Source organism: Mytilus galloprovincialis, chromosome 11, assembly GCF_965363235.1.
Source record: "Mytilus galloprovincialis chromosome 11, xbMytGall1.hap1.1, whole genome shotgun sequence".
Lineage (NCBI taxonomy): Eukaryota > Metazoa > Mollusca > Bivalvia > Mytilida > Mytilidae > Mytilus > Mytilus galloprovincialis.
The window spans coordinates 76,526,836-76,598,924 of NC_134848.1; the positions used below are offsets into that span (position 1 = coordinate 76,526,836).

At 33.0% G+C, this 72,089-nt stretch overlaps 5 protein-coding genes and 2 long non-coding RNA genes across 8 annotated transcripts in view; 5 read left to right on the plus strand and 2 right to left on the minus strand.

Annotated features, from left to right (window-relative positions):
• Positions 1 to 3,031: 3,031 nt before the first annotated feature.
• LOC143052824 (uncharacterized) lies at positions 3,032 to 22,231 on the minus strand. Its single transcript, XM_076225931.1, has 10 exons — positions 22,092 to 22,231; positions 12,714 to 13,151; positions 11,976 to 12,191; positions 11,320 to 11,616; positions 10,651 to 10,833; positions 10,134 to 10,295; positions 4,846 to 5,379; positions 4,266 to 4,475; positions 3,482 to 3,568; positions 3,032 to 3,152 (listed from the first exon to the last, which is right to left on the minus strand). Exons 1-10 carry the CDS (start codon positions 22,132 to 22,134, stop codon positions 3,115 to 3,117), a joined length of 2,208 nt encoding a protein of 735 aa, XP_076082046.1. The 5' UTR covers positions 22,135 to 22,231; the 3' UTR covers positions 3,032 to 3,114.
• A 1,319-nt stretch (positions 22,232 to 23,550) lies between these two features.
• LOC143051400 (uncharacterized) lies at positions 23,551 to 27,714 on the plus strand. Its single transcript, XM_076224317.1, has 3 exons — positions 23,551 to 23,925; positions 24,517 to 24,554; positions 26,860 to 27,714. The coding sequence occupies exons 1-3, from the start codon at positions 23,640 to 23,642 to the stop codon at positions 27,625 to 27,627; spliced, it is 1,092 nt and encodes a 363-aa protein (XP_076080432.1). The 5' UTR covers positions 23,551 to 23,639; the 3' UTR covers positions 27,628 to 27,714.
• Positions 27,715 to 31,957: 4,243 nt separating this feature from the next.
• LOC143052825 (uncharacterized) lies at positions 31,958 to 36,741 on the plus strand. Its single transcript, XM_076225932.1, has 5 exons — positions 31,958 to 32,354; positions 33,287 to 33,333; positions 34,013 to 34,291; positions 35,259 to 35,426; positions 36,143 to 36,741. The coding sequence occupies exons 1-5, from the start codon at positions 32,072 to 32,074 to the stop codon at positions 36,467 to 36,469; spliced, it is 1,104 nt and encodes a 367-aa protein (XP_076082047.1). The 5' UTR covers positions 31,958 to 32,071; the 3' UTR covers positions 36,470 to 36,741.
• A 1,265-nt stretch (positions 36,742 to 38,006) lies between these two features.
• LOC143052826 (uncharacterized) lies at positions 38,007 to 43,108 on the plus strand. Its single transcript, XR_012971262.1, has 3 exons — positions 38,007 to 38,349; positions 39,535 to 39,587; positions 42,126 to 43,108. It is a non-coding gene; the product is annotated as an uncharacterized LOC143052826 (long non-coding RNA).
• An 8,375-nt stretch (positions 43,109 to 51,483) lies between these two features.
• On the plus strand, positions 51,484 to 55,754 carry LOC143052827 (uncharacterized). Of its 2 annotated transcripts, none has more exons than XR_012971263.1 (3): positions 51,484 to 51,609; positions 54,762 to 54,844; positions 55,550 to 55,754. It is a non-coding gene; the product is annotated as an uncharacterized LOC143052827 (long non-coding RNA). The 2 variants fall into 2 exon arrangements; XR_012971264.1 differs by lacking the exon at positions 51,484 to 51,609 and adding an exon at positions 53,886 to 53,953.
• A 521-nt stretch (positions 55,755 to 56,275) lies between these two features.
• Positions 56,276 to 60,679, plus strand: LOC143052828 (uncharacterized). The gene is made up of 4 exons (XM_076225934.1): positions 56,276 to 56,450; positions 58,050 to 58,136; positions 59,426 to 59,508; positions 59,955 to 60,679. Exons 2-4 carry the CDS (start codon positions 58,090 to 58,092, stop codon positions 60,185 to 60,187), a joined length of 363 nt encoding a protein of 120 aa, XP_076082049.1. The 5' UTR covers positions 56,276 to 56,450; positions 58,050 to 58,089; the 3' UTR covers positions 60,188 to 60,679.
• A 2,054-nt stretch (positions 60,680 to 62,733) lies between these two features.
• LOC143052829 (haloacid dehalogenase-like hydrolase domain-containing protein 2) overlaps positions 62,734 to 72,089 on the minus strand; it is an 11,137-nt gene continuing 1,781 nt past the window's right edge. The window contains exons 2-7 of the mRNA XM_076225935.1: positions 70,092 to 70,300; positions 68,819 to 68,903; positions 68,237 to 68,319; positions 66,993 to 67,126; positions 65,777 to 65,840; positions 62,734 to 62,960 (exon numbers count right to left, since the gene is read on the minus strand). Coding sequence (XP_076082050.1) covers positions 62,857 to 62,960; positions 65,777 to 65,840; positions 66,993 to 67,126; positions 68,237 to 68,319; positions 68,819 to 68,903; positions 70,092 to 70,300 — 679 coding nt within the window. The 3' untranslated portion in view covers positions 62,734 to 62,856. The remainder of the gene's footprint in view (positions 62,961 to 65,776; positions 65,841 to 66,992; positions 67,127 to 68,236; positions 68,320 to 68,818; positions 68,904 to 70,091; positions 70,301 to 72,089) is intronic.

Here is a 72,089-nt window from a genome sequence, read left to right on the forward strand (position 1 = left end):
AGAAACGCAAGTGTAGTAGACTACTGTTTATGTAATGTTAATTTTATTGCAAACATTATTAATTTGAACGTTTTTAGAATTTTTGCATTTGTATTCATATGTAAATTTCCGATTGTATATATGTTTAAATTGTAATCAATCTGTAAATGAAGACATTGAACAGAATAATTTTACTAGTCAATCAAATAAAAAAGTTAATAAATGGGATCACGAAAAGAAACCGCAATTAAGAGAGAATTTAAATTTTGAAAAACTAGACAGTTTATTACATGTTTTAGTAAGTGTAAATTTGCAAAGTATTAATGATGACATGATAAACTTTTTTGCGGATGAGATCGGATTAATCCTAATAGAATCCACAAGGGAAACTTTAGGAACAAGACCAGACAACCCGAAAAAACGAGCATACAAAAACATGTGGTGATGATATGATTATTAACGAATATATTAAGACTTCTGGCGATTTTTTTATTGATGTTTATGCTGCATTGTTGAACTTGATTTTTAGAACTGGAATAGTACCAGTATCTTGGGTAATTGGAACGATCAAGCCATTTTATAAAAAACAAAGGCAATGAGTTTGATTCTAAAAACTATAGACCCATTACTATTGTAAGTTGTATGGGTATATTATTTACAGCTATTTTAAGTAACAGACTTGCAAAGTTCTCTGACGAAGTTTTACTACTCAATGAAAATCAGTGTGGATTTAGAAATGGTTACTCAACTTGTGATTCTATCTTTACATTGCACTATTTTTTTTAAATTTTGAAATTAAAAAAGAACAAAATGTTCTGAGCTTTTGTCGATTTGAGAAAGCATTTGATACAGTGACTAGAGATGCTTTATAGTATTAGATGCTAGTAAATAATAGTAATGGTTATATGAATAAAATTATTCATAACATGTATGCTGATATAAAATCATGCTTGTCATACAAGGGTCAGAAATCTGATTATTTTCCAAGCAACATTGGTCTAGGCCAAGGAAAGAATTTATCCCCTTTTCTTTTTTCGCTTTATTTGAACGATTTGGAAGGTTTCTTTTGTAACAGAAGTTTGATAGGCTTAAAAACAATATCAGATGCCATAGAAAACGAACTAGATATATATATTAAACTGTTTACAATTCTTTACGCAGCCGATACTGTATCAATGGCTGAATCAGCCACAGAACTTAATTTGTTACTAGAAAAATTCGAATCATATTGTAATGTTTGGAAAAATGAAAGTCAATGTAGACAAGACTAAAATGATGATTTTTTGCCGTGGTAGACAACCTGTTAATCTTGAATTTAATTTTGGTAACTCTGATTTAGAAATTACCTTGGGATTTATTTTTCTAAAAATGACTCATTTAAAGCAAACAAGAATCATCTCGCAAAAAAAGCTACGAGAGCCATATATGAAGTTATCAAAAAGGGGAGAAAGCATGGCTTATCCATAAGCTGTCAATTATATTTATTTGATAAATTGGTTAAACCTGTTTTACCCTACGGCTGTGAAATTTGGGGATTTGGAAATAATGATATATTAGAAAGGGTTCATTTGAAAATTTGTAAACTTCTTCTCCATCTTAAATCTTCTACCCCGAATTGTGTTATATATGGAGAATTATGACGTTATCCTATTAGGTTAGATATCTAGGTTCGCATGATTTCATACTGGGTGAAATTGAGTTTTAGCAAACCCAGTAAATTAACAGCAATTGCATACAAATTAATGTTTAGTTTATCTCATGGAAATAATGTTGAACTTTAATGGATGAAATGTATAGAATCTATCCTTAATGACACTGGTTTATCTTATGTATGGTTAACTCAAACTTGTATAAATGACATTTGGTTAAAGACTGTTGTAAGAACATCTCACCAAAATCAATTTAAACAAACATGGTACTCAGATATTCAAACGAGTTCTAAAACAGTTTAGCCTTTTTAAGGATTTTTAAGGATTCGAAAAGTATTCAGACATTTTTGAAAACCGTGATACTAATACATTATGTCAATTTAGACTCATTAACTACAGATTACCTATAGAAAGTGGAAGATGGAAAAAAATTCAGCGAGATAAAAGAATATGCGAACTATGTGACTTTAAAGATCTTGGAGATGAAGTCCACTATGTAATGAAGTGAAAATGTATGGCTATAGAAAGACAAACGTATGTTGCTAAAAAGAATATTGATTATCCAAACGTAATTAAATTAAGGAAGTAATGAATATGACAAAACAACCATATTTAAAAAAGCTATGTACATTTCTTTGGCATATTAATTCATGTGTGTGTTCTCCTGGCTAAATTTAACTTGTATTTGTAAATAGTGTACATATCATGTTTTCTCTAATTTATAACTGTGCTATGTATTACATTTTACCTCTGTATACCATTGTATTGACGAAGGTTTGCCAGAATAAATATATATATATATATATATATATATAGTATGCATAGGTTTTTAATTGAGTTTCTAATATTTGCTTTAGGGCTTTTATGATAAGGCATTTTACGCAAACATGTTTCAAATGCCAAAAACATAGTCTGTTTTATATTTAGAGTAGGAACAGAACTTCCCTTGTGACCGGTCACCAACTACACGTGTAAAATGAAATGTATTCTTAAAGGATATAGTTTTAAGTTTCAAAGATGAATATAGTAAATATATTGCAATACTTTATCACAGATATTGTCGAAATTTGAAATTTAAATACTTGAAAAGAACATACAAATTGAGTTATCCATGTTCTAGACACAATAACAATGATTATCGCTATTTTACGAACTTTTCCCTAGATCTTGGTGACTGATAATTTCCTTTTTCAGCGGAGGAGAGAGTGATATGAAAATAATCGATAAAAACTTAGGGAACACGTGCCGTTGTCAATGAAATTAACAATGTCTTCAAAGGTCAAATTGCGATAAAAAGATTATCATTATCAAGCGAGAAAATCAATCTTGTTGAGATAACCAACGATAATCTATATGTGTCGTTTCTCGCCGTATGATATTTTTATGATGAAGTAAAATAACAATTGCTATCATAGATTTTATCATTAAAAATATTCTGTTCTTTAACTTGTTATATGTCAGGGTATATTCCATATTTGTTATGTCTTTATTTTCCTTTCATCAAGCCAGAAAACTTTGGGTAGGCTACAAAATAAGAGTATTTGATATTAATCATAACTCATACATCATTTATTTTTATATTTTTATGAAACAATCTCTCCTACGTCAATATATTTTACAAATTTGAAATCAATATATACTATAAGATTCTATTTCAAAATTTAAAATAAAAACGTTATTTATTGAACTTAGTTTCAAATACGTCTTTTTGAAAAATTAACCTTGTTATTGTATTAATTCAAACAAAGGAATATTATCTTCATTTGAAAAAAATATTCAGATATAAAATCGATAATTTTATTCAGCAAAAGTGACCAATATGTATATGAACTCCCATGTTAACAGTTACTTACGTTGCTCGCATTCACATCTCCGACAATGTGGTTCGTCATATTTTATACACGATGGTTCACAGTCGTGAGGCATTGGTGGACAATTGGCTGAAAAGTTTATACACAACTTATTTTATTGCGACTTCTAATTTACACGTGCAGTAAGAGTGTATTTCACAGTGTGTTCGAATATTTAATAAAGCACTACTTCTAAAAATGCCTATACGACAGTTTATTTCCTTCTGTTTTGTTGGCTGATAGCGTTTGATTTTGACTGTTTAATGGACTTCCTTTGTTTTTTTTAGATATTTGTATAAATATTATCGTTGTGATAGCTTACATATATGTTTTTCGGGACACTAATACAAGTGATTTGAGAATGATTTTGCTACTTATATAATTTATAAGCGTACAAACCTTGATGATGACATGTTGAAAATGGACGTAAATATATTAAAAAATCATATGGTTATTTTACAGTTACAGTATAAATGTATAAACAATCATCCGACTAAGTTAAAAGTTATATGTTATCAACCAAAGGAACGACTGGATTTCAAATATCATTTCCTGACATAGTACCGGCATTTTACGAGTAAAATGGCGGTTGAAACCTAGCACATTGTTGTTGTTTTTTTAATCCAACTCATTTCGCATTTCTTTTTCTTTCAATTTAAAATGAGTGATATATCATATACTTCATGTTATATTGTGTTTTTGTTACAGCTCATGTCTTTGAGTGAACATATGTATATATATCAACATCCCTAAGAATTCATAAAATATCGTATTGCCACAATGATACCTGAATTCATTCTTCCCGTAGATCCACCACCCATCATCGCTGCACCTCCTCCAGAGAATGATCCACCCGAGTGGGATCCACCTCCTCCAGAAGATGACCCTCTGCCACCAGAATATGAGCTACTACCACCTATATATGAGCCACCGCCACCACTGGTATATCCTCTTCCTCCAGTTGTTCCACCATTGGATACAAGATGTCCGATAATGACTGAATAAAATATAGTGTTTGTCTCTACACATAAGTTACATGTATTAAAGTTAACCATACCATTACCAAATTTCAAGCACATGAAAGCATGTAGATAAAAATTAATCCGAATGTTATTCAGAATGTGCTGTATTCGGGAAACATATATTGTGTTAATAATATTTAAAGATATCTTTCAAATAATTTGAATTGTTTATAACATTTCTGCAATTGAATTTGAGACAGAATACTTTTTGATTTGTAGTGAACACTGTACCAATTACAAGTTTCCAGCAGACAAATAAAAGTAAAACTAATTTCGTTTGTTCCCATACCTTTTTTTCTAATCTTACACACATGATTAAAATCAAATCGAGTTAGATGTACTTACAACTCTTTTGTGGTTGTTTTTCTCCACAATTATTACAAGTTGTTTGTGACTGTGTAAAGTAAACTTTCTGCGGCTGAGGCTTTGGTTTAGTAATGTAAACGATTTGTTGTTGTGGCTTTGGTCTGTTGTACACATTTTGTGGTTTTGTTTCACATCCATGACATGTTTCTGTTTGAGTCTGTGTAACATAGACCACTTTTTGTGGTTGTGGTTTCTGTATGTACACGACTTGTGGCTTTGGTTTCTGATATACAACCTTGGTACCACAATTTGTACATTCTGTCTGTGGTTGTGGTTTTTGCACGTATACGACTTGTTGTTGAGGTTTTTGAAATACAACTTGGGTACCACAATTTGAACATTCGGTTTGCAGTTGTGGTTTCTGAACGTAGACGACTTGTTGTTGAGGTTTCTGATATACTACCTGGGTACCGCAATCAGTACATTCTGTATGAGGTTGGACGACAACATACTGTTTCTGTGGTCTGACATAGTGTTGTTTAAATCTGTCTATATCATCACAGTCGACGCAATCTAGAAAACAGAAGATGTAAGTAACAATCTAGAAGATACAAGATGTTAAAACATATTCTAGAACGTAAGATGTAGGACACATTCTAGAAAATATAAAATGTTAGACACTTTCTAGAAAGTATAAGATTTCAAACACATTATAGAAAATAAAAGATGTAAGAAACATTTTTGAAAAAACTAGATGGTACACACATTCTAGAAAATACAAGATGTTAGACACATTCTAGAAAATACCAGATGTTAGACCCATTCTAGAATATACAAGATGTTGGACACATTTAAGAAAGTACAATATTTTAGACACATTCTGAAAAATACAAGATGTTAGACACATACTATAAAGAATAAGACGTAAGACATTTTTTTTGAACTTACAAGATGTCAGAAACATTTTAGAAAATACAAGATGTTGGACCCATTCTAGAATATACAAGATGTTGGACACATTTAAGAAAGTACAATATTTTAGACACATTCTGAAAAATACAAGATGTTAGACACATACTATAAAGAATAAGACGTAAGACATTTTTTTGGAAATTACAAGATGTCAGAAACATTTTAGAAAATACAAGATGTTAGACCCATTCTAGAATATACAAGATGTTGGACACATTTAAGAAAGTACAATATTTTAGACACATTCTGAAAAATACAAGATGTTAGACACATACTATAAAGAATAAGACGTAAGACATTTTTTGGAAATTACAAGATGTCAGAAACATTTTAGAAAATACAAGATGTTAGAAACATTCTAGAGAAAAAATAGATGTTTAAACACATTCTAGAAAGTACAAGATGTTAGACACAGTCTACAATATTCAAGATGTTAGACACATTTTTAGTAAATACAAGATTTTAGAAACATTCTAGAAAATACAAGATGTTGGACACATTTTAGAAAGTACAAGATTTCAGACGCATTCTAAAAAATACAAGATGTTAGAAACATACTATAAAGTATAAGACGTAAGACACTTTCTATTAAATACAAGATGTTAGACTCATTTTAAAAAATACAAGATGTTAGAAACATTCTAGAGAAAAAATAGATGTTTAGACACATTCTAGAAAGTACAAGACGTTAGACACAGTCTACAATATACAAGATGTAAGAGACATTTTTAGAAAATACAAGATGTTAGAAACATTCTAGAAAATACAAGATGTTGGACACATTTTAGAAAGTACAAGATGTTAGACACAGTTTAAAATATACAAGAAGTTAGACACATTTTTAGAAAATACAAGATGTAAGAAACATTCTGGAAAATACAAGATGTTGGACACATTTTAGAAAGTACAAGATTTCAGACGCATTCTAGAAAATACAAGAAGTTAGAAACATACTATAAAGTATAAGACGTAAGACACTTTCTATTAAATACAAGATGTTAGACTCATTTTAGAAAATACAATATGTTAGACACAATCTAGAATATACAACATGTTATACACTTTATAGAAAGTACAAGATGTAAGACACACTTTAGAATGAGCAAGATGTTAGACACATTCTAGAATGTACAATATGTTAGACACAATCTATAATATACAAGATGTTAGACACTTTATAGAAAATACAAGATAATAGACACATTTTAGAATATACAAGATGTTAGAGGTGTAAATCATGGTATATCACATCCGGTTGCATACGAAAGTGGGTCTAAAAAATATTCCCTTGAATTTGACAGTTGTAGAAAATTAACCCCGCATTCCAATGCACTTAAACAGGTAGGGACAATTTGTCGGCAATTTGTTTCATTCGATAAGATAGGTAAATAATGTTTTAAATAGCCCGATAGATGCTATTTATAGTACATAAAAAAACGTCACATCATTTATTTTCATACCTTGAACAGGTATTCCTACAAAAACAAGGCCATGACTATTGATTTTTTAATATTGATTTTATTTTATTATTAACATCCTTTATGCAAGGTGCCATACCATGTAACTTCTCAAGGAGCCAAATGATATCGAACTAATTCAAATCGTGATTTTCTCATTCTGAATATGTATATCTGTTACACAGTATTTGTCCTGGTCTTTTAAGGTTTTATCGTCTATAAGATTAGACAAGAAAATACATGTGCATGTATATATTTTAACCGCAGAACATCTTACATCAGTTGGTCATAGATCACCCTGTGTTACTACTTCATGTTGTATTGCCTTTTCTGTAATTTTAACAAATCGGCCCTTCGTTGTGATACAGATGCAACAGCTTCTTGATGTTTTACCTACAATCACGATTTGTAGTGTAATTGATTTGTTCTGTTATGTTTTTTTATTTTTCTGATGAGTTATGTACCCGTGTATAGACGGTGGTAAAAATTTCAGTACTAGTATCTTTACAGTTTGTGATTTGGCGACAAAATTGTTGTTGACTGCATTTGTTACATATAATACCATGTTCAAAAAAGGTTTCGACGAAATGTGTTTTGTTGTTATGAAAATTGTATACAATGGCCTTATTTTAAGTTATGTGTATATTACACCCGCAACATGTAGGCTTAATTTCTATAGAATTAATTCTCGTGTTATTGGTTATGTACAGGCACCTACATCAGTTTGACGGCAGTTGTCCCTTGGATATATGTAATAACGTAAACACATGAATAGAAAGTAATTCAAGAGTATGGACAGTCATAGGATTGCACACAATAAGCGATACATTGTTTTTTCTTTGATACACGTTAAATTATTTACTAGTACACTAACTGAATAGTCAAAATGAACCAAAATGACTCTATGAATCAAGCAAACAACCGAAAAAATATGATAGAAACTTTAAAATTTAATATAACAACACAAAAAAATGCAAAAGTTCTTAGCGATGTTCGAACCCTTTCTTCAAAACCGTCATTTATTAGTAGTACTGTGCTCTACTGGTGAAGCTACGGCGATTCTTATCATTATGACTCTTATTTAGAAACTATATTGGTACAATTTATCGATGTTACAATTTTTTCTTTAAAAAGTTGTTTTTTATGTAATAAGAACACACTAAACCAATTTCATTTTTGAAGTAAAAAGTAGTATGAATAACAACAGTCATAAAAAGCATAACTTTTCTTTGGTTTGAAATGTCCTTCTTGGGGGATTCCCTGTTTTCCACATAAAAACACCCGAAAATCCGGATATTGGACTTTCATCCTTTTTTAGGGTTAAATTAACTATTGATCACACATATCATACTATATGTAAATCGAGATATTGATCAAAAAGCATTTTTATTTTTGGTTTTTATAGGAAATTTTACTCTGTTGGCACTTTTTGAAATTGGCCCTTCTGTGAAAAAAATCCTCGGCATATTGGCCCTACCTCTTTTTCTGAGTCATAAACATGTATGTTGGGTGTCTGAAAGCATCATTCTTTTTTATTTGATGGTGGAAAGTTAAGGTTTCATAGTTACCAAAGCAGCTAACCAGTGTAAAATTTGGGTTGTTTACTTCCGGTGATGGTTACTTTCTTATATGCAATGAAATGTAGTGTAAAATTTACACTGTAGCACTTGAAAGGGTTAAACTTTATTCATGCAAAGTATTCCTTTGGTTGAAATAAAGGTAAACCCTGTACATTTTTTTGAAATGACAATTTAACAAAGACTAATAGGGGAAAATTAATGGTGGAATTACACCTAGACACATTCTAGAATATACAATATGTTAGACACAATCTAGAATATTCAAGATGTTAGACACATTCAAGAATATACACGATTTTAGACACATTCTAGAATATACAGGATGTTATACATGTTCTAGAATATACAAGATGTAACACATTCTAGAAAAAAAACAAGATGTTACGCAAATTCTAGTAGATACAAGATAATAGACAGATTCTAGAAAATGCCAGATGTTATGGACATTTAAGAGAGTACGAGATATTAAGGGACATTCGAAAAAGGCATAAATACCAGTACCTTGTGTTGCCTATATGTTTACATGCAATATATTTCATATCTATATTGCCCAATGATAAGACGACGCTTACATATTATGTACAACTGAGGATGGAAAGCTATAAGCCTTTGCCTTTTCCTGTTTTTTTTTTATATGGGATTGTTCAAAATTTTTAGGATTCTTAGAAAACAAGTTTAATTTCGTATCAACATCTCAATTTTATAACTGTAGTGAATTTTGATTAACAAAATACTAATTTTGTATATCTCTGTGTTATAACCTAAATATAGAGAGCGATTAAACATTCACATTTCTACCTGTGCTAACAATCTGAGTCTGGACAAAACTGCACAGCAATACGACAAGCAATCTAATTAAAAACCGATCTCTCATCGCTCCTGTTTCTGATATGTCGCGTGGGAATTAAAAACCGATCTCTCATCGCTCCTGTTTCTGATATGTCGCGTGGGAGATCTAACGAAACCGGCTTTGAGGTCACATGTGAGTGAACTAAAAGTTATGAATTTATAAAGATATGCAAATGAGTTGACGACCTATTAATAAGCCAATCAAAAAAGTTTATGAATTATTTTGACTGACGATTTCGTCGTAAATAAAATGAGTTACATCCCTTTGCCTTACGTTAAACTTCCAAGATCGGGGAAGACTCAATTTCATTGGTCGAAAAAGACACACCTACGAGGTCACTCACATGTGACCTCAAAGCGGGTTTCGTTAGATCTCCCACGCGACATATCAGAAACAGGAGCGATGAGGGATCGGTTTTAATTAGATTGTACGACAAGTGACTGTAAATTTACAATGTGTTACATGTACCTGTGTTAACTAAATGGGTTTGAACAGCAATAAGACATTCACAGGTGGGACAACCGTCTGTACCACATTTATATCCAAGTTGACAAGTTCTGGGACAAGAGAAGGAACTAGTACACTGTACTGCTTGTGGTCTGTTTACCTCTGTTACTTGAAGTCCTACAACTAATAAAACAGATAAGTGTTTATAATTCGACAGAAGTACCGCGTGTTCGATGGATTCGGTTTAATATCGTCTTATCTTCTCAGTCTTGACCATTAAATGACAATGTGATATTTATAAATTAACAAATTGAAAGAAACAATTGATTTAAAGAATTATATAACAGTTCTGTATTTGTCAATGTTCACAGTAGTGGAATGTTAAAATTAAAGATTGTCATTCTTAAAAACTCTCTTGTATACAAAATATGACATAAAACTATAAGCAACTCCCTCTATAAATATGATTCTTATTTACCATATGCAATATGTTTTATATTCGCCCTTGCAAACCAATAATTCGTTCTCTAATTATTACCTTGCGGATGAATACATTCACAGATTGGGCAGCCATCGGTTCCACACTTGTATCCGACATTACACCCGTATTGACAGTTGAATGAACTGGTACATGTAAATGTATTGACGACTGGTTTATATGTTTGTACTTGAGTTGTGTATACATACTGTTTCTTTGGAGGTTGGACAACTTGTGGCTGAACTGAAAAATGTAAAAAAGCAATTAAATTCAAAATGCACATTGAATCGATTTGCATTTGGTAACACCAGGTTTAATAAACTACAATGTCGTATAGCTTTTGATTTTGGCGAAGGTTTATGCCATTCTTTAGTTTAGACACTTAATTGAAAATGATTGAACCATTAGGCTTTTATGTCTTTCAATACAGCATAACATTTGTAATTTGTAACAGATTAATGGCAACCTATAGTTTTCAACATTTAATTCATTTACATACACGTTCTTCGGTTGCAGGCGTATACAGTCGGCATTGGCAACGATTATACTTGTGAATCTATTTATATATAATCCTTTGGAAAACTATTTTGCTTTATTTGTCTTTCGACAATCATTTTATACAATGTTGTTGATTTTCTTTTATCATTTCTGTATAGTGTTCACTTGGTATTTCAAAGCGTTGTTTCATATAATTTCCCAATAAACGTTGTATTATATGTTACATATTACCATAAACATATTGTTTCTTAGGAGGACAAAAACATTCTCGGCATCCATCAGTTTGAACTGCACCCAACTGGTACCCGGTGTCACATGATTGTATACATAGTTTCAGTGCAGTACATTCCCTCTGTTTCTGTACGACATATTTCACCTGGTTTGTTGAGACCTGATGATTATTAGTGTGAGTTGACGTAGAACCGCCTGTACCCCCACCAGTATATCCTCCTCCTAAAAAACTTGGACCACCACCGGAACCTCCACTACCTGTATATCCACCAGAGGTACCACTTCCATATCCATATCCTTAAATGAGGAGAAAATGATGATTGGTAATGGAGAACACCTACCCAAAAATAATGAATAACAAACTATTGACCTATCTGCTCCTTTTTGAAGCCGGTTATTAAAAACGATTGTACTTTCTGAAGTCGATAGCATACGCTTATATGTAACTATGATCTATACTGGAAGTAGAGTTAACAACAGGACAAGCTCATATGCGTATTGTTCTCTTCACTAGTTCATATAAATCAACCGTTAATGGAACAAACGAATTGATTTGTTCACCATTTTTACGTGATGTTTTTAGGTGACGAATATATTGTTTATGTTACTTTGAAATAATAAGATTTGGTCAACATGACACACCATACTTTTTTTACCTGACCCGGATTCACAAGTACACGAACGGCATCCATCATGTCCAACCGGTCCTAAAGTGTAGGAATTTTTACATGATGACATACATAATATTTGTCCTAAACATTGCTTTTCTCCACTTCCGTTTCCGGTTGTTGAACTGCCTGTATGATAGTTTCCTGTTGTTGACGACATGATAGATGACATCATATTGTTTTTGGGTAACGCCATTCCTGCAGCTTTTTAAAAAAGAGCAGAAAAATATCAATTTCGTTTACTAAATGATAACAGTTCTTTGTGATAATTAAGTTATTAACAATAACTCATACAATATGTTTTGTATTAGAACAATGTCTGTTTCATATGTCATCGATACACACTAAATGAGAGAAAGATGAATAGAGCAGGATTATTATTTTCAACAGATGAAATCTATTTTGTGATATTATATATAGTATCTGTTAAAAAAGATTGAACATCGTATCTTATAGTTGTAAGACATGTCTTTATTTTGTAATGGTGGGAAAAGGCATGATTGTAGATTGCATTCATACTTTTTATTCTAGAAGATTCAAGAGAGTTCAGAAAATAACTAATTGTGCTTTCTATCTGATATTACATATACAAATGAACAATTTCGGAGTGATCGTCATAAATCGAAATAAATCAGAGCTGAATAAAAATAACAAATACATGGAAAACATATTTTTTTAAGTTAAATCAATATTAATTCGTACACACTCCAAAATATAATAACATACCAGGACCACACGGACAGGAGTGACATCCCATTTCATCAACGATTAAGCACCATCGTGGGCACACAATTTGATGACGTACACAACCAAAACTTGATCCACTGAACATTGATGTGTGACCTGGAGAATGTGGTCCTGACATAGCCGGATTATTAGAACGTCCACCTCCAGTCATAGGTCCTTGCATTGGACTGCCACCTCCGCCACCAATCATACTTCCCATTCCTGGACTAGACATTTGACCATGATTGAAAGGTCCTCCCATTGGGCTAGATCCTCCATGACTTCCTCCGGGCCCACTAGGCATGCCCATTGAACTTGATCCTCCAAAACCGCCGCCGGCTCCACTAGGCATTCCCATCGGCATATTGAATCTTTTACTAGCTTTTGATCTAACTCGCACAGGTCTTTGTTTCTGTGAAGTTTCTTTTGAAAAACATACTGAAAAGCATAAGGTACATGTATATAGGATATATGGAATTATAAGAAGTTCAAATATATTTTTGTCACTGTTTCTCACGTTTCAGATAAACATAACAATAAATTATAATCGTAATAGACCTCTAATGGCTTAAAGACAACATTTTTTACATAAACTAGAACACACCCGTGATATCGCGGGTCCGTGACTGAATTAAAGTCTATACCTATGCGCAAGCCTTATTTTAGTATTAGTATTGTCATTTGATAAAGTCATGCCGATTAAAAGAATTAGATACACAGTTTTCTCTGCTTTCAAATCTTTCTGTTTGAACCCGTCGAACTGGAACTTATCAATTATTGATAATATTAATTATTTGGAAAACAAAAGGTCCTGGAATGGAGTACTTTTTAATCAACAGCATTGTCCTATATTAGTTATAAATAAAGTTGAATTTTTTGATTCGCTGTTTTACGTCATGCCCGCTAACAAATTGAAAACTGTACCTATACGCCTTATTTTAGTCCAGATTTTTAGTATTCGTATTGTTAACTTAGAAAGTCTAACTGATTAAAATACTACAATAGGTAACAATTTGACAATTAAGTAGTGTCAACCCTGTTACAATAGGTAACAATTTGACAATTAAGTAGTGTCAACCCTGTGATTATGACCCGTGTAATACTATATAGCATATTAATCCTGAATACACCGTTTGGTGGTGCGCCTGTCAGATGCGGAACGTACAGATAAGGTAATCGGTAACAGGTGAATATACTATTGGTATCGGTATCGGACTCGACCCGGAACTTCTTTAATTATTGGCAATATTAATTACGTGGAAAACAAAAGGGCCTGGAGTGGTGTAATTTTTAATCTACACCTTTGTACTATATTAGTTATATATAAAATTGAATTCTTTGATTCGTCGTTTTTACGTGATGACGGCTGACAAATTGGACCTCGTAATTTTAGTATTATAGATATGCATATCAAAACCATGTTGTAAAAATACTAAGGACAGGTCGATTAAATAATATTTCTGAATACTAAACGCTGCAAGTGCTTTCAGTGTATTGTTAAACAATATTTTTTTCTTTCATATTGGCTCCTCGATCACAATCCATATCGGCATAAAATGTATTTGTTCACAAGTTGAATTGCCCCCAATTTTTATTTCCGATATGCAATTTTGACAATTTAAATTTAGTTTAAATTTAGAGCAAACTTCTTAATCTAAATTTAGCATTATTTTGGTTGATTAGAGACGCACGTTAAAATGTCAAGATGGCTGGATTATTGAATACAAAATAAAAAATATTGTTGTTTTACGATGGATGAGCCATTAGCAAATCTTATATTCAATTTTTTTTTCTCGTGCTCGGAGACACAATCGGCCACAGCAGAATCAGCAGATGTGTTGGGTTTTTTTTTTACGTTTTTTTTGTTGTTTGTTTGTTTCTTTTGCATTGTTTTAATTCTTATATGTTCATATACATATTTACATAATTTATCATAGCATGTCTTTTTCAGTTTAAAATGCTTAGGGTATCTGGTAGGAAGAGGCGACAATGTGGTCAACATCGGCTAAGAAAACTTTTTTGCGTTCAAACTTGATGGAGATTCGGGTGTTAACAGATCTATAGAGGGTCCAGTAGCAACAACTTTACACAGTTCAGAGGTTATGTCTATGATTATGGCTCCGGTATTCACGACCGCTACTTCTAGTTCTGCTGATGATAATCAGGTAATTTTCCAATTTTTTCAAAACCCATCTCCGTGTAGTAAGGATAATGATGAGCTTGCAAGAAATGTCGATATTAAGTTAAAACATTTCAAGAGAATATGTTGATCTGGCCTTACCATTACTTTATTCACAGGCCTCTTCTGGGGGTAATTAGAAAGTCGTTATTTCACAGGAACTTTTGATACCCCGGAAGTGGGTGGGGGGGGGGGGGGGTGTTCTTCCTATATTTTTATATATACGAATGTGAAACAAAAACAGGGCCCTTTATTTTCATGTTTTGCTGATTAGAACAGGGTTGCCTTTTTATGCCCTGCTGTCGGGAACAGGTTTATTTTTAAACAATCGATTTAAAAAGGACAGATTGGATATTGGATATTGACACAAGTATGTTTTTGCTTACATTATTAAACTGTTTGGTGACAGGTTTTATATTTCTGAACTAGTCTAGAAAATATAGGTCTCTGTCATGAACAAGGTATACATTTTCCGAACGTGTCTAGAACAGGTGATTTTTTTTTCAATATTTCTGTTTAGAACAGGGTATGTTTTGCAATGTTTTCTGGTTAGAACAGGCCTTACAGGGTATGATTTGGAAAGTGCTGTCGGCACAGTTATACCCGAAAAGATAGTCAGTTACTTCCCCCTCCCCCGGAATACAACCAAGACGGCAAAAAAAAAAAAAAGAAAGAAATTTACACAATAGGTACATTGTGTAACTGGACAGATGCGTTTTTAGTCTATATTAGTATATTTTGTACTACTGCTCACTCGACTAGGCGGTAAGCGGTCAGCACTAGGATGGAAGTCGTACAATGAACAATTTCGTCTCAGAATGTCACAGGATCCAGCTGGTTTTTAGGCTGTCGTTGACCTTGCTTATGGCTGCTCAATATGTATCCTCCATCTAGTATTGTTAATGGCAATAAGCATTGGGCGCTTAAAATGTTACGCATTCAATTACCAAGGTTCATGCGTGAATCAATGATGTGCTTTTACTCATTCTTGTTTAAGATGCTTTGATCAGCACCCACTTATGATTCAGTGCCCCAGACAAGACTGTTTTCTGAAGGCAGGCAAAATGTAAGATTAAAGCAAACTAGGCCTCAGTTTAGACCGAGATAAAAGGCACGTGTAAGAAACTCGTTGCAGTATCCCACCAGTACGAACTCGTATACTGGGCAAAATATGAAGTGAATTTTTAGCAAATGCAATTACAATTGATTTAAAGAGATATCAAATTGAGAATTTTGTGATATTTATCTTATGTTTATTTTTGTATAGAATTTGGATTGTATTGATTTCGAATCCAAACTGATGTATCATCTATTGGATAAAGGGTGGACTCCATTAAACATAACTGAATTAAAAGAATGTAACTTGGGGGTTATACAAAAGTGTAGATTCCTAGCTCCGGCTGAGGTGTTTACTTTTGGCTTAAGGTTATCATATGAAGGTTAAAAACTACGGCAAATAAATTTAATGTCTTAAGCACGGAAGTTCGTATTATCATGTGAAAATCAATCCAGAGCTGGGATCGGATACTTTTAATCTTATTAAATGTTTGTTAAATGTTAATTTGAACCTCTCAATTTAGCAACAATTTTTTTTTTTATTTATTAAGAATATATATAAAACCAAGCACTATATTTGATAATTAACAAGCAAATATCAAAACCAAAGTTAGTAAGGATGTTGATTCGTCCTCTAGTATTGTTACTACTGAGTAAATATTTTCAGATTCGAGCGTTGTATATTCCAGGCTCAAGTAATGCAGGTGCAGATTCTCTGTCTCGTTTTCGGGTGATCCTTTCCCGTACATTGGGACCGGAAGCATTTATTATACCAGACATTCCTTATATGAACTTTCATATGGTCATTTCGAAACTGAAATATACTTTCAAATAAACAATTCGGTAGTTGATAGTACAGAAAAGTTTATCCGGGCTTTAAATTTGTTAAATGGTTTCAGGAAAGATTTCGATATTGCCAAAGTATAGCTTTCGTCCTTGCTGGACATTGTTGCTCTTACTGCATATATGTTAAATTAGGATTTGCTCATTCAACAATACGTACACATCGATCAGGCTTGATCAGGCTTAAGCATTTACAATAAGCTAAATGATTATGAAGACTTTACTAAAAAATAATAGTAAGCGATGGTTTTGAGCGTTCAAGGTTGCTTCAGATGGACACTAGGTTGACTTTTAAGAGAGATATTGCATCGTATTTTGTCAATATGATCAGGTATATGAAGTTCTGCATACAAAGCTAGGCTATTCCAGGCGGGTTTTTCCTTGGCTTGACGTGGTCTTTTTATGCATGGTTGGGGAGTTGATAGTTCAAAATATGAGCAATGCATGTTCTACAAATCATGCTTTAAACAAAATGATGTCAAATTTACAAGAAATATGTAGAAATTCATTTGGTTTCATCTAAGACTGATCAGTTTGGTAGAGGGTTAACTATACACACTCAGGACTGTCACAGTCCTGCGCAATTAGACAAATGTATATGTCCAGTGGCTTTTATTGCTTTGCTAATTGCCAGATAGACTTGTATTAGGTGGACCGCTATTTCGTCTTTTGTTGGTTAGCTAGTTTGACTAAATACCAATTTTCTGCAATACTCAAAATATCTATACATGCTTTAGGTATTAAATATTCTCGTTGTTCGTCGAACTTATTCAACATAGGCATGGACCTTTAATGGTTTACTTCTATAAATTGTGACTTGGATGGAGATTTGTCTCATTGGCACTCATACCACATCTTTCTATATTTATGTATGGAGATAGCTTGTGTCGTGGATGGATTATCCGATAAAAAATATTTAGGTCGTTTGAAAGCGGGTGCATTTTTGCGTTACATATACGAATTCCCATTTTTAAAAATTGTGTGTATATTCTCCTATAAGGGTTTGGATGGATAGGTCGTCAATTATTAAGAATGTGATTTTGGTAGCAACACAACGACCGGGAGGAGCTTATTTGGCTTTGAAAAGGTCGGGAGTGAAAATTTGATGGTAGGTTTGTTTTTACCGATGGATTAACTATCGATAAGGTAAAGAATCGCATTAAAATAATGCGAAGATTTTAAGATCTTCCCAGCTATATTATAGTGCACATTGGGAAATGATATATATAAAATATCAAATTAGGTTACTTTCATCATTAGCTTGTTCAATCTATGTCAAGGTTATATATTGATTTGCCTGATACAACTTTATTTGGTCTCAAGTTCTATTGCCAAGACTGCAATGACGGTCTTCAAATAATGGGAATTGTAATGTATGGACAAATGCAGGCGTCATTTAAACAGCTTCATTGTTGTCCACATGACAAAGCATGGATGTTACATTCGATATCCTTACATAAAAGCTAAACACGAGTCTCTAGCAGAAGATGGGGTGTATTTAACAAAGAGAAGAACATTTTTTTCTGAACTTAATACATGGAGGCCTAGAAACAATAATTTCTAGTAAGACGGGTAGCATTACTTTTCCATACGACTATTCCATGCTTTGAATTTTTATAGTTGACTCGTTGTCCGTAACAAATGCCTATATATGATCTTAGTGAACAGTTAAACGAAACTTCGGAGTTATTGGGCTATTTTATAAATAATACAAATAGTTACTTATTAATTTACAATTTATACCATATAATGGCATATATTCATTTATCAGAAAATTGTTTTAATCAAATTTTGCTTGAAATGGCACAGCTATGCGCAGCTCCCCCCAATTTTATTGGCGGTTGACGGTTCTGTGAAAATTTTAACTGTAGGCTAAAATTGTCGCAGCACCGCCAATTTGGCAGATTTCGCTGCGCTTAGATAACATATTTGCAGTTTACAGACTTATTGTAATCGTATGATAGCATTAGCCTCTGATTTCCAGGGCTAATAGCTTATCTTGAACTTCCCCTTTTCATATATGGTCTGCCACCTCAAACATATTCGGCGATCATCATATAACATTTTCAAAGACACATATGCATTTTTATCAGTTAATTTTAGTTCATAGATCTACATGTATCACAAATTGCATTTCATATAATAGTACATATATCATATCACAAATTGCATTTCATATAATAGTACATATATCATATCACAAAATGCATTTCATATAATAGTACATATATCATATCTGTTAATAAATGCTGTGGCCATTTCCTGCCAATAACAATCTTGTTATTTTTTATGAGCATCTAAGATAATAGGATTTAAAATCTAAATTTTAAATCAGTTATCGGTAGTGCTCATACCACTGTCCGTCGTTATATTACTTCGTCAAGTAATAGTATTTGGTTTCTTGTTGGATTATCGATCTTTGCAAGTGATTGATTTACCCATAATCCTCCTTTTGACGTCGACATTTAGGAAAAGCAGACGCATTTTTAGCCATAGATTTATCTTCTAAAACCCGCCCACCCTCCCTTAAATTAGAAGAATGCAATTCCTACGGAAGATACTGCTGTTTGGTTTTGTTTGTTTATTTCAGAATTGTATTGTCTACATCGATTAAACCATCACTCAATGTGGAAAGATGTACAAAATTTTTAATGACGAGACGGTCATTCAAGAAAAAAGACGAATCCTGGACGAGGAGTGGACTTACATGCATATAGAAATTGAATGGATAACTTGAGAAAGAACTTTATTTATACATTCAAACATGTAAACTTTGCGTTGGTAGCGATAACTTCTGATATCCAGGGTTAGTCGCTTGATTTATGGCAGATTTCGCTGCGCTTAGATAACATATTTGCAGTTTACAGACTTATTGTAATCGTATGATAGCATTAGCCTCTGATTTCCAGGGCTAATAGCTTATCTTGAACTTCCCCTTTTCATATATGGTCTGCCACCTCAAACATATTCGGCGATCATCATATAACATTTTCAAAGACACATATGCATTTTTATCAGTTAATTTTAGTTCATAGATCTACATGTATCACAAATTGCATTTCATATAATAGTACATATATCATATCACAAATTGCATTTCATATAATAGTACATATATCATATCACAAAATGCATTTCATATAATAGTACATATATCATATCTGTTAATAAATGCTGTGGCCATTTCCTGCCAATAACAATCTTGTTATTTTTTATGAGCATCTAAGATAATAGGATTTAAAATCTAAATTTTAAATCAGTTATCGGTAGTGCTCATACCACTGTCCGTCGTTATATTACTTCGTCAAGTAATAGTATTTGGTTTCTTGTTGGATTATCGATCTTTGCAAGTGATTGATTTACCCATAATCCTCCTTTTGACGTCGACATTTAGGAAAAGCAGACGCATTTTTAGCCATAGATTTATCTTCTAAAACCCGCCCACCCTCCCTTAAATTAGAAGAATGCAATTCCTACGGAAGATACTGCTGTTTGGTTTTGTTTGTTTATTTCAGAATTGTATTGTCTACATCGATTAAACCATCACTCAATGTGGAAAGATGTACAAAATTTTTAATGACGAGACGGTCATTCAAGAAAAAAGACGAATCCTGGACGAGGAGTGGACTTACATGCATATAGAAATTGAATGGATAACTTGAGAAAGAACTTTATTTATACATTCAAACATGTAAACTTTGCGTTGGTAGCGATAACTTCTGATATCCAGGGTTAGTCGCTTGATTTATGGCAGATTTCGCTGCGCTTAGATAACATATTTGCAGTTTACAGACTTATTGTAATCGTATGATAGCATTAGCCTCTGATTTCCAGGGCTAATAGCTTATCTTGAACTTCCCCTTTTCATATATGGTCTGCCACCTCAAACATATTCGGCGATCATCATATAACATTTTCAAAGACACATATGCATTTTTATCAGTTAATTTTAGTTCATAGATCTACATGTATCACAAATTGCATTTCATATAATAGTACATATATCATATCACAAATTGCATTTCATATAATAGTACATATATCATATCACAAAATGCATTTCATATAATAGTACATATATCATATCTGTTAATAAATGCTGTGGCCATTTCCTGCCAATAACAATCTTGTTATTTTTTATGAGCATCTAAGATAATAGGATTTAAAATCTAAATTTTAAATCAGTTATCGGTAGTGCTCATACCACTGTCCGTCGTTATATTACTTCGTCAAGTAATAGTATTTGGTTTCTTGTTGGATTATCGATCTTTGCAAGTGATTGATTTACCCATAATCCTCCTTTTGACGTCGACATTTAGGAAAAGCAGACGCATTTTTAGCCATAGATTTATCTTCTAAAACCCGCCCACCCTCCCTTAAATTAGAAGAATGCAATTCCTACGGAAGATACTGCTGTTTGGTTTTGTTTGTTTATTTCAGAATTGTATTGTCTACATCGATTAAACCATCACTCAATGTGGAAAGATGTACAAAATTTTTAATGACGAGACGGTCATTCAAGAAAAAAGACGAATCCTGGACGAGGAGTGGACTTACATGCATATAGAAATTGAATGGATAACTTGAGAAAGAACTTTATTTATACATTCAAACATGTAAACTTTGCGTTGGTAGCGATAACTTCTGATATCCAGGGTTAGTCGCTTGATTTATGGCAGATTTCGCTGCGCTTAGATAACATATTTGCAGTTTACAGACTTATTGTAATCGTATGATAGCATTAGCCTCTGATTTCCAGGGCTAATAGCTTATCTTGAACTTCCCCTTTTCATATATGGTCTGCCACCTCAAACATATTCGGCGATCATCATATAACATTTTCAAAGACACATATGCATTTTTATCAGTTAATTTTAGTTCATAGATCTACATGTATCACAAATTGCATTTCATATAATAGTACATATATCATATCACAAATTGCATTTCATATAATAGTACATATATCATATCACAAAATGCATTTCATATAATAGTACATATATCATATCTGTTAATAAATGCTGTGGCCATTTCCTGCCAATAACAATCTTGTTATTTTTTATGAGCATCTAAGATAATTCTCAGTATCAATCTATACTTCCCTTTTCCTTTTAAAACTTGGAAGTTCAGATTTCTTTATCTTTTGATAAATTAATTCATATACTTTTTGTTATATTCTCAATGTTTCATATATATATATATATGATGATAATAAAAAACATACATTGTAGTTACATTCCTTTCTTTGTGAAAATTGAAAGCAACACGATACTGTTATATAAATGGTACGAACTTACCCGAAAATGCTATACAGAATAAAAACAATCTGTATAGAGACATAATAATAAAAATATTCCAAAATTATGATAAAACTCGTAAAGGTATAAAAAAAAAAAAAAAAAAAAGATTTTCAAACAAATAATTTCGTTTGAGCTGTAGTGGTCATATCTAAATAACATTGATAATATATAATGATAGCAGTTGACTTCGTCATAAAGGGAGATAACAACGTGTCTAACACAGCAGATACGACAGTCGGAAGATAGTGAGGTTGTGGCTAATAGGAAATACATTGAAGCAGGTGTTCTGATCTTTATGGGGGATAGTTCTAAATATAAAGAGAGAGAGAGAGAGAGAGAGAGAGAGAGAGAGAGAGAGAATGAAAAGATATATTTGTAATGCATAGCGATAGGATGAGTCTTACATTGCAAGTAGGATGCTTTCATTCCGAAGTTATGACTGTTGTGGCTAAATAAAAGAGAATAGGAGGCAGATGTTCCTTGTCATTTACGTACTATAAATACTAGGTTGTCGGATACCTATCTCATTATTGTTATAATACAAAGTTAGAGATAAAGCAAATATTACTACTTTTATCAATTTCTGCGTGGAATTAAAATGTATTTCAAGACTAAATAGTAACAAGTCTTTGGTAATTAAGTCAAAATTGCACATATGACATGTTTTGTGAATAACATAATTAATGTCATTGAGAATGTTTCAAAAGGAAATAAATGTTCGAAAGTCACAATACCTATAATCTAACAAGATTAAGTTGGTTGGGCTAAGGATTTATCTTTCAAGCCATTTTATCCAAAAAAAAAAAAAAAAAAAAAATGGCGAAAAAAAAGGAAGAGACATACAAACAAATAATAGTACACAAGAGACAACATAGAAAATTTAAGACAAGGCCAGACAAACCCCATCGAAAACTGGGGGTGATCTCAGGTGCTCTGAAGGGGTAAACAGATCATGATCCACACGATGAACGTAAAGTCTGTACAAACATCGGTCTGTTATTGGAGACTCTTAGTTGCCGACCAAATGTTTTTGATTCAAAAGTGCATGTCGTTAGGGTTGAGTCACAGTGGCATTTATCCTACTTCACCTTTTATTTATAGTTTTCAAACATTTTATCTACAAGTTACTAGAAACTACTGTAATTATTCTAATTTAATTATAATACAAGTTTTTGTTATACTACAGAACAGTATACTTTGTAGTCATGTATGTCTTCCTTTATTATTTGAAATGACAATAGATCACGTGTCTTACGCCTCCTGAGGTTTTTCCAATTTCATATGACAATGCAATAATTTAATTTGCTACAAATTAGTCTTTATTTTTAAAACTCGTTTTTTAACAATTTCTTTTCAATTTAATGTATATACACACACATTTAAAGCCAAACAATTTCAAAAACAATACATCAAAGACAATTATGAAATGTTTAAGGTCTTCGGAAGTTCAGTTAGAATATCTGTTGGACTTGTTTCAGGTCACAAATATTAGATATCTGGATAAGAGAACAGGGGAAATATTTACTGCAGTGATCAATAACTAAAATGGACGCAGCGTCTGCAAAACGTATAAAAAGAAATCTTGTTTTCTTCAAGGAAAACATCACTCAGTTGAGTAAAGTAATGGACAAGTTAATCGAGACGGACTCTATACGTATGGAGGAAAAGGCAGAGATACTAGCAGAAAAAAGTCTGGACACACAATGTCATATTTTGTTAGAATTGTTGATGAAGCGCGGTGGGTTTGATTCATTGATTGAAGCTCTGAAAATATCTGGAAACGGTCACGTGGCTGACAAAATACTACAAACTGATGTTTGCTGTCGAAAAGGTGAGAAAATCAACAAATATTTAAAGCATTTTGGATTTGGTTACTACTATATGACTCTGTTTAGTCTTCAAAGATTCTAACAAAAATATTTATAAAATTCCACACCATTTTACTACGTTACAGTTCAAGTTAATGTATTAATTTCATCAGTCGGTTATATTTTTTTTAAATTTTACTCACAACATAGACAAAAGAAAATACAAAACATCAAATAAAATAAATAAACAACAAGACAAATCCTAACATATTGCAAGACTATAATGGTTTATTGTGATTCGTACAACTACATGTATACAGACTGAATAATTGAGGAATGGGACCGAATGTTATTTTTTAGTACATGTTTCTCTAATCTTTTAACAGAAACTTGTGTTTACAAGTCAAACCACTAATAAATAAATGCATTTTTGTAGTCCAAGTAATACAACATGCTAAATCAATTTCTGAATATTCATTATCCATATTTAGTAAAATTAAGTCACAAAGTTTGTATCGTTATTAGAAAAATATCCCCTTGAATGCTTTACATTTAAAAAAAAATCTTAAAGTTGCACTGGGTGCCGCAAATACATTTTCATTCTTATGTTTCAGATAAAACCCAATTACAGAAAGAGGACTCATTCTTTGTGGTAAGCATTATAATACTGAAATTTGTGATAAAACTTGTGCTGAGTTATTTAAAAAAAAATGAGACTAAATGATACGGAGCCCCTTAAGTGCCAATGATGAAATTTAGAATATTTGTGCGCGTGCCTTTAAATCTTGTGCGCACAACTTTAAATCTTGAGCACACAACTTTTAAACTTGTACAATTTTTTTTACAGGTCATCGTACGGCCTACATATGCATATTCATGATACTTCAAACAGTCGGTACATTGTACATAAATTATACGGATATTTTGGCATTGCAAATGTCATGACTGTTAATGACGTCTTAAACTAATTTCATTGACGTTGGATTGAATATTAGTGTTAAATACATATTTGTTTGTAATTGTGTGTAATTGGGTTTGAACTAACTGTCAATAATTTCGAGTACTCTCAGATCTGTACTTTTTGTTTTTCTTGGGGTTTTTTGTTGTTTTTTTGTTTTTTTGTGTAAGGATGTATAAATACACTGTCATTCATCTGATAAGTTAATCCCTTTTCATTTGATTTTTATATTTTTTTTATGATGTACTGTTACACAATTGTCTAATGTTAGGAGGAGGGTTGGTGACTTCAAACATGTTTAACCCTGCCACATTATGTACGAGCCTGTCCTAAGTCTAGAGCCTGTTATTAGGTTCTGCTATTTGCTATTTCTCATATTGTTTTTATATAGTTTTATGCCCCACCTACGATAGTGGTCTGTGCGTCCATCCGTCCGTCCGTTCGTTCGTTCGTTCAGGTTAAAGTTTTTGGTCAAGGTAGTTTTTGATGAAGTTGAAGTCCAATCAACTTCAAACTTAGTACACATGTTCCCTATGATATGGTCTTTCTAATTTAATTGCCAAATTAGACTTTTGATCCCAATTTCACGGTCCACTGAACATAGAAAATAATAGTGCAAGTTTCAGGTTAAAGTTTTTGGTCAAGGTAGTTTTTGATGAAGTTGAAGTCCAATCAACTTCAAACTTAGTACACATGTTCCCTATGATATGATCTTTCTAATTTAATTGCCAAATTAGAGTTTTTACCCCAATTTCACGGTCTACTGATAGAAAATGATAATGCGAGTGGGGCATCCGTGTACTATGGACACATTCTTGTTTTCTTGTGTTGTGCCACTGACGAAAAGAGGGGATGCCTTCAAACATGTAAAACTCCCAATTCTTTTATTTGCCTGTCTAAAGTCATCCTTGCTTATGATTATTCCGTCTGGGTTATTTTGAGAGGAAAACGGAAAAAAAATGCGTCCGGATATTGTTGCCGTCATTGGACGGAAAATTTAAGTCACACTAAACTTCTGGTTTACTTTTTTTCTTTATACTTTCCACATACATATACTATGAATAAAGTTCATTTGCTTTCTGCTATCCTTTTCAAGTTTACTATACACGGCGGTCACAGAGTTTATTAGATAGAGAGGGTAGTAATGAATGTTCATGATATACAGATAAACGCTTACATTATTGAAATTTATAGAAACCAAAAAATGGGAATTTTGGAAAGGAAAGGAGGAGCCGGGCTAGAAAAAAAACCAATTGTCCTGTCCCAAAAGTACCTATATGACTTTTGATACCTTTTCTGAAATTCTCCAGTCATAAAATCTTTTACAAAAATTCATCGGGTCACTAATTATATTATTCAAATAGAGAGGGTCTATATAATAAATATATCAATGACCGTGGATTGATTAGTAATCTGAGAATTGATAGTAAAAAGCAAATACACTTTATTTATAGTAATGAATGTTCATATTGAAATTAATAGAAAACAACAAAATGGGAATTTTGGGGGGAAAAAGAGAAGGGGTAGAAAAACAAGTGTCCTGTCCAAAAGTACCTTTGACTTTTGATACCTTTCCTGAAGTTCTCCGTTCATTAAATCTTTCACCAAAAATCATCATACAACACTTTACATACTTTAAAACCGCGCTATAAATGCCTGCGATTTCGCGGGTGTGCGGGTGTGTTCTAGTGTTATTTCTTAAACAAAGAGGCGAACATCCTTTACATTAGATTGTTAATGTTTCTATACATTACAAAAAGTGGTTGATTTTCAAAGCACTTTATATATGCAGCAACCTGAATTTTTAGAATTTCATAAGAATTGAATTTGTGCAGCTGTTTTGGAGATGCATTGCAAATGCGGGTGGAGTTATGCGTGTTTCGTTGGTATATTTAAGCGCAAAACACCACATAGTTGCTGTGTACCTATCAAATTGTTGATTTTTTTGTGTGATCTTTTTCATAATGTAATAATAAAAACAATTTTATCTGCATTGTAGTTTGATGACCGGAAGGAAGAGATAATTCAATTAATTAAAGAGAGAGAATTGGTCAAAATGAGGTACACTGAACTTTCTACTAAGTACAAGAAGATAAAATCTGATAATGAAACCAAATCGGATGATATAAAAAATTTGAAGGAGGAAATCGATTCGTTACGGTGTCAATTGGCAGAAGTTGAAAAGAAAGCGTCAAATATAAAAGACGAACTTAAAAAGCGAGACAAAGAAAAGGGGAAAACTGTCGAGCCCAGACCGAAGTTATTTAAAGATCGAAAAGATGTTGGAAAAGATGCCGTTGATGGTCCACTGGAAGAGCTTCCGAATGATGTAAGGGGTCACGTTGATTCCGAAGGACTACTTTTTCGAATGGAAGAGCAGACTACCACAATTCAATTACTGACCGAAGAGGCGACACACTACAACAATTTGATCGCGACATTAGAAGACCAAATCGAGGAACTTAAAGCAACCGTAGATGAAAAGAATAATGATATCATGACTCTTCGTAATAATGTTGGAAAACTTCAGGTGCACCTCAAAGCTGGGCGTCAAGAAAGAGAGAAGATTTCGGCAGAACTCCGCAAAGATATGGAAAAAAATATGAAAATTCATGATGAAAGATTTGATCAAATTGACGATAAAATGGAGTATGTTATCAAACTACTAACAATTAACAGAAATGCACCGAGACAATTGGAAGTCAATCCAATCAAATCTCCCAGAAACCAAAAACAAAACAAGTATACTAAAAAGTTTGGTCGTTAGACATAATGGACCACATAATCGAGGGTCTAGATGGATGAACACAACTATTTTTTACCCGTTGATTTTTATACCACTTTTCTGTATTATATATTTTAAAAAATATTCTGTATTCTGTAATATTTATGCTAATTTGTTTCTATTATTTATTTCTTGCCCTCTTTTCTGCACCTTTTGCTCATTATTCTCTATTCTTCAAAAATCCATCCATACGTTCACCAATAATGTTGTTTAAGGATTGACTGTAATATTTTTTTCTGTCTATGTTCAGTTTGCATCATATTACATCAAAATACGGGGCTCATTAAACAACACGAAGAGCTTGTTAATTACTTAAAAAATAAACACCACTTCTCTGATGTTATTTCGAATATATGGTTTCTATATACTTTCCCCCTATAATAATTGTTATATTAGGTACTTCATGTTAAGTGAAGGTCACTTCCAGTTTCTGTTGATAGGTTTATGTATAATGTATACACATTTAAAAAAAACATACCATATAATACTAAACATTAACATAGTTTCGAACAAGATACTAATAAAGAGCTTCTGTTGTATTAGTTTCTATTTATCATGTACTTTTCCAAGTGCAAAAATGGCTTCTTCCGATTACTCAAGGTCATTTACGGGTGATTTTTTTATCAATCTGTCAACCAACAGTTTGCCAAAAAAAAATAACATGGCTTTATCATGTACAATGTTGGTGAAATAATAAATTTACCTTAAATTGAATCATTTCAGGGACAATAACTCCTAAAAGATTTCATTGGATTGTTTCAAACTAATTGTATCATATCTTCAGTCCAATGAGGAAAGCATTTAGTTCTTTGTAAATATATCTCTAAGATTGTCAGACGAGATCTCGGAACATTGAAAAGTCAAAACATACAACATGACCTTGACCTTTTACCCTGACCTCAAATTCATTTTCATTCACTTTACCAGGATTTCATAAACACATACCTAAAGTATGTTTTACTTACCATTCATGTGGTATTTGATGTATAACTTTTGTCAAATTCAGAAGGGGAAATAACTGTAGTATGGAGTCTACGAATTGATTCCGTTAAAATTTGACAAATTTTTCTTAGGATATAACGAGCAATTAAGTTAAATAAATTTGATGCTTTCTTTTACGGTTACGGAAGAGATATCAGAACAATGAAAAGTCAAAATTTAGAACTTGACCTTTGACCTTGACCTCAAATTTATTTTTATGAACCAATGACCTCAAATCCACGTACCTTAGGTCTGTATTACTTACCATTCATTTGATACATTGACATATCAATTATTCCAAATTCAAAAGGGGAAATAACTGTAATACGGAGTCTACGAATTGATTCGGTTAAATTTTACAAATCATCCTAAAGATATAAAACGAGCGATTTAGTAAAACAATTTTGTCGTTTTCTTTTACGGTTACGGAGGAGATATCAGAACAATGAACAGTCAAGATCTAAAACATGACCTTGACCTTTGAACTTGACCTCAAATTTGTTTTTATGAACCCAGGACTTCAAAGACACGAACCTTAGGTCTGTATTAAATACCAGTCATGTTATACATTGACATATCACTTATGTCAAATTAAAAAAGGGAAATAACTGTCATATGGAGTCGACGAATTGATTTAGTAAAATAAATTTGTCGTTTTCTTTTACGGTTACGAAGGATATCTCAACACAAAGTAAAATAGTGTTTAGAGAGATACCTCTTTCAATAAAAAGTCTTCGACTAAACAGGGTCATTCCCAAAAACGCAATAACTGTTTGATATAATATGTAAAAAAATCTAAGAGCCATCTTGCAAAACCACAAAACAGGAAACAAATTTGGCGGAAGAAGAAAAAAAAATTTAATCAGAACAAAAACAATAGGTCTCTCCACAAAATAGTGGAAAGACCTTACAATACAGAAATAAAGGAGCCGTTTCCAGACGTTCATCTTTACATAACGATATTTATTCATCATCTACATATTGATATTTATATCATATATATCACGCATGCACTGATAATGTAAAGTTCATACACACATGTACATGTACATACACGAACTATTGTTTTATTTCATTTAGTTGTCTGTCCTTCCTTGATAATTTGTCAATTTTTTTTGTTGTAGTTTTCTGTTTGTCTTTAACTGTTTGTTTTGATTTAAAATTTTGATCATTTAACTGTTTGTTTTGTTGTAAAATTTTGATCATTTATTTATTAAAGTTTAGTTTTATATAACCATTATTTTTTTTTAAATTGTTTTGTTTTTGTTATAGGTAGTTCATGTTTGGCTCGATCAAACCAAATATGTCAAGTGTGGCTTAGTTTCTTCTAGATTTCATTTTTGTGTAAACTGATCTGATGAATTAAAAACTGAATTAAACTGAGAAAAAGTTTAATGTAAAGTTTCTGAGTGGACGACCCTGTAAACAAAACACAGCAATTATTTCCCTCATTATTCTCAACATAAACTGCATTGATTTTGCTATTTGTTTTTCTATTCGTTCGTTGGGGGACCTATATTCGCCTATTTCTTCTTTATTTGGCCACTGGTGGATAGTTGTCTAATTTGCAATCATGCCACTTTTCTTTATTTCAATGTTAATTTTATTTCCTTTTAAGTTAATATTTCTTGGACCCCGTGATGTAATTGGCATGTATTACGCATGCGTATTACAGTTAAATTGACATATTGTTGGTATGTACATGTTGGTTGTGATTGTAGTTTTGACAACATCTTGTCAAAATTACAGATGTTGATATGTAAATCGGGAGAAGAATCTAAAGTTATTGTTTGTTAGATGTATTGTACATTTTCATTGTCCATTTTTTTTTACTAAACTCCTGTCCTTATACATTATTGTCAACAATTTACTTACTTTCTCCATCACACCCCTCCCCATTTAGACATACTGGGGAATAGAAATATGGTTATGCTCTACCGGGTTTTTACCGACCGCAGTAAAACCTTTTTTCAAATTAAGGTGTACCGTACTACGTTTGGTGGTGCGGAATGTATACAAGTACCGTGTACGCATCCGGTCCGGTCAACATACATGTAGGGGCGTTAAACATGATGCCTCGTGTAGATAGAGTACCATGCTCTGTGTGAGAACTATGCAACAACTCTTTGAGGGGCTCGTTGGGGCCAATGAATTTGCTCTGCAAAATTTTTATCCCTATTCAATTTACCCTTATTTACCAGTAGCAGTCTAAAATTCACTGAACTTTATCCATGATGGCCTCTTTAGTACAGGACCTGCTCATAGAACTTATTTTGATCCCGTCCTGAACATGCATGTACTACAGTGGCGGATCCAAGGGGGGGGGGGGTTCCGGGGGTGCGCACCCCCCCTTTATTTTTGCCGATCAATGCATTTGTATCGGGACATATGTTTTGCACCCCCCCCCCTTTTGCCCTGGGTGCCCTGGGTTAGCACCCCACCCCCCTTTCGAAAATTCCTGCATCCGCCCCTGTACTATTAGTCACTGGACGTTAAGCAAGCAACAATCTATCAATCAATCTTTTGCAATCTTGAAATTAGTTTTGGTTTAATAATTTGTAATCTGTGGAGGATTTTCAGTAACAGTTGTGAAAAGAAAACGTGGTATGTAAAAATTCGACATAGAAAAGAAAAAAAACCAAACATATTGAAGTGTGACGGGTAATTTAAGTATTTACAAGTTTGAGCTTTCTAAACAGATGAGGACTGCTTCGCTCTGTCCTAATTTAGGGATGTACATGTACTTATAGGTGAAATGAAAACTGTTGTATTTAAGATTTTGTTTAAAACAGACATGCTATCACTCTATATTTCTATTCATTATAATAATAATTTTCTAATAAACACCCGGCAGTTAGTTTACAAATACTATTTTACAATTTGTAGCAATTGTATACCACAATGGTAGACATAATGCCCGCCAACTTAAAGACTTCTTCTAGTAAATTGCTCGTGTACACATCTAATCTACTTTCTTTTATCTTTCTAATCTGTTCATCGCAAACCTTTTCAATACTTATAATTGTATTCAAAATTAGTTATTTCGACATAAGTATGACAAGATTACAAACAAATAAACTAAATAATGAATAATTAAAAATATAATTACATTTAAGGACAAAACACGGTACAATTGATAGATAAAAATCACAAAAGAAAATAACCGTTATATGTTATTTACAAACTGGACAACATTCAGTTCCTTTATTAATATTCTCATTCTTATTGTTATCTAGCTAATGAAAAAGGATGTTTGCCAAATTTGACAACAAAACAGTCTTAAGTGCTAAAATACATATGTCCACGATTAGTTTAGGTTTTAATTATTATAGAACGTCGTTTCATATAATTTGAAGTCGAAGTTTCGAAACTCTTTGTTTACTTTAGTTCAGGTTTTAATTTTTGTAGAACATACTTGAAATCGAAGTGAGATTTGTTCTTTAAAATGGATCCATGTTTGTCCAAAAAAATAACTAAAAATTGTGAATTTATCGAAAATAATCTCGTCCGCTTGTCTAAGGTTGTAGACAAGTTAATGGATGATGACGTTCTAACACTTGTGGACAAGACAAACATTCTCTCAGCACCATCAAAGGAGACCCAGATCAATATCTTACTGGAGAAACTTATCAATGTCGGCGGGACCGCTTTCACCTCTTTTGTAGAATCGTTAAATGCAACCGGAAATGAACGTATAGCTGATCAGATACTTCAGACAGATTCGTCGGGTAAGATAAAAAGTATACATATTAAAAGCAGAAATCTTTTGATACATGTATATGTGCCTGTGGGAAGGGGGCAACATTCGAGTAAAGCGAGACAAACGTCAGTGAAAATTGAAATGTTAAACATTTGGGAAAAAATGATAACCTTTCAACTTTCAACAATTTGAAGAAAATGAAATAATACTTTCACGAAGTTAAGAAACACAAATACACAAATGAACTTATGATATGGGCTTTGCTTATTATTAATTTGCGTCCGTACGGTACCTATAGTTGTTAATTTCTATGTCATTTTAGTCTCTTCTGGAGAGTTGTCCCATTGGCAACCATACCACATCTTCTTTTTTATATTAGTTCGAGGGAGGTTATAGTTTTTTATCCGTGTTGAAGACCGAACTGTGACTTTGATAAAAGAGTTGTTCCTTTGCTTTTTTGTGGTTTTTCTTTACTGTGCGTGTACTGATTTGTAATCATGAACGAATACGCATTTTTTGTTTTATTATAATTGATTATTAAAGAAGTGTCAAAATTATAGCGTATTTTCTGTCAATCTTCCTCCACAAAAATGAACCGAATACAAAAAAAAGCTTACTAGGACAATATCCGTGGGATACAAGACAACGTCAGTGAAAATTGCAACACAAAATAATACCATGAAAGAGTCATATTATTATTATATCTAAATTACTTGAGATGATTTTAATTATATTATAAAGTCAAGACGACAGAATCGTACAACAAACACTTTTTTTTCTCTTTTTCCTGCAATAAAAATGAGATGGCGTATTGATATTAAATTTGATATTATTATTGTGTTGAATACAGACATATGTTTCAATGCCTGTATATAATAAGAAATTGGACATAAAATATCTTTTGAGAAATATTTAATATATCCAAACACCATTCTTAAGATCATGTATTTCGTATTGCAGAAGATACAGCCATGTCTCGAGAAGAGACCTCGTTCAGTGATAGCACAGTGAGTTAAACTATTTTAAAACAAGTTAGATTCTTCGTAAAAAGTGATAAGACATTTAAGTACAAGTACAATGTAACAATAATATGAATAACGTAAATAAAAAGACTGAATGTCACTAAATTATTTCTATTTGTTTACATTTTATACATACTGACATTGATAAAGAGTTGTCTCATTGGCAATCAAACCACACATCTTCTTATTATATATATTGGTCCCCTTTAATTATAGATTGCTGTTCGGTATGGCGTGTATTGAAAGCTGTATTTTGATATGAAATGGTTAACTTTTTTCACATATTGTAACTTGGATAGAGAGTTGTCTCTTTGGCACTCATACCACATCTTATTTCTATTTGGGAAATTTCAATACTCTTGTAAGCTTTTCGACAAGAAATTAATCATTGTTTGAATACGAAACAACTACGTCATTTGTGGTGCGTTCTAATAAATTAAACAACACACGTACACTCTTTATTCACAGGCACTTGTTTCTGTCAATATTGGGTTTACTATCCATACCCGTACCAAGGATTTATACAAATCCTTGCCCGTACGAAGTGTCTGTGTCTTTAAATTTATTGCAGTCTGGTGACTTCTGAGAAGGTGAAATCATGTCTTTTTGTTATATACATTTAAGCATGTGCGTTCTAATAAATTACACAAAATCTGTATTTCAGTCTGGTGACTTCCGAGAAGATGAAATCCTCCATCTTTATAAAGAAAAACAGATGTATAAAGTGAAGCTGTCCGACATGACAACTAATTACAAACAGCTCCAGTCAGAACTGACCGTCAAGGAACATAAAATAGAATGCCTGAACAAAGAGATACACAAACTACAGATTGACCTTGAGGAGAACAGGAAGGGGTTGTTAGAGAACAGTTTCGACGCATTGGAAGGCGACATTTTCCGAAGGATGAATACTGGTGCAAATACCAGGGAACTGATGAGAAAGGTTTTTAGAATATATCATTTATCGCGTCACGTGTTTGATGTAAAATATTGCCAGTTTATAAGAAACGAAATGCATTGAAATAATTGATAAGGATACATTTTATTCACTACCATATATGTACTTCCGGTTTTGATTTTCAGATAAATACTTAGTAGATACAATACTGACATGAAATGTCTAGTTTTACAAAAAAATTTGATCGGTTCCTTCAACTTCGTTCGGCAGGGGATATAAGTATTTACTTTGACCCTTTGAAAAAAATACAAAAATTTCAAAAAGTTTGAACCAACCGTTTTATCAGAAAAATTACAATGTATTTGAAGTTAGCAGCCGGCTCGTTATTCGATATTCGATTTTCAATATCCAACCGGCTGCTAATTCGATATTCAATATCCAACCGGCTGCTAGTCGATATTCAATATCCATTAACCGGCTGCTTTAATATCGAATATCGAAAAACGAACGGCTGCTAACTTCACACACATAAAATTACACTGGTTATATAGCAGTTTGACAAACACTTATCTTATTTTGAATATTGAGAAGCTTAATATTCCCTTTACAACACATAGTATTTAAAACGTTTAGCTGATTTTACAGAGTTATCTCCCTGTAGTGTTAGGTACCACCTTAATATGACGTTGTGTTTATTATTATTTTTTTTTTTTTTTTTTATCAAAGTCACAATCATAAAGACATTATTCTTTCGGTAGTATTCACAAGGAATATGGGTCAGAAAATATAAAATCACTGACAGAAATACGCTGTCATATCCCATGAATTAAAGTCCCAAATTAACATATGATACTGGCCTATTCAATAAACCACTTCCATCTTCAGTTTTAAAAGTTCTGTTAAAGTGTTCACATCATTTGATAATCAATGTTATACTTTTTCGACCAGTGTTTTGTTGCCTTATTCTGGCATTGATACGTAAGTTAAGTTTAAAATTGAACGTGTGTTTCAGGCTCGTGACCTGCAGTTAGCGTTAGACGAAAAGGAAGAAAAAGCTAACAACTTGCAAAAGGATTTAGAATACTACAGAAGCCAGCTCGACATAGTAGAGAAACAAGTAAAGAAACAGAAAGACGACAACAGCGAAAAAGATACTAGAATAATGATACTTAGAAATCAGGTATAGTTACTAAAAACAAACAAGGGAAAGTACAAATAACAAACAACATAGAGTCAACATTCATTAAACTTGTAGAACGATAACATCGAGGACATATTTTTGAAGATCTAAAGACGTTTACACCTACGTTAATTTGGATTTTAGTGAAAAGTGTTCTTCTTGTTTCTCCTTATTTTAAATTGACAGAATACACAAACTAAAACAATCTCAGTCTATTGAGTATTTGTCTTTAATTCATTGACCAATCAAAACACTTGATTTGAATTTTAATGAGTACTATAATGTAATGAGCATTTGACATGACACCGCACCATTTATACTTTAGTTTTCGCTATGATTGTTATCAAAGGAGATTTAAATTGACTTTAAAGTGATAGGTTTTCTAGGCATTTAAAAAAAAAAAAAAAAAACTACATGAATTAAGGATTGCAACATAATGTAATCAATGAGGTAGTTTATTTTAATTTTAAAAGTTAAATGCATGCACACAGAACAAGCGAAATCACTTTTGCAACTGATTTGTCTACTATCAAACTATTTTTGTTTATTTCAACTTTATAGTCGACCTATACTGTAAAATCTACATATGCGATCACCTATTGCGTTTATTTCCAATTTGTTCCAGTCCTGATATCCATTAAAATTTGGAGCTAGACTTTAAGAAAAAAATAAATAATCAATCAAATCCATAAACGTGTATTTGCGTATTCTTACAGGTAGGGAAACTCCAGAACTACCTACAAGCCAGTAAACAGAACTTATCACGGATCAATAACGAACAAAAACGCATCATGGACCAGTGGAATAAAGAACAGCTGGAACGCTTTAAAGAGATAGAAAACAAGATGGAGGGCGGAAAGAAAGACAACTCCAAGCGATTTAATACACTGGAGGACAAGATAGATATCTTGATAAAGATGATGTCAGCGCAGGGACCTGCATTGCCGAATCTAATTAAGAGTGTTGAAAAGAGCAAACCTCCTGTGAAAAGTCATAAAGATGCGTATGGAAGAAAAGGAAAATCAAATCGATATAAGAATTAAATCAAATGTTGAAATATGAACTTCAAATCTTTAAACCGTTAGAGATTTGTAAAGATGGTTTTCTTTTACTGAATTATTTCTGAATTGTTAGTTGTCTTCTCTCCCTTTTTACAGCTACAAATTCGTGTCCTCAACCATTTTAAATTACATGTATGTAATGTGCCAACAGTTTTTTTTATCAAAACATTGCTAGTTTTGTTGATTTATATTACAGTCTTTAACTAAAAGTAAAAATTGTGTCGTGTTTCAATAATAAAAAAGGTCAACATACACATCTTTATTGTTTTTTGTTATTTTATAATCATTTCATTTAAGTGTTATCTAATGTCAGCCGAAAATTGGCGGTTTTGACTTTATTTCTCCTCTTCAAATACCAACGTTTTTAGATGGTATCGATTCACTTTTATATTTCAAATACTAGTTGCTTTTATATGTTTAACGCTTGTAGCCTGAATATTTGTATAGAAATATTAAAACAGGAAAAATCAAATACTGAGGAGCTTTATACACGACGAATCACTTACTCGTGTTTTAAAATTCGCTGTTGTTTGCGCGCGTGTGTGTACGTGTATGATTTAGGAAGATAACTCCTTTTTTTTTTATGTTTTTACGTATTATAAATGATTTTGATATCTGAAAAAGAATCCATTTCATATGAGAAACTTCATAGTTGCTTTGGTTGTCTGAGCATCAGATAAATTAAAAGTAAAGGTTCACGACTATTTGCTTGTAATTTACAATTTGTAAAGCATTGGATTTTTCACCTTTTGTTTCTGAAAATGTGTTTGTTTGGAAATTTTTTCACCCGATTTAAAAAATAACAACAACTAATTTTCATGATCTTTTGGAACCATGTAAAAGCATATTCCCCTTCATTTTCAATGGAAACTAACCATTTTCAGCATGTCCAAAGCCAGAAATCTCAGGCCTTTGTTAGTCTTGTGTATGGTACTTTAAGTTTTTGTTCATTTGTATATTTCGAAGATAGTGTAGCGTTCATTTCCCCGACTCTATTGCAATATACATAATACAGTATTGTTCAGAGGCCAGTTGTGTTCAAGGAAATAGAAGACCTTTATACGTCATATCATAAGTTACATACATAAATATGCATTATCTTATATAGTTTTGCCAGGCATATATCCTTGTTCTCATTTGTATAGTTCAGCGACTGAAAATTAAAGGTGTAAGCTTTCGTGCATTAATCGATGTCCATATACTAATATAAGCATATATGTTAGTATTTTGTATATGACATGTGATAACATAGGCGGATCCAGGGGGGCTGGGGGGGGGGGGCGGCCCCCTTTCGTGAGCAAAATTTGATTGATTATATAGGGAATCATTGAAACATGACTTGAGCGTCCCCCCCCCTTCCTCTTATGTCAGTCAGCCGGCCCTCCCTTAGGAAAAGTTCTGGATCCGCTATTATCATAATGTAAATAAATATAGTATACCCTGCCTATCATATCAGTACTATTATTAACAAAATATGACCTTGATATACTACAAAAGTTTGTGCAATTAACCATGCATTCTGTTGTCTTCGGTTTCCATTACGACTTATATGTCGTCCGACCACCAGTAATTCAAAATGGAACCTATAGAATCCAAACGGATTACAAAGAATTTATTATTTATCAAAGACAATATCACCCAACTTGAGAAAATCATGGATAAACTTATAGAGGATGACTGCCTCGGAATGGATGAAAGAGCTGATATTTTGTCTGCTAAGAGGACAGATAAACAATGCCACAAACTACTTGATATTTTACTAAAGCGAGGCGGTAATTCCTACACATCATTCATAGAGGCTTTAGAAGTATCGGGGAATCATCACGTGGCTACGCGAATACAACATAAAGACTTACAGAAAGGTAAATTGAACATATTTCACCTTTTCTACCCCCTAACTAATCCTGTTTACTAGCATATCGAAAGTAAACTATTTCGATGTCTCAAGCCAGTAAAAAATGAAATTTGTCAATTCCAGAATGTCAGAGTTGTCACACACAATGTTTCATTTCAGATTCCTTTTGTCTATGAATTTTACGGATGTCGAAAAGATTTTTTTACTATCTTTTGTCATAAAGTCAGATTTGCCAATTCCAGAATATTAGATTAGGCCCGCACAATGTTTAGTTTACTCAATTTGAATTGGTATTGGCATAATTTAAATGGTTCATCTTATCTGTAAATGACCAGTAAATAAACCTATGCGTTAGTCCTAAAACTAATTCTAATATGACGTGCTTCCTTCGTTTGTAAACAACACCGTGATAAAAAAAATAAGTAAATACGAAATGTACCAGAAGTAAGCTATTATCTGATGTTTGTTGTACAGTAGCATGTACGGGTGTACGTTTGTATAAATTGCTTATATCCACGCTATTTGACTGCGGTGGATACTTGTCTCAATGGCAGTCATAGACTCATACCACATAATATCTATATTTATATGCATTATATTAATTTGCGTTATCTTTTATGATTTCTACAAGTTTTTTTTTAACGTTAGAACAATAATATATAATATATAATGATAATGACTGTTAGTCTTTCATGTCATATTTTTATCTGACTGCATGTTCTCTTTTTTTTTTTAACCAGATGGATATTACATAAATGTCCCTTTCTTCAAGATTTATTTGGTGAAATGCTGTTGCACTTTTGGGTATAGCATTGAGCCTATAATTGGAACTATACATTTGTCAAACTTTGATTTTTATCAATAGCAATATAATAAATAGTCTTTGATAAAAATGAAAATTGTAAAGTTACAATATTTATATAGCTATCTTTGTATTTTGAATTTCAAACTTATAATAATACTAATGGGACCTGTCAATTGAACAATTAAAAAGTAAAATAATTATGTATATTGGATCACGCGTGCGTAACTCCATTGTCTGGAGATAATAGCTAAAAGTCAGGTTTCAATGTAAATGAATTTGAATATACCGTTTGTTTACACAATAATTGTAAAATAACCCACCGACAACACTATAAATGGATTTACAATGGGTTTATTTGATTTTACATTGATGCATATCTACTTGCAGACGACACAAGCTTTCTGCACGTGAAAGAAGACACATTTACAGTTAATGGAAAGGTACAGATGAAGTTATATGGAAATTTTGAATTAAAATATACAGTAAAGCCACATATAGATACGCTCTAAATTTGGCTGCTATTAGGGCGCTAGACTTGAAATTCAATAATTGAATTCAAATCAACGTCGAAATCAAAAACAAATACGAGCATATTTGGATTATACAAGAAAGCATCTCTTTAACATGAAGTTGTCACGGAAATAAATAGATAAATGAGACTGTTAAGTCAAGTCAACAGCCTGAAATATAAATAATCTGATTGAAATACGAACATGATGTTATCAAATTGAATGATTGCATGTACCCACGAGAATAATTTTCGAATTATATATAAGAAGATGTGGTATGAGTGCCAATGAGGCAACTCTCCATCCAAGTCATAATTTTTAAAAGTAAACCACTTTACATTATATAGGTCAAAGTAGTCTTCAGCACGGAGCCTTGGCTCACACCGATCAACAAGCTATAGGGTCATTTTCAAAAAATGTGGATATTTCAGTTGTGAAATAACAATATAAAAAAATATTCAATTTTCAACTTTAATATATGAAATTGAATAGTTTAACATCAATACAACCTGAAATAAAAATATGCAATCTTAAATGCTACTACAAAAATATTTTAAAAAATAACATAGAAACAAGTATGGGACATATGTCAACTACATAACGGATTTAGTTTCGGTCCCTAATGTTTTTTTAATAATATTTACATTTTGCTTGATATATATTTCCATAAAAATCATCACACTTTTTTCAAAACAGTTAACATGGTTAAAATAACACTTTTTAGAAACATATTTTATAGTGAATTTAATTCAGCATTGTCAACTACATAACGATTCACTGCGTTATGTAGTTGACCCACGGGGGGGTCTCAACATGGGATTTTGGGTACAGGTGTGCAGCTGGGATTTTAAAAACACCCCCCATTCGTATATTGAATAATTGTGAAATCCCTACATATACATATATTTCACAGCGAAATCATAACCCATTCATATATTTATGACCCATTGATATATCACAATCGGTCAATTACTACCTATTGATATATTTCCTCGGTAAAATTGCACCCCATTGATATATTTGACGGATCAAAAAAGGGACCCATTCCAGCGGCACATATGTATATACCTTTATATAGGAAGAGACCCCCCCGTGAGTTGACCGTTATGTAGTTGACCTATTTGTGGTTTTTGGATGTTTTTCTTGACCCTAATACTACCAGATGAATGGTTTTTATTGAATTAGAGTCAGTATTATAGACTTTGAATGATTTATGTAAAAAATAATATTTATGCTAAAATTTATCAATGTTTTTGCCGTTACAAAGTTGACATAGAATAAAATTACGGAGTAAGTTGTACTCACCAAAACTAATCTAACATGAAATGAATCAATGATGTCATCCTGTAACTTTAAGCACGTCATCAGAGGATGAAGAGTAAGTAGAGAACACTTCCTTAGTTACAAGGGATATAATCAGTTGTTTATTGGCAACATTATTTCATTTGTGTTATGTAGTTGACATTTTTTTAAGTACGAAATAAAAAGTTTAAAAAAATGCTAATAAAATCTAATAATTCCCTGGATTTGTGTATACATACCTGCAGTGATACCTATATATTTATAATAACAAAAGAAAAATAATAATTTCCGCTGGGTATTAAAACCAGCATTTAAAAAAGACTAGTTTTTCAATTTCGTACAAGCAATTTTGGGGTTTTTGGACCCTTTGAAACCCACTGGAAGCAATTTCTGTAGCTAAATTTCATATTGAATTTGCTGGAACTTGTTACACACACCAAAAACTAAATGGTGTATCTAAAAATTGGATAAAAATATTCACACTTTTTTAGAAATATTGATTGTACAAGAAAATCCACATTTTTTGAAAAAGGCCCTATAAAGAGCACCCCAAATCTATTTTCACACGTGTAGAAACAAAAAAACTTTTAAGAAGTATCCCTCAATGATAAAAAAAAACCAAATATTGTATAGGTGGCGGCATTAAAAAAACTGCATTACCAAATCAAGAACAAATTAACTATAATAACGTGGATATCAATCTACATGGACATCAAAAGTCATTTGAATAAGCAAACCCGTACTACTGGTGCTCCTATAAAATATGTTATATATGGAGATAAGGCATCGCACAAAAACGAATTGCAAATAAATCCATATTTAATCACACGATATAATCACACTCGTTAAAAACTGTCGGTCATGTACATATTTTAACATTAAAACTTGACAAGAAATTGAAAAACATTTTTTACCAGGACAAATGACAGGAATATAGGAAGAAGATGCGGTAGTATTACAAATGAGATAACTATCCACAAGAGACCAAATGACACAGAAACTAACTTGGTCCCCATTCCGAACGAACCTGCTCGCGTTATCATACATCCAATACTGCCAAGAATACGCCTACTTTTAGTAATGGTTTTACTGCTTTATCAGTAGCTTGAGTCCAAAGTTGACATATCTAAACGTATAACCTTGTCTACCTGTTATACATATTTTTAGATTGAGTTTGAAGAAGCTGAGGTGATCCAGCTGTACGAGGAAAAAGAAATGTATTTAGAAAGAGTCAAAGAACTCGAAGTCAGCTGTACACTCTTACAGAATGAAAATTATCTGAAAGAACACAAAATTGACAAGCTGAATCAGGACGTCTGGCTTTTAAAGCAAAACGCCCAACAGAAGTACGATGAGATAGACAATGTCGACGAGACATGCGTAGAACATCTCCGGAAGTTAGATGAAGTTGAAGCTCAGTGTAAAACGCTAGAGGAGGAAAATGCTCATTTACAAATAGTCCAAAGAAGCTTACAGGAAACTATCAGCGATAAAGAAGTTACGATGAAAAATCTGAATCAAGAACGAGAGTTTTATAAAAAGCAGATGAACATTCTTCAAGCTGATCTGAGGCAGCTACAGAATGACAATGCAGAAAAAGACGTCAGGATCCAAACACTAAACGAGCAAATACGACAACTAAAAATTGATCTTCAAAATACCCGTCAAGCCATGGACAAAATGGCGACTGACTCACGCGTTGCTATGGAACAATTGAAAACCGACCACAGCAATCGATTCAATCAGTTAGACAATAAGCTCGATTGCGTCTTAAAAATGTTGAAAACATCAAAGATGGTTGATGGAAACGTTTTAAAATCAGCAGATGTAAACAAGAATACACGGAAACAAAGCATAGGGTCACACAAAACCGAAAATCGTCCATGTACTAATGCTTCCAGAAATAAACCGGGTATAAACCGTAATCAAAAGATTTGAGAATTTGCATGTACTTTAATATGCGACTATGTGTTAGAGTGTAGTATATCGGTTTTATTTATTATACTTGATGACTGATTTTAATAAATTGATTTCTTTCTAAACTTCCTTCATGACATTAAGGATGTACTTAGGTGAGGTTTTGGAAATTGGTATCAGATGTTCGGACTCTCTATTTTTTTCCCATCAATACAGGGTCAAATATTTGGCCCCATAACTCCCATTTTTTTTAGCTCACCTGTCCCGAAGGGACAAGTGAGCTTATGCCATCACTTGGCGTCCGTTGTCGTCTGTTGTCTGTCGTCGTCTGTCGTCGTAAACTATTTCAAAAATCTTCTCCTCTGAAACTACTGGGCCAAATACTTTCAAACTTTAACTGAATGTTCCTTAGGGTATCTAATTTATAAATTGTATCCGAAGTTTTGATCTATCAACAAACATGGTCGCCATTGCTAAAAATAGAACATAGGGGTCAAATGCAGTTTTTGGCTTATAACTCAAAAACCAAAGCATTTAGAGCAAATCTGAAATGGGTATTATTGTTTATCAGGTCAAGATCTATCTGCCTTGAAATTTTCAGATGAATCAGACAACCCGTTGTTGGGTTGCTGCCCCTGAATTGGTAATTTTAAGGAAATTTTGCTGTTTTTGGTTATTATCTTGAATATTATTATAGATAGAGATAAACTGTAAACAGGAATAATGTTCAGCAAAGTAAGATTTACAAATAAGTCAACATGACGGAAATGGTCAGTTGACCCCTTTAGGAGTTATTGCCCTTTATAGTCAATTTTTAACCATTTTTCGTAAATCTTAGTAATCTTTTACAAAAATCTTCTCCTCTGAAACTACTGGGCCAAATACTTCCAAACTTTAACTGAATGTTCCTTAGGGTATCTAGTTTGTAAATTGTATCCGAAGTTATGATCTATCAACAAACATGGTCGCCATTGCTAAAAATAGAACATAGGGGTCAAATGCAGTTTTTGGCTTATAACTCAAAAACCGAAGCATTTAGAGCAATTGGGTAATATTGTTTATCAGGTCAAGATCTATCTGCCCTGAAATTTTCAGATGAATCAGACAACCTGTTGTTGGGTTGCTGCCCCTGAATTGATAATTTTAAGGAAATTTTGCTGTTTTTGTTTATTATCTTGAATATAATTATAGATAGAAATAAACTGTAAACAGCAATAATGTTCAGCAAAGTGAGATCTTCAATTAAGTCAATTTGACCAGAATTGTCAATTGACCCCTTTAGGAGTTATTGCCCTTTAAAGACTTTTTTCACAATTTGTTCATCATGTTGACTTACTTTAAAAAATCTTCTCCTTTGAAACTGCTGTATCAATTTCAGCCAAACTTAGGCTAAATGAGTTTCAGAGTATCTAGTATAAATTTTATATTTTATTTCCTTGTATGTCAAGAAACATAGCTCCTATGGCCAAAATAGAACATAGGAGAAAATGATTATTTTTTTTGGCTTTTGAAGAAAATAGGACGATCCAAAAAACATTTAAATAAATTGAAAAGCCAAAATAATCATTGATGAGAGATTTAACCAAAAGAATTAAGGTGAGCGATTCAGGCTCTTGAGAGCCTCTTGTTTTATATAACAGACCTCAAAAACTCATAAAACGCCATTTTCCAAAATTTAAGCCGATTTTTTATTTTTGTTTTTTATCTATTTGAGACCAAAATAATACCAATGAAAATTTTAGGTAAAAGTCCGGGTCATCCTTAAAGTTTTAACCGCCATTTTTTAAAACTCAAATATCTCGAAACGAAGCTCCATGGCCTATCATTATTTTTAGCTTATGGGACGACCATTTGATATTCTGGGGGGGGGGGGGGGGGCAGGAGGATTTTGAAAATAAATAATCCAGCCCCGATAATCTCAAAATTAAATGGTTTCTGTGGTAGTCTGAAAATAAATTACCTGACGTGCAATGTATATATATATATAGAAAATAAATAACTCAGCAGATCTAATGTATGAGTACCGCAGTATGAGATGGCACCAGATTCTTCATAAATTGATATTTTTTCCCAAAAAAAATCGGGAAACACTTCCCAAATTTTTTGATAACAGAAGTATAAATATTATCTAAATACACTTGAAATGTCTGAAAATTGGTTTCATTTAACTTGAGGTATATTGTCTCACGAAATCTTACCTCACTTTTATTTTAACAGGGCCGTAAATACATGTAGGAAATTTCAAAACCAAACGCTTGTCTCCATATAAAAATTGTGTTCACGGCCTTGCAAGAAGAAAGTTTTGTTTTCCCTCAGACTTATAGCCCTGATTTTTCGGGATCAATGTTTCTTATTTATTTGTCTTTTGTTCATTGATTGCCCTCCTGTATTCTGTTACTGTTGCATTCCTTTTGTAATCTAGTAATTTTATTATGAACTTGATCATCTATACTATTAAACGAGAAGAGCTCAATTTTGGTGTCGCTTCTCTTCCTTCCACAATAAATCAATCATCATGCCTCTGTGTCCTATAGGTAACATGCATAGTCGCATTTGTCATCCATTGTTATGTGCGTATTGTTATGCGTTTACTTTACTACATTGGTTAGAGGTATAGGGGGAGGGTTGAGATCTCACAAACATGTTTAACCCCGCCGCATTTTTGCGCCTGTCCCAAGTCAGGAGCCTCTGGCCTTTGTTAGTCTTGTATTATTTTAATTTTAGTTTCTTGTGTACAATTTGGAAATTAGTATGGCGTTCATTATCACTGGACTAGTATATATTTGTTTAGGGGCCAGCTGAAGGACGCCTCCGGGTGCGGGAATTTCTCGCTACATTGAAGACCTGTTGGTGACCCTCTGCTGTTGTTTTTTATTTGGGCGGGTTGTTGTCTCTTTGACACATTCCCCATTTCCATTCTCAATTTTATTATGATTATTCAGATTGAGTTATTTTGGGAGAAAAACGACAAAAAGGAGTCCGGATATGATTCCGTCATCGGACTGAATTTTAGTTATAGATATAACTTCCGGTTTTAAAGATGCACAAATACAACCAATCGTATGATAGATAACAAAAATGAAAAATAAATTAGCCAATCAGAGCGTTCTCCATATCATGGTTTTTAGATCGCAAGAACCACAACTATTATACCTCCTTATAGAGGACAATTATTTTTCGCGTTTATCTACATGTAAACTACGATTATACTACTTTAATATATAGAGACTCTCTGTATTCTGTCTACTGTTTTTTTTTTAATGTTTACTATTTAAGGGGTCAAACCTGACAGTGGCGGATCCAGAAAAAAATTTGGGGGTGGTCCCAAATGAATATTGAATGGTATGAAAAAGGTTAAAAAATACCTTCGACATTATGGAAGATCATGAATTTGGACAACACCATGCAATGCACATATTCCTAGGTAAAGGAATTTAAAGACATGTAAAACTGATTTTTATTAAAGACTCTATACAATATCTTGCAATCTAAAATAGCACAACATACAACTGTCATCTGAATTAGGCAAGCTGTAAAAAAAGTTTAGCTAAAATGTTCCGAATCAGTAAAAATAGTTCTACGTAAAATTGTTCAAAATTTACTAATTTAACAAAGAGTCGTTTATCAGGTCATTCAACATCATGCGTCGCGGGTGTTTCCTTGCAAAGTTATCTATAATTTGTTTTATGTTTAGTTCCAAACTGTAGTGCACATGCATCAACGCAAGTCCGTTTAAACGCGGTTGTCCCATAGTTGTTCTCAGGTAGGTTTTTAAAAGTGATAACTCACTGTTGGATCGCTCACATTCGCAACTCGTCACCCCCATGGTAGCTATGATTTTTAAGATAACAGAAATATTTGGAAAGTTTGTTTTGCAACATATTTTCAGAGCACCGGCTACAATTTCTGGTTTTGAAAGCATTGACTCGCAAGTCTTTTGCCACAAACGCAGTTCGGACGGCATTGTAGATGGACTCGGCAAATCAGTATGGTAAAAGTCTACAAAATGTTTAATTTCATCAAATGTTGCGCTTTGTACAAATGCCGGTACCAACTTCAGTGCTTGAATTGCTGTTGATGTTGGGGGAAGGGAGGGGGAGGGGGGGGGTGGCTCAAAGAGATAGATAAACAAATTTAATTCATTCATAATGATTGTTTTTTCAATATGTACATAAATGAAATTTAAAACCGAGACTCCGTTAGTTGGACAATGCAATTAAATATGGAAATTTCATATTTACCTTTCAAAATAAGAAGTCAACTTCTAATCTTCATATCAACCAAATTGACGAGCTGTTTTGACAATTTAATTACATGTATACAGGTGAAACGCATTGATCCGTATTCTATCATTGCGACACCTCCGGGTATCCAGGTGATCCATAACAAATTAGTGCGATGAAAGGATTAATCTTAAGTGTTAATTTGTTAATTAGCTAGTTATTGAAAAAATAGACACTTTAATTATAGGTTAGACAATACTTGGTCATGTTTTATGAAGATTTAAGCCCAAGGCGAAGCCGAGGGCTTAAATCTTCATAAAACATGACCATGTATTGTCTGACCAATTTAGAACATATTCACACTTTCGAGTGACCTTACAAAATTAGCTTTCCCATTGTAATATTCAAACCTTAATAAGAGTTCACTTTTTATGATTAACCAAATGTAAAACATAGGTAATCATCATTTCAATGGATGGAATGAAATAGCACTGACATAGTTTGTGATGATAAATGGATAAATTGTTTTTCTTCTGCTTCAGGTAAAATTTAATACTTATATATCTTGAGATTTTTTTATTTTAAAAAGCAACAAAATGTTATATAAATCCCCTTTTTGATTTTTTTTATAAATATAAAACTCTGTATAAGCATATAAATCTAGACCATTCAGTGTTAAATGCTTACTTTTTTATTGATAACTTTATATGTATTAATGTGTCTCCGAAAAAAAATCCTTTGCTTTCTATATCAGCAGTCTGGAATTGTTTTCTTGAAAGAAAAAAAAATCCTTCAAATGCCCGGTATATAATAAATAAATATTATTTTACCTACATCCTTACCCCCATATTGTTTTTGTTTATTCTATATATGTGTACCATAAGAAAATTTATAAAAATTTGTAAAATTCAAAATGTTTTGTTTTAACCTTTGCTCTTTCATCTTTAATCAGTAGGCTCTTTTCCCAGGGAAAATGCCTCAGGGGATTGTACACTTCATTAGTGCAGTTATTAAGAGTTCACTTTCATAATTAACTGACAATGAAAAGTCATTCATGTATAGCATTTCATAGTGCATGGAAAACCATGTACTATGAAAATTAGAGGGGGAAAAAACTGACTTTTCATTGGACGAGAAGGGGTGAGTATGTTCTAAAAAAAAATGAGATTCGTCATGGGGGTGGTCCGGTGCGCCGTGGGACCACCCCCTGGATCCGCCACTGCAACATATATCAATATCATGGTGTTTAGATCGCAAGAATCACAACTATTATATCTTTAATAGTTATCCCATAAGGACGCGGTGTGTCAGTGTAAGATCATCCCGATGGCCGGAGGCCAGAGGGTGATCTTACACTGACACACCAAGTCCGAATGGGATAACTATTTTACATCCCAGCTGATTAAGAATAGACGAAAAACCATTTACAATTCATAAAATCTAGTTTAGAACGCCACACAACCACTATAATATACTTTATATATTACTATATGATGTATACCCTTTATGACCCCCAAACACGATGAGTAGATATCAAATACTAAGTAATGTAAACTCGCCCCACTGGCCAATCGGCCCACACTATATCGCCACTTTATGAAAAAATCGCCCCACTCTTGTAACCGACTCGCCCAACTTTAAAAAAGTGTAAAATCAAATTGAACAATCAGTCTGACAACTCATTTATTTAATAAAAGGGTTTAAACCCCACTGAGTAAAGGTCTGCCAACTCGCCCAAGTTATAAAAATATCTTGCTTCCTTTAAGTATGTTAAATTTCTGATAGTTCGTATCCAGTCGTCCTGGTGTAGTGGTATGTGTCGTGGCTTGATATGCTAAAGGTCTTGAGTTCGAACCCCAGCATATACACTGGATTTTTTCTACGTGAATTTTGGTAGATAGTCTTCTCCGTATAATTAATTATAAGTTTTATACTGGATTTGTCATTCCCGCCAAAATGTTACAGAACAAAGGAAAGCATGCATAACAAAGAAACCTAAACTGGGGTGATCTGGTAGGGGTGATCCGGCTCAGATCACCCCAGTTAGAACAAAGGAGCTGGGATGTAACCTTAGAGAGAACAATTATTTTTCGCGTTTCATATCATGGTGTTTAGATCGCAAGAACCACAACTATTATACCTCCTTAGAGAAGACAATTATTTTTCGCGTTTATCTACATGTAAACTACGATCATACTACTTTAATATATAGAAACTGTCTGTGGGGCGTCGGGATCGGGTGTTTTTAAGCTCGGGATTTGGGGATTTGGGGATTGATCCTTACGGAATCCGGGAATATATTTTTCGATTTCCGGATTTCGGGATATGCATTTCTTTAAATTCTGCATCTCGGGATTTCATGGTTTTAAGCCCGGGATTTCGGGATCAGGACCCGTCCGACCACCCCTCAAATTAGCCTTAGTCATTTATACATGATTCATATCCTACCATTGGCATGTTAATAAGGCTCTCAAAAGAAAAAGAAAACACTGATGGATTATCCTAGAAGCATATTTTATTAGACTAATAATGGTCTATATATAAGCAGTTACATTTATTTTATGTTTGAAACGGTGCAAATTGTTAATTTAATTTGACTTTTACCAAAAGAAGCATTGTAGCAAAGGAGAAGAATAATTGTGGTCTGAGGCCAGACACACGAAAATGATTGAATTTAACAGAAAGGAAACAAATATCGGACTTTGGAAAAAGGGACAGGGCTTTTGATACCTTTTGTGAAATTCTCCATACATAATATCTTTTACAAAAAATCATCCTACAACAGTCTTCAAGCTGCATATGCCCGCGATTTCGCGGGTGTGTTCTAGTGAGTTTAAAAAAAAAGCAGCCACAGGCTCAACTATGTGAATTCAATTTTTGCTTTATCATGCACATTGATCTTTTGATGTTGTCCCTAGAAACTTCAGTCTTACACTGAATTTATACATTTTGCTTTGAGACCAAAATATTGTCAAAAAATTATTAAAACAAAACTTCATTTTCAGATTATGAAAGGGTCTTCGGAACACCCAGAAAGCATGATTTTGCATCATTTGTTCTATAGCTTCTTGGGCCTTCAGTGGCTCCAAAACCCTTCAAAAAAAAGAATGTAAAAGATTCATTTCTGCAGAGGTGGATGGTTAATCTAATTTAGAAATGGTACATAATGACTTGACTATACTATAGGTATTATTTATAATAAACAAATCATTTAAAAAATTGTATGTTTTCGAATATAAAAAATATAGTTGTGAAAATGAATAATAAGTCCCTTGCTTTAATGAAAATGAAAAATCTTGCTTCAATAGTGCAGAAAATGAATAATCTGTCCTCTTAATTTACAAAAATCAATAACCGATCAAAAACAAATCCTCCTGCCCCCCCCCCCCCCCCCCCCCCCCCCAGAATATCAAATGGTCGTCCCCTTATTTTGTTTATTCAACAAATAGTATCAATTTTTATTTTTTATTTTTTTTAATTTCTAAATGCATCGTTAACACGTGTTTATATGTCATCAAGTCGAAAACAGTGGTTTAAGGTGGTACCCAACACTTTCACTAAAATTAATTTGGCTCTTTTAATTTTCATAAAATTTTGTCAAAGTATTACTTTGACCCTTTAACAAATTTATAAAAATTTCAAATTTTGAACCAACCGTTTTTAAAAATTACACTGGTTATATAGCAGTTTGACAAACACCAATTTTGATCATTGAGAAGCTTTATATTCCTTTTAATTTACAACACAACGTCATTAAAACGTTTAGCTAACTTTACAGAGTTATTTCCCTGTAGTGTTAGGTACCACCTTAATTAAAATTAAATGGCGGGATACTGCAGCGTGTGCGAAATTATTGTAAAACTCTTCGATCTACCATACATTCTTTAATGGGGTCTTTAATGCTCTACCTCTAGTGTTTTAAGTAGTGTTTGTTGTATTTCTTGTTTCCTTTTTTTTCATTTTTGCCGTGGTGCTGTTTGTTTTCCTTTGAATAGTGACTTTTGATTGACCCTCTTGTGATTACCTGTCAGTGGCAAATATCTCATTCATAATCAGGTTGAATTGGGCTACGACTTTGTGAAATTAGCTCAAACCATTGTTTCAGGGTCCCTTTTATCTTTACACTATGACGTTTATTTATGCATCATTGTCGCCATATGTGTTCTCTGCGTAATAACCTTTTAAATCCATGGAAGCTTTGATCTTTTTATCACATGAACATTTCTGTCCATTTTATTCTTTTAAAACGACAAATGGATTTAAAATTTAATTCTGTACTTCGCCTAAGTTTGATATATATTTGATATAATCTAATTGATTTTCCGAAAGTGTGATTTTAAAACTGATTATGACACAGTCCACCAATAAACTTCAATATTAGATAGCCTTAGACAACTTTGGCTGATAACAAAGATAGCGAAGAGGAGGGGTGCATTGTTTTATCTCATTGCAATGCAAACTAAAGATAACGTCAAATACCTCACGAATGAATAACTCCTCTCAACAACAAGGTAAGTTGGAATTTGCTTACTTATTTTATAAACCAAAATACATGGAATTTATTCTATGATTGGCAATAAAAATAGTTCTTGTTTGTGGTATAGTAAGATCAATGTCGACTGGTTTCCGGTCAATCTTAACTGATAAAGGTCTATCAAACAATCACGTGTGGTGAATGTACATGTATTACACGAGGTTATATTTTTAGGACCTGTCAAATTATTGAAGCAGAAACAAATAGAACCGGTTGCTGGTATTTTTTTTAAATGTCCGAATGATAAAGAATCAGACGTCAACAAGACATCAAGAAGGCAGCAAACTAAAAACAATTGTAATCCATTGAAGACAGTCAGCAGTTCGCGTTTGTTTATGTTATTTGTACGTGTTTCTCGTCTCTCGTTTTTTATATAGATTAGACCGTTTGATTTCCCGTTTAAATGGTTTTACACTAGTAATTTTGAGGCCCTTTACAGTTTGTTGTTCGGTGTGAGCCAATGCTTCTTGTTGAAGGCCATACATTAACCTATAATGGTTTACTTTTATAAATTGTTATTTGGATGGAGAGTTGTCTCATTGGCACTCATACCACATCATCTTATATCTATATACAAAATGCATACCGATCAGCATTATGACAGCCTCCTTCACAAATTCTTTAAGTTTTTCAGTCTTTTTAGCCAGTGTTTGGAATCGGGATAAAAACTGTTTTAATATGGCCATTGTCAGCTTACAACACGGTCAGCTTTTAGTCGTTGTTAAGGATCACAAAGAGACCAGTAAATGTTTGTCTGGTGAATAATTGTCTTATTTCTATCAAACGACACCCCATATGTAACACTGTATGTAAAGTACATTTTGGTATCAGTCTAAGAACTTGGAAATTTTCAATAAAAGAATAAGAGATCCGGACTGTCGTTAAATACAACTTTGGATTTTCGGTAAGAGCATAGGGGGTCTATCGTTTATTACAACCTTGAGATATTCTGTTAGAGAATATAGGTCTATCATTTGAAAAAGTTTGAGATTTTCGGTAAGAGAATATAGGTATATTATTTTTTACAACTTCGTTTGGTTTTTTTTTTGGTAACAGAACAGAGGTCTATCGATTATTACAACTTTGAGATTTTCGAAGAGAGCATAGGTTCTATTTATTATTATAACTTTTGAATTTTACGTAAGAGAATATGGGTCTACAGAGAATATAGGTCTAAAGAGAATATGAGTCTTTAGAGAATAATGGTCAATAGAAAATAAGGGACTAGGTAGGTTTATTGTGTCTTGCTTGTTTGTCTAGTCATTGTTGATCTGTCTTGTTATTGTAAAAATTGTAAAACTGTAAAAATGGAGAAGTAACAGTATTAATACGAGACAAAATGTCAATACACGCGAATAAAAGAACAAACATTCATACAGATTTAATTAGTATTGTCATATTAAAGTCGCGCTAAGACATTCAACAAAGTCACAGTTAAGCCGTCAACCGTCACAGTTAGACCTCTAACAGAGTACAAAACATGTAGCAATGATGCTGTCAACAGCCACAGTGAGATCCTCAACGAAGAAACAAGTATGAGAACTATATGAGAGTTGCATGAAGTAAAACTAATTGCTACAAGTTCCAATGCTGACTTCAACAAAGTCACAATGGTTTGAGCCTTCAACAAAGTAACAATAGTCAAGGCCTTCAACAAAGATACAATTAAGCCATAAATGAAATCATATTAACGCCATCATAGTCAAAATAAGGCCTGGAATAAACTCATATTCAATGTCCTTTGGACGAAATTTGTAACTTGTTTGACTTTAGATCGTAATGCATTTGTAGTTTCAATGTCTATGATTTGTTGTTTTTTTTTTTTTTTTTTGTCTAAAGATACGCCCGTTGTTGATGGTCTCTATTATTATGCAGTGTCCTAGCCTAGTGATTGCGTTCCTTTGTAAGGTCCCATGGCGTTTTCAGATTGTTTTCAACATATGAGTTTGAATGTACCTTTGGTATGTTCATCTCTCTTTTAACATATTAAAATCACTTCAACAAGTTTAATAAGTTGTTTAGGGACTTCCATATAAGGTTTTAATCAGTAACGCATGCGCTTGTTAAAAGCAAGAAAATGTAAACACAAAGTAATTTAGATTCTGCACTGTAGAACTCGACCAATAGAAAAGATGTAGGGAAGACATTTAGAAATGTGTACAAGAATGTAGTTTCATTGGTTTGATAAAAAAAAAATGTGTCCAATAAGACACGGTATTAGGGTCTTAAATATGAAAAGTTTTTGGAAAAAGCATCCCTTTTATGATTATAGTATCAAAAATAAGATATCAAATTGGTATAGATCTGTTTAGTTTTACCAGGTTTGTAAATTATCATTTATTTGTTCTTTAGTAAGTTAAACATGGTGAGTTTTATTGCTTTCATAAGTCAGAGCAAGCTTCTTAAAGTTAAACTTGTAAGCAAATTTGAATTTGAATTTTTAATAATATAGAAAACGATTACATCAGAAATGAAAACAATTGTGATATTTAGATGTACAGGAATGTTGACTGACATCATTGTTGTTTCAGAGACAAATTATGCAGCCCGATAGAAATAGTGTACATTTAATCTTCACTGAAAGAGTTGAGTAAACAATGTACTATTGCTTAAATTGTGTGTTCTCAGACTCTGCTCGCTAGCCTTAAAATGTTTGAAATAATTATGGTATTCAAAAGGTCAACCACTTTTCATTCTTATGCATGCTGGTAATGTCTTTTCTTTTTTTGTAATTTTCAACTTTTTTGAGTTTTAGATAATTTCAGCAGTTTATATAGAATTAAAAAGAATATCGAAAAACTTGCACATCGTGTTCCAAGTCAGAGGTTTGTATACCCAAGGGTTCAGTGTAGTTGGTTCAAGTCCGTCATATTTACTTTTACCAAATTGTAATGCTAAAAATTAGGGCGTTGATTTTCTCATTTGAATTATTTAGATGTCTTTATTTTTATTTTTTTAGCTTATAATGCGGCATGAGTTTTGCTCATTGTCGAAGACGACCGTAAGATGACCTGTTATTGCTAATAACATTGGCAGTTATACCATAACTCCTTTTTTTTTCTATTTATGGTAATGGGGTTTGTTTTATTTGAAGAATACTACTAAAGTTAATTTTTTTAATTATTTCAGGATGTGGCTATTACTACTGTACACAGTGTTTGAATCGATTATTCCTCTGTTTAGCATACCAACAACCCCTCCTAATCTTACACGTATGTTTATACACCATCTAATTATTTTATTCTGATAACTGTTGAAAAACTTCAAGCAGACAGCTATCCATCGACAAAAAACGAAAAGATAAAACATCTTTATTGTACAAAAAAAGTCATGTAATTATAAACAATGGAGCTATTTTCTAATATGTTATGGTTTTCTTTTCAGTATCGATTTTTGCTTGTGTGTAAAAAATAAGACACGGCTTAAAGTGTAGTGACCAATATTCAATATTATGTATAACCGTTATAAAAGATTGTGCCTTTATTTTCGTTGGAATTCAGGATTTACCGTTATCGGTAATCGGGAATCAATGCTGTTTGAAATGTTTGGGATCCGGGAACGAATGGTTTATTGTTAAGTTTAGGACAACGCGGGATGACACTGTTCCTGCCACCTCTCAGCAGCTTCCCGATTTTTCAAACTCCAAAATATATATTTTTTTATAATGGAATATACAAACCAAGAAATCAATCATTAGGAAATATTTTTCAACGGAGACGCAGGGTTAACATTTGCTGCTTTGCATGCATCAACGATCACACATAAGAAATGTCACAATTAAGAAACTTTATATTCTGAAGTAAATATCCATGCGCGTGCTTTCATCAAGTTAAAGTTTCTAAAAATTAAAATAAGATATAATAATATTCCTACATATAAACCGTATATGATTATCCATTCTAAATATATAATTCCAGACTGTAAGAAAATAGCAGACGGAACTCCCGGAATTATATCGAAGGTAACCATCTATAATATAAAACTATCGACCTATAATACAGCTGTTGGAACCGTCGCCAAAGTCAGTTGTCTAGATGACGCATTGGTGGTGAGTGGGGCTGATACTCTAACATGTCTTCCAAGTGGTCGATGGAGCAGTGCCAAACCCACATGCAGAGGCAAGTTTTGAAATACAATTGAAAAAATTCAGACCTTGAAACAAATAAAAAAACATGTTAAGAAAAACAAAGCTTGAAAAAAAGAACAAAAAATGTACGAAAGCATCATTCTTATCGCCTATTCAAATTAAAAAAGAAAAAAGAAACCGGTAATCTGTATGTTCTTTTTACTAAATTTCTCTTAATAAGACAAAAAACCTAATGCCTTTTATGTAATCCCCACATGTGATTAAGCGATAGAAATATGGTTACTTCGATTTTTTCCGAATGGCAGTAAACCCTGGTCAATGGTCGTCCGTTTGACTGTGCGAGTTGACACAGCCAAGTCCGTTCAAAATTTAGGCGTTGAATACGATCCCCGAGTCGAGAGATTGCCTGGATCACTGAATTGCAACAACTTTTTGATTGGCCTGTAAGTTACCTGTTTCAATGCCAAATTGCTGTCCCTATCTTAGCAACCCATCCTATTAAAAAAGATCAAAACTGCGAACGAAACGACGTCTATATTGAAACATAGAGTAAACTTCAATGCAATTTTATTTTCTACAGAACCAGAGATAGTAAAGCCGAAAGACTACAAGCTGATCATTGGACTCTCGGTGGGAGGAGCGTGTCTGGTTCTTGTCGTCATAATTACGGGTATCATATTCAAGAACAGACAACAAACCAAACAATTGCCTTCAGAGCAAACAGACGCAAGGTAATTATTTACAGTCCTAACACCGATTAACATTTAAGGACATAGACAATGCATATTTCAAAAGTTTTATGCATATGGATAATAATTTAATTTTGGATGTAACGCGTCTTCTGATTGGCTGACGTTATTTTGTTATCAGCCCATAGACATAATTTAGTCATGTGACCGTGACGTCATCAACGTTTTTCGTGGTTTTCTACGGTTTAAAATGGAAATTAGAATTAAATTATAAGAAATGACTGTAATATTTTTTCTGTCTATTCGAAATAACATAAAAAAATGTGGTGCACACTGTTAAATAACCCGCTACGCGCGTTATTCAGTGTGCACCAAATTTTTTATGTTATTTCTTCATAGACAGAAAAAATATTACAGTCATTCCTTAAATAATATTTATCATTCTTAAAAACGATTTTTGATGGGGAAAATGAGAGGCGAAATATACCAAAGAAATATCCAAAAGCAAAAGTCGAAAACAAACCGATTTTTCCGTGTAAAAAACACATAAATAACAAATTAAACACAACACAGAAAACCAAAGACTGAGCAACACGATCACCATAAAAAAAATTGCTATTTAACATGCAAATAAAAAAAAACTATAGTACAAGCAGGAAAAAGAAGCAGTGTTACAGAGTAAACATAGCATATGCAAAACGAAACGAAAACAAGGTCAGTTGTTTAATACACGGTAGAGGAAAGAAATTAACGCACCACAATCTCAAATAATTGAGAAAAAAGACTTAAGTGGTGATATATCTGACACACCTGCCCTTATAGAGATAAACACTGATGTCGAATCTATATATCAATGTAAATAAGGAATGTGTGTGACGTATCATACTGACTGATATACACGAAAGAATGTTTTATCATTTGACAATGGTGTCTTTATCAGTAAAGATTAACATGTACACTAGATGTAAATATTGGGGACTTATATTTGAAGTGGACGAATTATTTCCCTGTTTGTACCGCCAGATGTACTTCTGAAATAAATATCAGTGTTGGGGTGTTAATAGATATAGCTATATATAGGAAGATGGGGTGTGAGTGCCAACGAGAACCCTCCATCCAACACTTATGTTTGAATCTGTATCTTGGGGAGCGGATCCTTTTTCCTAATTTGTTTCAATAGTGTAAATGAATTGTACGCATTTAGTCATCCTCTAAAACGATCTCTAGTATATATGAAAATCTTTCTATGGTCTTTTGATAGTCTCGTGTGGTACATTTGAAATGAAAGAGTTCCAGAATAACACACATATAGATATAAGAAGATGCGGTATGAGTGCCAATGAGACAAATCTCCATCCAAGTCACAGTTTTTAAAAGAAAAACCAATATGTATGTATATGTGGTATGCAAACATACTTATAAATAAGGCCGTATTTTTCTCGTTTGAATTGTTTAAATACATTTGTCATTTAGGGGCCTTTTATAGCTAATTATGCAGTTTTGGCTTTTCTCATTGTTGAAGGCCGTACGGTGACCTATAGTTGTTAATTTCTGTGTCATGTGGTCTCTAGTGGAGAGTTAGTTCATTAGAAATTATACCACATCTTCTTTTTTTTATATCTGATTGTGTTTTCCATGTAGACTGAATGCAGGCAACAGACAGAAAACGTACTCAGCAGAAATGCAAACAAGATACACGGAACAAGAAACGAATCTCGAAAATCAACCGTAAGAGTTGTTATATATATAATAATTATAATTTGTCCATTTAGTACAGCCCAGTGGCGGATCCAGCCATTTAAAAAAAAGGGGGGGGTTCCCAACCCAGAGTAAGGGGGGGGGGGGTTCCAACTATATGTTCCCATTCAAATGCATTGATTGTCCAAAAAAAAAAGGGGGGTTCCAACCCCCGGAACCTCTCCCCTGGATCCGCCACTGCAGCCATCCTTTCAAATTTTCTACCTTTCATGTTGTTTTAAGATATGACATACACATATTATGATAGAAATAACAACGGGAACTTTTCATTACTGATGTGAATGGAAATTTATGAAAATTAACAGAAAAACCAAGAATTCCAAGACAAACAATGAACAGCATGGGTAAAATGAAAAACAGCAAAACGACAAGAAAACTAATAACAAAACTCTACACAGAAACTGAAGACTGCAGGTGCGGTCATGTGATCCAGAAGGTTGATCAGTTTGTGTTCCATTTCATGTAGACAGACGGATTACTCTGACTTCCAATGGCTGTTTTGAAAGACACCAGTCGTGTTAGAATACATAACCTAACCATAACCCTTCATTTTTGTACACGAACAAGGCCGTTAGTTTTCTTGTTTGAATTGTTTTACATCATTCCGGGGCCTTCAATAGCTGACTATGAGGTATTGGCTTAGCTCATTGTTGAAGGCCGTACGGTGACCTATAGTTGTTAATTTCTGTGTCATTTTAGTTTCTTGTGGACAGTTGTCTCATTGGCAATCATACCACATCTTCTTTTTTAGCAAAATAGATAAATAAAAAAATTAAAAAAAACGAGAATGTGTCCATAGTACACGGATGCCCCACTCGAACTATTATTTTCTATGTTCAGTGGACCGTGAAGTTGGGATGAAAACTCTACTTTGGCATTAAAATGAGAAAGATCATATCATAGGGAACATGTATACTAAGTTTCAACTTGATTGGACTTCAACTTCAACACAGACTACCTTGACCAAAAAGTTTAACCTGAACAGGACAGACGGACAAACGAACGAACAGACTCACAGATCAGAAATCCTTGATAATTCCTCTCTACTATCGTAGATGGGGCATAAAAATAACACAAACTCATACACAGAAACTGAAGAATGGAGGTGTGCTCATGTGCTCCGGAAGGTTAATAATGTTCTATTCCAATCCATGTTAAACCAGTCGCGTTAACGTTAGAAAACTTATTAACACACACACATATATATATATATATATATATATAACTATTGTATTGTATTCTTTTAATTATATTTACAGACATGTTTATAAAGTATGGTCACAAGATAGATCGTTGAGAAAGTTTATAACTGCATTCGATTTGATCGACTTAAAACAAAAAGGTAATTAATTATGATGTTATTGAATCTATTTTGTATATTTCCCTCACAAAACTCACACTTTTATTTTATCTAATGTACAGAGGATAGGACACTTGGCCCTCTGAATTATTTTATCCTTTATCTTTATCTAAGTTCTTCAATCTTTATAACATTTATTCAAAGCGTGTATTAGGTTTATTTTCAAATAATTTGTATGTGAATGCATCATTGAAGCGAAATCGGTAATATTATGGGGACAATGGTGTCAGAACGGGGCCGGTCAGAACCACAAACAACAAGGCTGAAAGAATATCAAATATGAATGTGTTTCGGAAATTTTATGATAAACAGTAATTCAAATATGCATGAAAATACAAATTTTTGAATTCAGAAAAAAAGTACCCATGATTATAAACGAATTTACCAATTTTGTAAACTATTTAACCAATTTTGTGATTTTTTTGCAGCTAGTAAAGTGTTTGAAGTAACACATGCCTACATAGTTCTAGAGGATGACGGGACAGAGATAGACGATACTACAGCATTAGAGGCCTGTAAAGACAAAACATTACAGGTCCTGTCAAAACATCAGTCTTGGACTAGAAACTCTTACTCCTCAAATGGAAGCGAGGTTATGCTCGATTTAAGAGGTGGTGACAATTCAAGTACTTGTGGAACAATTAAAAGCTTTCGTTTATAAAATATCATCAATCATGAAAATGAGAATTATTTCACAGTAAGCATTCACTTTTTCGGTTTGAATGGTTTTACATTAGTCCTTTTTGGAACCCTTTATAACTTGTTATTCGTTGTGACGCAAGGCTCCGTGTTGAAGGCCGAACATTGAACTATAATGGTGACTTGGATGAAGAGTTCTCTCATTGGTACTCATACCACATCTTCTTTTATCTTTAGAGTAGACAACAACACCAAATGTACATTGCAATTGGCTCTTTATTATGTTTATTGTATGAACCTAGCAATAACTGACAGACATCATCAGGAGAAGCCATATTTGTCTATTTATCTAATATATGTTGATTAGTTGATGTTTTCAAATTGTTATATATCAGCTGGTCTGAATATATGCGTTGTAATCACACATTATTATGTATGCAAGCAATTCATTGTATAAAAATCTCATAATTTTATGTATTTTTCCATATTTTTAAATAAATATTAATATCATCTACCTTTTCTATTTATTATAATTATATGTGTAAAAGAGAGTGTTGTTGGTAGGTCTTTGACAGTTTACTTTTAATTTATTCAAAACTGATTTTAACAATATACTGCTGTATGCTATTAAAATATAAACAGTTGTGCAAAGCTAGCATTTAGCACTCACAGGGTACTTTGGGGACATCGGTTGGTCAAAGTTGTCCCCTACTTTGACCTGGAGATCAATATTCTGATATCTCTCTGGTTTGTCTGTTTCCACCGAGTGGCCCGGTGGTTCTCTCCGAGTACTTCGGCTTCCTCCACCATAATAACAGACTGCCCGGTGTTCTAGCACTCCCTTTGTGTTGGGTGGGGATTGATTGTCCTTGTAAAAAATAATTGTCGTATAAATATACGTTAAGGACACATCTCCATTAATCCCGATTGGGAGTGTACATGGATGCCACCGTACCCTCGCAGCTTTCGAGGGGTTCTTCAGATATCGGAGGCATTTACCAGTACATACATACTCACAAACATGTTTGAATCCATTACATTTTGTTGGTTCTTTCCAAACCAGGAGACGGTATTTCATTGGTGGTTATTGCTGTCAGCCTATTGATAAATGATTTCCATTTAATAATGTCAACCTAATTCAAGGCCTGACGTTTGACTTTTGAAGTTGTACAAATTTTAACAACCTGGAATCTTTTATTGTTGTACTTTGACTATTAATACTTATGAACTTTATAGCTGACTATGCTGTATGGGCTTTGCTCATTGTTGAAGGCCATACAGTGACCTATAGTTGTTAATGTCTGTATCATTTTGGTCTCTTGTGGACAGTTGTCTCATTGGCAATCATACCACATCTTCTTTTTTATATGTCTTAAATTGTCTTCGTTAAAAATTATTTTTTAAATAATTGACATGATAAATTAGGTGACCAAACTTCTAGTTTATACATTAAGTAAGTGAACTCAAACTATGGCGTCAATTAAAAAAAACACAATTAATGTAGACTGGCAGTTTGGGATGTTTCTTTATTGATAGGACTGTCCTCCTGGTATCTTTCGACCCTCTTTTGTTGAAAGGTTCTTTTGATTTTCTCTTTGTGGAGTCGAATACACTTGTCCTAAATTTAATGCTTTTGTGTATTGTGTTGTTTTCCGTATTCTAATCTTGGTCTCAAGTATATCTGATCAAAGTTATGAAAGGAAAAAAGGGGGCATGAAGACAGTTAAATTTTGTAACATTGAAACAGGATGCATATAGACAACATTCAATTCTGTTGCATTTCCGTCAAAAACTTTGTGGACATCATTTGTGTGGTTAGTGGCATTGTCAATTCCAATTCCATGTTTAGCGAATGGTTGAACAAATATAATGCTGTATTGAACGATTTATTTGACAATTTAATTCTAATACAGCACTACTGTTATAAAGGAATTGTGACTACGTACCTTTGGAACAAATATTATTTCTAGTTTATCCTGCATTATAACGACTACGAAGACGCTTGATGAACTTTAATAGTGCAGGGAAACAGGCGAGACCCTGTATATAAAAAAATGATGTCATCAAGGTCACACATATTTAAAGAACTTTTTCAGTGAAGCACATAATTGGAAAGTGGTCTACTCATTGTACATTTTTATTTTATCTAGAGACATGTATTTAGAAATTGTCTATAATCATCACCATAATAGTACTATCAATGTGTCCCTGACTGCTCTCTAAAAACTGGTCTAACACTAGGTTCACAAATTAGTAAGTTTCTGTGTATCAGCTTACTACTATTGGTTGGGATTAATTGTATTGTCGGACTATTGGTGTGTCGGACCAATGGGGCGTCTCGAACTAAGGGGGTGTCGGACCGATAGGGTGTCGGACTAGTGGGGTGTATGACTAACAGGGTGTCGGAACATGGGGGCTACCCCTAAAAAATACCCTTTGCATTCCCATCTAAATTCGCCACTGGTTAATTGGATCACAACATTTGAGTCACAATTACATCATTGACTTCTGGAAATCTTCAACAACTTTCCATGGTTGGAGGCTGATTTGAATGGTCTGTTCAGTACACAAGATATTATAGCTTTTCATCATACAAGTAATGTCCAATATGATCACAACAGTCTATTGATCTAAATGGTAAGTTCTCTACTCGAGATAATGTATTTAAAATCATAGAGCTGTCCTATATAATCACAACAGTTCATTTACAATTACATTAACAGCTTGCTGGAAATTGTCAACAACTTTATATGGTGGAGGGCTGATTTTGTCTTCATCTCTAATTCTATACTTTCCTGAATAAAAAAAAAAGATAATACATGTAAAACAACAGTTAATCATTTCTCTTTATACGTAGATATCTAAGTCTTATACTGTTTTTTAAACAAACTACCAAAAGGACAATCGTTGAAAATTTGATTTCAATTGGGCCAGTAATGTCAGAAAATATTTTTAAAAAGATATCAAAATACAATTGATGACAGAGAATGAACAACTAAAGCAACATTAGAAAAGGCGGAAAAGCAACAGAACAGCCCTTTTAATGTTGTTCTTCATCTTGAGATGTCGGAGGTATTGAAAATGGATAAAACACAGTTAAACACACACTGCTCACAAAATAATGTAATACTGACAATAGGACCAGTTTAGACATAATTACTAGCAACCTACATGTATATCAATCAAACTACATATTATATTTAAGCATCAAAGTACAAAGAGAACACTAGTGATCAGTATAACCTGTTCTTACCATAATACCTAGCCTACCAGACTTCAGTATAACCTGTTCTTACCATAATACCTAGCCTACCAGACTTCAGTATAACCTGTTCTTACCATAATACCTAGCCTACCAGAATTCAGTATATTAACCTGCTCTTACCATAATACCTAGCCTACCAGAATTCAGTATATTAACCTGCTCTTACCATAATACCTAGCCTACCATAATTCAGTATATTAACCTGCTCTTACCATAATACCTAGCCTACCAGAATTCAGTATAACCTGTTCTTACCATAATACCTAGCCTACCGGAATTCAGTATAACCTGTTCTTACCACCTAGCCTACCAGAATTCAGTAAAACCTGTTCTTACCATAATACCTAGCCTACCAGAATTCAGTACCTGCTCTTACCATAATACCTGGCCTACCAGAATTCAGTATAACCTGTTCTTACCATAGTACCTAGCCTACCAGAATTCAGTATAACCTGTTCTTACCATAGTACCTATAGCCTACCAGAATTCAGTATAACCTGTTCTTACCATAATACCTAGCCTACCAGAATTCAGTATAACCTGCTCTTACCATAATACCTATAGCCTACCAGAATTCAGTATAACCTATTCTTACCATAATACCTAGCCTACCAGAATTCAGTATAACCTGTTCTTACCATAATACCCATAGCCTACCAGAATTCAGTATAACCTGTTCTTACCATAGTACCTAGCCTACCAGAATTCAGTATAACCTGTTCTTACCATAATACCTAGCCTACTAGAATTCAGTATAACCTGTTCTTACCATAATACCTAGCCTACCAGAATTCAGTATAACCTGCTCTTACCATAGTACCTAGCCTACCAGAATTCAGTATAACCTGTTCTTACCATAGTACCTATAGCCTACCAGAATTCAGTATAACCTGTTCTTACCATAATACCTAGCCTACCAGAATTCAGTATAACCTGTTCTTACCATAATACCTATAGCCTACTAGAATTCAGTATAACCTGTTCTTACCATAATACCTAGCCTACCAGAATTCAGTATAACCTGTTCTTACCATAATACCTATAGCCTACCAGAATTCAGTATAACCTGTTCTTACCATAGTACCTAGCCTACCAGAATTCAGTATAACCTGTTCTTACCATAATACCTAGCCTATCAGACTTCAGTATAACCTGTTCTTACCATAATACCTAGCCTACCAGAATTCAGTATAACCTGCTCGTACATGTACCATAATACCTAGCCTATCAGACTTCAGTATAACCTGTTCTTACCATAATACCTAGCCTACCAGAATTCAGTATAACCTGCTCTTACCATAGTACCTAGCCTACTAGAATTCAGTATAACCTGTTCTTCCCATAGTACCTATAGCCTACCAGAATTCAGTACAACCTGTTCTTACCATAATACCTAGTCTACCAGAATTCAGTATAACCTGTTCTTACCATAATACCTATAGCCTACCAGAATTCAGTATAACCTGTTCTTACCATAATACCTAGCCTACCAGAATTCAGTATAACCTGTTCTTACCATAATACCTATAGCCTACCAGAATTCAGTATAACCTGTTCTTACCATAGTACCTAGCCTACCAGAATTCAGTATAACCTGTTCTTACCATAATACCTAGCCTATCAGACTTCAGTATAACCTGTTCTTACCATAATACCTAGCCTACCAGAATTCAGTATAACCTGCTCTTACCATAATACCTAGCCTATCAAACTTCAGTATAACCTGTTCTTACCATAATACCTAGCCTACCAGAATTCAGTATAACCTGCTCTTACCATAATACCTAGCCTATCAGACTTCAGTATAACCTGTTCTTACCATAATACCTAGCCTACCAGAATTCAGTATAACCTGTTCTTACCATAATACCTAGCCTACCAGAATTCAGTATAACCTGTTCTTACCATAATACCTAGCCTATCAGACTTCAGTATAACCTGTTCCTACCATAATACCTAGCCTACCAGAATTCAGTATAGCCTGCTATTACCATAATACCTAGGCTATCAGACTTCAGTATAACCTGTTCTTACCATAATACCTAGCCTACCAGAATTCAGTATAACCTGCTCTTACCATAATACCTAGCCTATCAGACTTCAGTATAATCTGTTCTAAGCAGAATTCCAAGCATGTCACACTTTAGTTTTACCTGTTGTAATTAGAATTCATAGCATATCAGACTTCGCTATTACCTATTTTAACAAAAAGTTTTACCACTCCAGTTTTACCGGTGTCATATGGTATTTTGAACCCCCTAAACTATTCCTAGCAAACCAGTGTCCTGTACAACCTGTTTTAACCTGATTTCCTAGCAAACCAGGCTTGTATCACTTCACTATTACCTGTTCTAACTAGAATTCCTAGCATTCCAGTCTTTTGAGCACCACCAATGTCATCTCTCACATCCTGCAATATATTCATATTCTTTATGAAATTTCATTTTTCTTGACATTCAGCATTTTCATCTATAAATATTAATAGTGTAATTTTTTCTTTATTTTTCTTCAGCAAACCAAAGTTGTTAGATTGCCTTGTTTAATTGAAAACAAGTTTATTTCATTATTCGCATTGATACATAGTGTAAAATCTTCACTGTAATACAGGACAAGATCAGCATTTATTCATATAATAAATTTGAAAAAAAGGGTGATCTGTTATTTTAATTTAAACTATCGAGGCAACATCAGTGGTGGTATAACCTCCACTAAAAACAAAGAACAAAGAAAAACAAAGGTTGTTAAAGTGTGAAGTAACTTGTGAGAATCCTGGAGATATGTCTTTAATGTTTCCTGTTACTATCCCCCCCCCCTCCTCCCATAAACAAATTAAAGAACCTTAGTGAGCACGCTCAATTAAACCAAGACCCCACATTGTCACTGGACAAATAAAATAACTCTAAGAAAGAAAAAAATTCTGTCGATATGCACATCTACATAGTATGTCCTTATTATCTGCAAAATTTCATGAAATTCTGTTGAGTGGTTTCAGAGGAGTTGCGATGACAACTTTTGCAGAAGTATATTGAAGCAAATAAGTTCAAAGGGGCGTAACTCCTAGAAAAAAAACTTGAATCATAATTCCCTGTCCATATGCACATCAACATAGTATGTCCTAATTATCTTAAAAGGTTTCATGAAATTCTGTTGTGTGGTTTCACAGGATTTGAGATGACAAGAACAGGACTGACGGACTGACGGACAGACAGGTCAAAAACATTATAACCTCCTCAACTTCGTTGCATGGGGTATTATAAGAAAACATCAAAAACAAAATACATGTAAAGCTGATCTTCCTTTCAATGATGCATTCAAAACCAACATTTAATCCTGTGAAATTCTATTAATCACTCTGTACACCTACATCTTGTGTCAAACTTCTGTGCAGTCTTTTCGCTTAGTCACAAGTCTTATGGCCCAGGCTTGAACAATTGTTTTCAGGCTTGTAAAATTCTCCTGTACAAGCAAACAGAAACCACCTAAAATTTTCAAATAGAGAGCTTCGGGTTTGTGGACTCAAAAGTTAATTATGAACGCTGTCTGTGGATCCGTGTTTACTTACATCTCCAATCATAACACATTCCTCTGGTTGACAGTTGAATTCTTCCACCGATGAAAGAAAGAAGCTGGCTTCAGGTTTACCTACAATGTGTGAGGTTGTATCCGTAGCATACTCTAAAGCTGTTACAAATGGACCTGTTAATGTATAAAAAAGAGTAATAAAGTAAAAATTAGGTTTATTACAATGATCGTAAGATAAGTAAGTTACAGTATCTATAATAAATCACAGTTTGCCCTGCAGTGGTGAACCTATGGTTTCTAGGAAAAGGGTAGATTGTCATTCTTATTGGTTAAAACACCCATTTTGTTCATGACTTATGCCTACAAATGTTGTTATTTTTTTCTAAAACAACCTCTAAGTTTATCTAAATCTGCACTGGCCTATTATTTAATACAGCACTTAAGTTTCACTGTTTGCCAATGATGAAAAATAGACAATAGTGTTGTGATTCTTTTAGAACTTTCTGTGTAAAATATATTAATTACAAGAGGCTCTAAAGAGCCTGTGCCACTCACATACATGTTAAACTAGAATGTGTCCCAAGTGTACGGATGCCCCATCTGCACTATCATTTTCTATGTTCAGTGGACCATGAAAATGGGATGAAATCTCTAACTAGGCATTACAATAAGAAAGATCATACCATAGGGAACATGTTTACTATGTTTCAAATTGATTGGGCTTCAACTTCATCAAAAACTACCTTGACCAAAAACTTTAACCTGAAGCGGGAAAAACAGACGGACAGACAAACGTACAGACGAACGAACAGAGGAATGCATAAACCAAAAAACATAATGCCCATAAATGGGGCATAAAAACTACTGTGTGGTAAAATAAACATTAAAGGGTGATAACTCAAATAAGAAGTTAACTGATGATTTGTACAAGTTGATCTTACTGTTTATTTAATTTTGAAGTTTCTCCTTATCTTTTTTCCTTCAGACTTTTATTTGTTTGTGAGTGAGTTGGTCAAGTTTATACACCAATAAATTCCTTTAAAAAGGGGTTTAATCCTATAATAATATCTTAATTAATCATATGAATAGTACTCCACAATCAGTAACATGTTGTTGTTACACCATTGTATCCCTTAAATTTGAATAGAAAATATTTAAAAAGATAAAATAAAAAAATAAGATGTAGTATGATCTCCCACAAGACAAGAGGGGTATCAGGACCAATTGTACCCATTTTCATGCCCTTACTTTATCATTTCTCTGATTTTTGACTATGTTAAATACCTGGTCCTAGAGCCAATTTGTCTGTCTTTTTATAATATCTGGCTTTATGGATAGCTATCAAAGGGCATCCATCTTGGATTAATCTGTAAAACATGTAAACTCAATTTAATTGTTAAACTCCTGAATGATATAAATAATATTTACAGCACTAGAGGGAATCTTAAGTTAAACTGTCTTTCTGATACTAAAATTTTTACATACATATATATATAAAATTGCTAATTCTATAAGTTCTTTTACAAAAGTTACAACTATATTATTGAGGAATCAATACCATTTAGAGCCTGGCATATTAAATAAACTCTGTCTGTAATTGTAGACCCTCAGTCATGTCAGTATGTCTTGGATGTTTTGTGTTGTTGGTGTGCTGTCTCTCTGACATATAACCAGTATTTTTTTTTCATGTTTTGCGTTTATCAACACTTAAGTAATTTGAAATGCGCACTAAACAGGATTTTTATTTGTTACTATTTTTTCAGAACAATACTAAATTTAACCTATAGTTATTCAAGTTATTCTTCTTTGAAACTGTACAAAACAATGTAAAAAATGTAAAATATATAGTATTTTTCTGTTACCTACCTGAAGGCTGTATTCATTGTCTTGTAGTTAAACTTATCAGGTGCCAGCCCAATTAACACAGCATTGGGATTGTCTGTGTGTATTCCTATAATAAATCATGTCCATTTGTTGAAAGGGAGATAACTCAACTTTCTATATTAAAGTTAAAGCATTAGTAAGCATCGGTACAAGGAATTCTGTGCAGAACTGCATTGTAAAAATATTGCTTTAACTTCCATTGGTGCACTTTTTATTTTCAAATGTTCAGTCCCCGTAAGGCTATTGTTTTCTCATGGGCATATGAAATATCTGGCATTTTGACAAACTTTTGTATTCATGGATTTATAATTTATATAGTGGTTGCCCTGAGCCTGTATACTCACAAAATCAATTAAAGTTGATACCACACAAATAATTATGAATCCACAATACTGTAAACTCAGAAATGATTGTGAGGCTATTTTTTGCGAAAGATGCGAATGGGTGATAATCACAATAATAAAAACATGCATTTAATATTTAATTCACATAAAATTATGCAGATTTTCCTGAAAAAATAATAAAGGAGTAGGTTCAGTAAGACCCCTTTTTGGCCCCAAAATAAAGCAGTTTTACAAAATTGTGAAAATGTAATCTTTTAGCTATTAACTGGAAAGTAGAATGCTTCTGCGACATAAATATGGGCTGTTTTCGACAATACAATCCACATATATCTCATACTAGCATCATTAAGTCATGCTAAATTACTGAAATCTTCACAATTTTAGCATTTTAGTTAAATTTTAGACGGTTTCCATCTGAAATGAAAGTGGCCGCATTCATGTTCATTCATAATATTGAAATGTAAGTTGTATTTGCTGATAATACATAATATATATATATAAAGGTTGAAGATGAACATGGATGCAGCCACTTTCATTTTTGACAAAACCATCTGAAAAGTGACGTTTTTTGGCATATTATATTTGATTGATTTTTCATATTTAAGCTTGAATTGGAGCATTTTTATTGACTAAATTAGTTAAAATCTTTCACATAAACTAATTGAATTCAGTTAAAATAGACAATTAAGTGTTTTAAAATGTCCAAAATCTTTTGTTAGATGAACCTGAAATTTGAGGCCAAAATCGGTCCTTACTGAACGTACTTCTTATCATTATAATAAATGCATGCAATAATTTAAAAATTTACAGCATCCCTTTTTTATGTATAAATTTAACATTAGGGAATTTTCTTGATCTAATCACTGCTAATAGCAATAGCAGTGATATTATAAACAATTAACTACATTTACCTTCAAATTCTTCCAATGCTCTATCATCCACTATCATTAACGGTCTCAAATCTCTCTTCTCTATAAGATGTCGTGCTGCTGTCAGTGAGGTGAATATCTCACTTGGTTTGATGTCAAACCCTATACCAGTTAATCTATTCAGTAAACATTTCTTTGATTCTTTTGTTGTGTTTGTTACAAATTTGACATTCACATTCTGGCTTCTTAATCTGTAACAAAGAAACATTTTAATTATCCTTATATCAACATGAGACAGATTTTATCCTTATATCAACATGAGACAGATTTTATCCATTAGATCACCAGTGATGGTGGTACCAGGCTGAAATACATTCTGTATATATATAATTTGTCTTAGTATCAGCCCAAGGCAACAATGTTTAATCTGTAAATTTGCTGATGCAAATTTTTGATCATCCCTGGCCATGCTGGCCGGGATTTGTTTCAACCATGATGTCACAAATAGTACTAACTTTGATTTTTGACCGTTAAAATTGCATTGATTCTTGGACAATGTTGGACAGGAAACAGAGCATAGACAAATAACATTTTTTAAAATGATGTTTATATTAATCTTTAAAGGACATTTTACATGACCTTCTTGTCGACGCCTTCATTCTGTTTCTTAATTTAAAATTTGGTTGAAACCAGATTTAATCCAACTGATTTTGTTAAATTTCTCGAAAATCTCAGACTCTTATTGTGACCTATTTCCAGAGGCGGATTTAGAGGAAGTATTAGTTCATTATGTAAAGCCATTATTATAGCATTTTTTCAACTAAAATGGAATTTTCAGCTAAATGATAGCATCAAAGGCATAAACCTTGCTAGTTAAAAGAAGCAAAAAGTTAATTTTTTTTTTCAATTTTAATAATTAAAAGATATTATTTAACACCTATGTGTTTAAAATTTTGACTACAAAATCCTAATTTGTGACAAAACTTCGAATTTGCTACTCAAATAAGTGATTTAAAAATCATTTATTTCAGTAAGTCCCCTGACTGGCCATTTATCAATGCCTACACAAATCTCCATTAAAGGTGTAAAAACTTACATTACTTAGTTGAATAGTCAGAGATTACTCTGATGTCCAACGGCTGTTTTGCCAGACAAGCTGGGGCCGTGGTTCCAAACCGTTAGTTGGCACCAGAAGCGACAAAGCAGCGCATCTATTTTGGACGGGCAAATATCCACTTTTTGATATAAGACGAGCTCTGATGTACCACGGTCCCAGCTTGTTTGGCAAAACAGTTGTTGGACGTCTAATCTCTAACTATTAGCAAGTTGTCTCTAACTATTAGTAAGTTGAAGAAAGAAGGCAGAAATATATTTTTAGCCGATAGATCTATGTAAAGTTAAACCTGTAATAGATGGTGAGTGATTGCATCAAGCAACCTCTAGTATATAGAATGTATAAAACCTACAGAATTGAAGGACCTTAGCTTCATAAAGAGAAAACGGTAGTATTTAATTTTCCCAGCATTAGGTTGGCCTTTTGTGTACCCAAGGCAGGTGAAGGAAGTCAAATTAGGAGCGCTGTGATTGGATGTAAGGGTACAATATATTTTGTATTTATCTATGAATAACTGCAGTGTGTATATTTACAATATTAATTTTAAAACCTATTGAAATATTTTCTAGAGAATTATTCGAAAAGACTTGCAAAATTTCATAAATTTGGTGCAAAATGACGGTGGGCATGGATAACATAAACAAGCTCCGTTGGAAGTTGGTCATGATACTATTTGGCTTTAATTTTTAAAACAGAGTAATAAAGTACTAACACAACATATAACTGTTTTATCCAGGTTTTTATCTTAAAAAGTGGTAAATTTGGAAAATGTTAACATTGTCGCCTATGGCAGAATAAATAGTACCGTTTTCCCTATACTGAAGATAGCAAGGGAAATAAAAGTCACTCAAACTTCAATTCTTTTATACTATTTTGAAGCTTTTGATTAGTACATTTGATTTTTATCACAAAGAATAGAAATTTTT

Bases quoted from the DNA above. Each gene is read 5' to 3' on its own strand.
- LOC143052824 (XM_076225931.1), bottom strand. From the start codon at position 22,134: ATGTCTCTATACAGATTGTTTTTATTCTGTATAGCATTTTCGG. The intron at 11,617-11,975 runs GTAAAAAAAGTA...TCCTCATTTAAG, and splicing joins TACTTGTGAATCCGGGTCAG to GATATGGATATGGAAGTGGT. The intron at 10,296-10,650 runs GTAATAATTAGA...CTGTTTTATTAG, and splicing joins TGAATGTATTCATCCGCAAG to TTGTAGGACTTCAAGTAACA.
- LOC143052825 (XM_076225932.1), top strand. From the start codon at position 32,072: ATGGATCCATGTTTGTCCAAAAAAATAACTAAAAATTGTGAATTTATC. The intron at 32,355-33,286 runs GTAAGATAAAAA...TTCGTATTGCAG, and splicing joins ACTTCAGACAGATTCGTCGG to AAGATACAGCCATGTCTCGA. The intron at 34,292-35,258 runs GTTTTTAGAATA...CGTGTGTTTCAG, and splicing joins CCAGGGAACTGATGAGAAAG to GCTCGTGACCTGCAGTTAGC.
- LOC143052828 (XM_076225934.1), top strand. From the start codon at position 58,090: ATGCAAACAAGATACACGGAACAAGAAACGAATCTCGAAAATCAACC. The intron at 58,137-59,425 runs GTAAGAGTTGTT...TTATATTTACAG, and splicing joins ACGAATCTCGAAAATCAACC to ACATGTTTATAAAGTATGGT. The intron at 59,509-59,954 runs GTAATTAATTAT...ATTTTTTTGCAG, and splicing joins GATCGACTTAAAACAAAAAG to CTAGTAAAGTGTTTGAAGTA.
- LOC143051400 (XM_076224317.1), top strand. From the start codon at position 23,640: ATGGACGCAGCGTCTGCAAAACGTATAAAAAGAAATCTTGTTTTCTTC. The intron at 23,926-24,516 runs GTGAGAAAATCA...CTTATGTTTCAG, and splicing joins TGATGTTTGCTGTCGAAAAG to ATAAAACCCAATTACAGAAA. The intron at 24,555-26,859 runs GTAAGCATTATA...TCTGCATTGTAG, and splicing joins AAGAGGACTCATTCTTTGTG to TTTGATGACCGGAAGGAAGA.